Below are 72,089 nucleotides of genomic sequence, written 5' to 3'. Positions count from 1 at the left end.
ATAAAATATATAAATAAATCTTAAAAAAAAAAAAAACCTGATGTGGAGCATTCCTGTGTGCTGAAGATCACTCATTAGCATTCTGTTTAAATTTTCTAGTTTTAACTGAAGTAATTGTCACTGTAATCTAGGTTATCTGGGAATCAGTCACTTAGCCAACAGGCTATTTCAGTCAGTGCTTGTTTCACACTCTCCACCAAAACATCTAGAACCTTCTGGGTTTGTTAACAACCTTCACTTTTTTACAAAATAATATTATTTATGGTTTTCTGAAGAGCTAAAAAATTGTCTTTTAAGTATAGATCTGAATAGAAATTCATATGTCTAAGAAAAATCTACATCTCATCCATCAGAGATACATATATATGATCCTAGTTGGTTTTATATTTCTTAATGTTATATTAGAATGTTCAATATTCTTCTACATGCTGATAAATTAAGAATTATTTATCTTAGGTTACACTCACATCATTTAAAAATACACTATACATTTCCATCATTCACTAAAGCAAGGCATCCATAGCCTCATAAGAGGGAACACACAAGTTCTATAACAGCACACATTCTAATAATGAACTCATGCATGGATATATTATAAAAATTAAAAACTGACTTCAATCTTATTAGATTTTTTTGAATGGCATGCCAAGAAAAAGTTGATACTAGAAAATACTAAAAATATAGCATTCTTTGTCACCTTAGTTCTTCTGGAACAGTACTGAATATTAAATCCAGGAAATTTTCTGCTTGAATGATTTGACCTCATTGTCAAGTGATTGTCAATTTGGAGAAAAATCTTCTAAATGCTGAGGTGTGAAGATAAGTGAAACTTCATTGAAATGCTGTAACACAGGCTGTGGTTTTGTCATGATCTTATCTTTGATCTGTGGGATGCCTTCAACTGTCTGCAGACAGATGCCAGTGTGGTATATAGCCTAATATTGCTGACCTAAACAGTCAGATGCAGATAACTTTGTGCCCTGTCTCTGTTCCATGTCCTTGTCAGTACAGCAGGAGGTTATGACAGTTTCTTCTTTGCTGAAGCATTGTCTCATGTACGCAGACCATTGTACTCTGGCAGATGACCAGACTTGGTCCATGGACCCTAAGGATTCTATGCTTACAAATCTCAACAGTGCTTCCATAAAGAGACACAGTGCAAATTATTTAGACAAAAACAGTTTTTTTGTGAGTTCTTAATGCAAGGATTTCAAGTTTTTGTGTATTTTGAAGCATTTGAAATGAGAAGCTTGAAAAATCCTTTTAAGGGATATGAAAATGTACTTTTCATTTTCTTGTGTGAAAAAAAATGATGATTTACACAAAATTGTGATGCAAAGATGCAAAGTATGAACTGGAATTTTCAGAAAAAGAAGCCACACCTACACTAAACTTTCCACAACGTTGATCAGCTAAATGATTGTGGAAAGTTGGACTACTCCAGGTTCAAAGCCAAATTATCCTGGACTGTTTTAGTCCCCCTAAATAGTTATTAATGGCCCACTTCTGTGAATGACCTAAAATCCTTGAGCTTTCAAAACAAACTCTTCCAGAGTGTACAAATTTTCTGCTACCTCCCTGAAACCCAGAGCTAAAAATATAATCAGATACCAGCTAATGCTGATAGCAGAAAATTTCCCTTTGCTGTACCCTGTCTATCTAATGGTTGGTTCCAGAGACATGTCTGGAATGTGTCTTGGTTTATGATTGCTTTTTTCCTGTTGTTATAAAAAACTTCATGAAGCTTTTACAACATCATAACATGGTATTTGGAATGACATGAATCTATGTTGCCAGGCCATAGTCCCTTATGTTCTATCTATTATTCCCTCTGACGTGGAAGCTGTATTTCTAGTGTCAGTAATAGTATGGGTTCAGTCTTTAAATGTCCATTCACCCAGCAAAAGAAAATAAGTCACTAATAATCAGGAAAATTACAGATTTTCCCTTTTTTGTATGTTATACAGAAATTATAACTTTAGTATATTTTCCACAACTGAAATACAGACTATGACAACTGAGGCAATATGAAGAAACAAATACAAGGAAATCCTCAAAGAAAGCATAGAATTAATAACTAATCAAAGTTTGTGTGGAACACAAATTAAGAATCATAAAAAATAAGAAAACCCAAAATAATTACATAGTAAAAGAGAACTGCAAACCTGTATGACATGACTGTTGACAGCTTGAATGAGACACGAAGCCATCCTGCCTGTGAGACAAAATAGTTTTACTTAATTTGAGACAATGCAAATTAGCAATGAAATTTGTATTATCACCTAATTTTAAGCAGAATATTGAAAACAGCTTAGTTACCAAATACATAATTAAGGTAAACAATCCAACTAGAAGTATCAGAGAAAGAAGTTATATGCTATGAAGAGGAGAATTGAAGTAAAAGAAAAAAAATCACATATTTTAATATGTACTATTCTGTATAGTTTTAGTAATGGTTACTCACAGGTGTTTTGATGGGAAGTGTGATCTCTGTGTGCATGATAATTTAACTGTGAAATTACCATCTACTTCAAATTAGATATCCTATATTTTTTTAAGTTTTTATTATTGTAGCAGTTGAATGTTCAACTGCATTTGATCATTTTTAGTGCTGTTTGTTCCTCTTGGCTCTCTGAGAACAGTCCCCGTGTCTAGTCTCGTTTGTCACCTTTGGCTTCACTATCACCCAGGCTTGCTCAGGGAAAACAGTCAACTCCCATAAGATACTAACTTACTAAATTTAGCAGTGATAGAATCTTTTCTTGTGTATCCCAGATTCCCTGTGTAAGTTGAATTCACTCTGATTGGACCTTATTATAGTGCAGTTGTACTGAAGGCATCAGAGCAGAGTGAAATGGATGGATGGAGGGCTGACTGCCAAACTCATATCAAATGCAAAGGAGAAGCTAGGTAAATGGAAAAGAAATAAGAGGATTGGACTTCGGAGACAGAAAAGAAGCATGTTCCTCTGTGTATTTCATTACCTTATACACTTCATGGATTTTTTTCCTTTTAGTAATTAATTAACTTTCCCAGCCTAATCACAGTTTCCCCTCCCTCCCTCTTTCCTCCTTCAGTTCCTATCTTCTTATGAGAAACAATACAGACAATAGTAGCAAGAGAATAGTAGTAAGAATAAGTAGAATAGTAGCAATAGTAATAAGAGGCGTTGGTAGACTTCAGACTTCCCTGGACCATTGAGTTAACTTCACTTCTAAACATTTTTAAAACCATTGTTCCAGACACTTGATATATAAATTAATGCTAAAAGTCTGAGTCCTGGTGCTCAGGACAATGGACCTCCTACCTGGATGCCACACTCATCAGGGTGCACACCCAGGGCTGAGAACCTGAGCTCTTCGCCCATCCTACACTGGATCACTTTGTGACCTCTAACAACAGAACCTCAGATTTCTGATTTTAAATCAATCGGGGGAGCTATTTGCTCCTTGAGATAAGGAAGAAAGACAATTTTTTAAAGTATAATGAATTTTTATTATAATGATTAGAACTAGAAAAAAATCATCCTGAGTGAGGTAACCCAGACCAAGAAAGACAAACATGGTCAGAAGTGGATATTAGCTATAAAATAAAAGGTAATTATGCTACAATCCATAGAACTAGAGAGACTAGATAAAAAGAGGTTTCAAGGAGAGATGCCCAGATTTCCCTGGGAAGGGGAAATAGAGATTTCATGAGTGAACTGCTAGGGGTGGTGAACATGAGTGATGGTAGTGGTGGGGGGAACAAAGGAGAAGAGTATTGAAAGAACTCCTGGAAAGAGGATGGCATTTCAGGGTCAGGTAAAAATCTAGGGAATCTCCCAGGACTCTACAAGGATGACCCCAGCATAGATTCCTAACAATAACAGATATGTAGCCTGAACTGGTCATCTGATTTTACCCGGGAAGACTTCAAGTGGACTAAGTGAGACATCAACCCAGCCATATAACCTTCAACCTACAGTCTGTCCTGCATATGGGATATGCTGAGGTAAGGGTGGCCTAAGAGTGACAGAGTGGACAACCAATTACTGACCTAGTCTAAAACCCATGCCAGGGGAGGAGGCCCACCTCTGACACTGCCTGGAGCACCAGGAACCAGAGGCTGGATGACCTAAAGATCTAGGACAGAAGCAAATATAACAGCAGAAAAAAAAAAATCAGTGTAATAATGTCTAATGATAGATTGGTGCCTAGCACAATTGTCATCAGAGAGGCTTCATCTAACACCTGGTAGAAACAGATGTAGACCCACAGCCAAATATTAGGCAGAGCTCGAGGAATCCTGCAGGAGAGGGGGAGGAAGGATCGTAGGAGCCAGTAGGGTCAAGGATACCGTAAGAAAACCCACAGAATCAATTAACCTGGGCTCATAGGGGCTCGCAGAGACAGAACCAACAACCAACCCATGGAGCCAGCATAGGACTGACCTAAGCATACTGCATATATGTTATAGCTGTGTAGCTTGGTCCTCTTGTGACACTAGTAACAATTGGAACAGAGGCTATTTCTGACCCTTTTACTGTCTTTTGGGGCCTTACTCCTCATACTGGGTCACCTTGCCCAGTCTTAATACACAAGGAAGTGCTTAGTCTTATTGCAACTTGATATACCATATTTTGTTGATACTCATGGGAGACCTGTCCTTTCCTAAACAGAAATGGAGGAGGAGTGGATTGGGAGGTGGGAACAGAGGAATAGGGGAGGGACTCGGAGGAGAGACGAGAGGGGAAACTGCAGCTGTGATGTAACATAAATAAATAAATTTAAAAATAAAAAAAATAAATACATGAAAAATCAAATATGCATATTACTCTCTTTTCCCTGGCCATAGACTCTCTGACTTGAAAATAATAGTGTCTGCTTACTATTACTTAAGCACACTTTACTTTTCTGTATTTTTCAATTGTATCTGAGATAAAGAGCGATTGTGCCTAGAGCTATTCTTTCCCTTTCCTTCCTCCCTCCCTCCCTTCCTTCCTTCCTTCCTTCCTGCCTGCCTGCCTTCCTTCTTTCCCTGTATTCTTCCTTCCTTCTCTCTTTTTTCCTTCCTTCCTTCCTTCCTTCCTTCCTGCCTGCCTGCCTGCCTGCCTTCCTTCTTTCCCTGTATTCTTCCTTCCTTCTCTCTTTTTTCCTTCCTTTTTTTCTTTTCTTTTTTTGTCTATTGTTCTGAGAGAAGTTCTCATAGTATAGCAAGGTTGACAATTCATAAACTATGTGCACATGCTGGCCTGGAATGTTCAGTGAAGTCCTTCCTTATCTCCATGTGCTTGAAGTGGAAGAGATTGTCACTACAGCTGCCCAACAATAAGCTTACATCCTCACACAATAACCTCATAGTCACGATCTATTACACCTTGGTGCATGAGTATAGCATTCTGGGGGACATTTCCAGCAGTCTTCTTTGCCAACTTGTTTTTCTTCTATGATAATATTGCACCCTTTATGTAAAATCCTTCTCCCCCAGTCCTCATTATATTCTAGGAGGTATTCCACTGGCTGCAGATGCTCTTCAGGTGTGTCTCAATTATCTGTATGCATCCCCAATGAATATACCAAAATACAAGCTTTATAACCAAAAGCACCAACATAACTCACAAGTAAATGTAACTAAGTTACATGGGAAAAGGTGCTTTCTTTAAAGCACATGGTGTATAATAAGGTTTTAGAATATTTTACATAATTGCTATATGTGTTTTGACACAGTAGGTTTAATATAAAAGCAGATATAAGTAATTCTATTAATAAAGATGTGCAGACTAGGAGGTAGGGAGGTGGCTCAGTAAATAAAACTCTTACCATGCAAGGACTGGAGTCTGAATGCTAGGATCAACTTAAAATCAAAGGACAAAAAGCCCTTTTGATATTCCAGTGTGAAGGTCACGTGACACAGGAGACCAACAGAGCATGATGGCTACATTGAGGAGCCCACATCTTTGAGCTCTGGCTTCAGGGAGACCATGCCTCAATGAATGAGGTGGAGAATGACTGAGGAAGACTGCTGACATCAAACCTAGGCTTCCATAAGCATTTGTACCCCTACACTTGCACCGACACACGTATGCCAAACACTTGCAAACAAGCATCAAACACATAAGCATACCCCACACGATACACAAACAGAAAATATATACATATAAATAAAAATAATTCTATTTAATAAACCACCACATAGATGAGCAAACATTATAGTCACTTACGTGCTAATTCTCAGAATTGTGTTTTAAAATACTGCACTAACACTGACTGTGTGTCAGCAATGTGTTATGCATTAGATGTATACTGGGAGGCAAAGCACTGTGATTCTCAACTTCATAAACCTTGCTTTGTAGACTCTCTTCTGCTTAACTACATTCATTTAAACTATTGTATTAGAACAAATATGCTTTGTTTTTAGGATTTTAATAACCAATATTTTGTTTTTCCTTGCTATCTCCTTAGGCTGTTCAGGAGGCAGTGACATTCAATATTGCCCACTACAGAATGAGTCATTGTGCAGGCAGCAGATCCCATTTCCATATTTCCCAAAGCTCCAAAGCATGTAACTGTGGAAATCATATTTTTGACAGCAAGCCTCTTAGTGTGTGGCTGTGTTCTTTTAGTGCCCATCTGCATCTTCTTAATGAGTGGTTATACTCTACCTTTCCTTTTGTTTCAGGGTTCATCACATAACAAATAACAAACTTTCCCTAGAGATTCAGTGGAATATAAAATACTCATATATTTAAACTGACTGCAAGATACTCACACTTCATTGAAACCTTGATGTGCAAGGGTAATTGTGGTGCAGAATTTGTGGAAGTGGACAACCAGTGGTCCAACTTGAGGCCCATGGCATGAGAGAAAGACCATTCATTGCCTGACGTTCCTGGATGGACAGGAACCAGAACCAAACACAACTGCCTGCCTCTCCACCCAGTAAAAGAAAAGTCAAATGAAGTGATTCCTAATATTCTGCTATACTCATAGATCGGTGCCTAGCCCAATCATCATCAGAGAGGCTTCATCCAGCAACTGATGGGAGCTGAAGCAGAGACCCAGAATCAGTCGGCTGAGCTTGGGAACCCCTCAGAAGAGGAGGAGTAAGGATTATAGGAGCCAGAGGGGTCAAGGACAGCAAGAGGCCATGGCAGGCAGAATCAACTAAGCAGGGCTTATGGGAGTTCACAGAGACTGAAGTGGCAATCATGGAGCCTGTATGGGTCTGAGCTAGGTCCTCTGCATATATGTTATGGTTGTGTAGCTTGAGGGGAGACATCAAAGCTCCATTTTCACTTAGCTGTTCTGCATTTGAAGTGAAAATAGCTATTATTAAATTTTGATGTATTTTCACTTAAAACATACAATTTATTGCAAGAACCCCCTTTTTTATCCATTTTCAAGGACTGTACTTTGTTATGGGGAGCAAACTAACACAACTTTTGCATAAATGCACAAGAGAGTTTATTGGTTTTGTGGCATTTATCTATTAAGAATATTATGTGCATCTGACAAAGATTGTTAAGGATGAGGCTAATGGCTCTGACTATAGGGAAGGTGGTTCACTGCTGCTGACTAAGACAAGTCACAAGGTTGTTTTTAAAAACCAAACAACACATTTGAGTAATAAACTCATGTCACGCAATAAATCACCCTGAAATGTAACGGTTTAAGGAACCGTCATGCATTTCTCTCTGCGTGTAACTCTGCTGCTCTCAATGTTCCACGTCCAGCTGCAGCTGTAGTTTCTAAGAGTATAATAAAGGAACACCTAGAGTGCTCTCACTCTCATGTAGGTGCTGTCTGACAGAGCTCCCTTGTTGTCAGCAGGTCAATCCTGCATGGATTTCTTACATTCCAGACACTTTCTAAGGGAGTAAATCCCAAACTGAAAGCACTGTGCAAGCTTTATTTCAGTGTTGTTTGCTGAGGTTCCATAGGGCACAGTCACGTAATTGGGCACCACACCATGGTGTGTGGTGAGGTGGAATGTGTAATGGGAGCCCATCACTGCAGTTTTTCAACCCAACAGTGCATGTATAGATGCGCTCTTACCACCGTTTATGAACATGGAAACACAAGAGGACTAAAGAAAAATAAAATCCAGACAGAATATAGAAAACTCAGAATTCTTTACCCTCTAATAAACTAAAAAAAAAGTCCTTTTTTCCACACTGCATGCCCGTAGCCACCTTCTTTCATATTTCAAAAATAAGTAGATTAATTTCTTGTATTAATGAGTGCATCTGAAGGCTTATAATTACATTACTTTAGAAGAGTAGGTAATTATAGGTGCTTGGAGTGTTGAAGAAGTAGAGTCTCATTGTCCAAAGCACACGCTTTTCTTCTCAACAGTGGGATACATGTGGGATCATATGAGTTTCAGTCAGGTGGATGGAGTTGTGGAATACATGTGGGGAGCATATGAGCTTCAGTCAGGTGGACAGAGTTGACAGTAATAGTCTCCTAACTCTAACTTCCGTTTTTGTTGGAGGATGATATGAGTTAATATATATGTGCATTGTGAATGTGCTGTGCAGGTTTTGTGGCCCCCAGTCATTCTTCCTTTTCTAAACAGATGCTCATAATCAATGCCCTTGAAAGAGGACTTTTCTGTTAACATCCACCAAGCATCGTTGGAGACTCTGACCCCAGGAATGCCGCAGGCAAAACGGCAATGGACTGCAAACTGCTTCCACCACGGGCATTCCCTGTCCAGATTTACACCCTGGTGTTGCACTGGCCGTTTATTTCTTCTTTTATGGAGTGAGTTGGGCTCTGTAGAGAACGATTGGAGGTGAGTTGGGTTGAGAAGGCACCAGTCAAGTGCTTTATATCTTGCTTGGTGAAAGGGAAGCCTGGGGTGATAGTTTTTAAAAAGATTTTTAAAACATCTGACATCTTTGCCTCCTTACCAACTGTAGCACAGCTGCATGGGAAGCTAGGACAGCTTTAGAGTGTGAGTTTAATGAGGCGAGTTCCTTCTCCGACATGGGCTTTCAATGACTCTTCACCCTGTGCACGCCCAGGGTGTGATTATCTCGTCCCTCTTTTTTGTCTGCCCCCTTGTTTTTCCTTTATGTCTGTTTTCTTGCTTTGAGTTAACCAAGCACAAAGATTATCTACTTTTGGTGATGCTCAATGGGATCTGGACACAGAAGTCATGACACTAGAATGGACCCTGTCTTAGCTCTGTCGGGTCCATCTGTATGTCTTTTTGAAGCACCATGTGAAGTGTTCTGCTGGGAATGTCAAGGAAAGACAGGCTGACTGGATCCGATTTGTATCTCAGGTATTCCTCCTGTCACATCAGCTTTCCTCAGGCCCATGATGTGTGAATCAATTAATGCCTCTTAGTAAATCTAAGAAGACACATCTCAACTTACTTGAGATTTCAGTGTACCTAAGGACACACCTCAGCGTCACCTGGCTTGCATGCCTATTTTCTAGATTCCTAACACTGAATAATCCATTTATTTTAAACAGGACAAATATTACCCTCATCATTGCTGCTTCACACTTGAGGGAAACAGTTGAGTTATCGATCTGCATGATGACATCCTTCACTGTTCATATCTTACCCTCTTCTGTGTTCCCAATGTTTTTTTCTTCTAAAATAAGCAGTCAAACATCATCTGTGATACTCAGTTTCTGTTCTTGTTTTCTTTCACCTCATATTATATCAATTTGGTTAATTCAAATGTCACTTCACATCTCATTCTCATTCTCTGTGCCTAACTCTGTCTCCTCTCCCCCTCTCTGTCTCTCTGCCTCTTTCTGTCTCTGTCTCTCTTGCATATAAGAGAAATGGATAAAATATTTTAAAACCTTTATCTTAACTTTAACCACTGTCTCCCTATTTTTTAGGATAATATTCTAATCTAATAATTTTTAAGGATCAATAGTCATAGAGATAGCTCTGTTTTCTTCTGTGCGTTTTATTATTTAGTTCAACTTTTTATGGAACAGACTTTAGAAGTGTTGGATCCTTGGAACAAAACAGTATTTTTATAAAAGTTGGAGAAATTTTCAATAGGGCTATAATTTATCTGATATTGTGCAGCTTTGCAGGATGTCTCTGTCTTACTGAAAGTTATCAGGTGGAGCACAAAGTGTCATGTGTCTGGTCTCCAGCACTTGTCACAGTAACTCACTCAACTGCTTAGTGTTTTCTGTGGGCCTTGTCCAAGAAAATGAAACAAAGCCTCACTTTTACATTAGCTTTCTATTAATTACACACACACACACACACACACACACACACACGCACGCGCACACACACAGGCACACACAGGCACACACAAAATAATAGGAGGAGAAAAAATAAAGAAGAAAATCATGATGCATACACCTCACTCTTCAGGGGACTTTAGAAGATACTTTTTTGGTATGGAGACATTATTTCACTTTTTATTTTACAGGACATAATTCTTATTTAACATGGGAAATAGTAAAATCCTGTTCTGATATATGATGAGTAATATGTATTTTCTCATAAAAATAAAATTGAATAATATCATTGTAGTAAGCATAGTAAAAATTGCCTTTCAGACAAGTAAAAATAGCTTAGTCAGAAACCCTACTATACCCAGGGCTGCACCTGATAACCAGAACCCAGCAACATCATTCATTCAAGACAACCAGACACAGGCCCAGAACCCCATGATGCCCTGGAAAATGTATAAGCAACATATAATGCTCTGCTCTGCACATCTGGAGAGATCCCACCTTGATCTGGCCTGCAGCTGGAGAGTCTCCCCAAGGATCCTGACCCTCAAAGACACTGTTAGAGGCTGACCTGACCTTCAACTAAGATATGTCACACAGGTAAGCAGCCTTGGGGAGGGAGGCTCAGGACACTAGTTAGGAATTTAGTGTGTGAACTTTGAGTGATGACCCTCAGCAAATAAAATACAACTTTGTTAATACTAACTACAAATATCTACCCTCTTGTTTACAAGAATCACATACTCTTAAGTCTGAAAATCCTCTTCAATTAAACTAAGAGAATTTCCATTTGTTTATTCTTTATAAAATGAGTTTTCTTCATCCAAAAACAAATTTATTAGATATTTTTGTGCCATTTGATAAAGCAGAGACATCAGAAATGCTCATTTGTGGCCACTGATGGTTATTGTCACTGTATTTTGCAGATATATTTTTAAAAAACTATCAATTATGATGCAAAATTTAGAAAGTATGATGGAGAAATATTAAATTTAGATAATATTTTATTTATTATTGTACTGTGTGCGTGATGTGTGTGGGGGTGGCACAGGTGTGGAAACTAGTAGACAACTTGGTGGGGTCTCTTCTTCCACCTTGAGTTTCGAGGATCAAGCTCATGTGTCAAGAGGCTCTTCCTGCTGAGCTATATCACCCGGTTGACATCAGATTTTAAATGAGATGGCTAGCCACAGCAGGAGTGGGCCATTGTTAGAGCACATCCACCAGAGTGTGCGTTTTTTAAATTTTTTGACAATTTTAAACCTGAGACCAATGGATTTTATCATATCTTTCTTGCAACTCCTCCCACATTCCCCCAAAGTTCCCTTCTCAAAACACTAAATTTTCAAATTCACTTCCTCTGTACATCAGTGCATGAAATACTAGGTTCTGTATACTTTCCTTGGTTTAGAGCAGGAGTCAATAATTCGTAGGATGCAACAAATGAAATAGGCAACATGTGCTAAAGACCAATGGAAAAAGAAATGATTTCTGCTACTTTATCATCACTAACAGATCTCCAAATGTGTCTCTTTAGGATTAAGGTATGTTTTATTTGTTAAAACAAAGTTGATAGGAGCTTATGTTTCTAGGCAGTATCTAGATAGTACTATGTAGAGAGACTAGGGATGAGACCTTCTAAGCAGGGGAGAAAAGTTCCTGGATCCCTGTGCTGAGTCAGAATTAATAGAACTTCTCCAGGATAATAACAGGGTAGACTATTTTGAGACTTGCATTTAATGCTTACTTTGTCTTTATTAAGCATAGTTCTTTTATTAAAATGGCAACATGCTGATGATAGCAGCCCTTTTCAAAGTTTGGCAACTTCATATAGTGCTCAAGTAGAAGCTGGTAAACTCCAATCAATATCATTAAGAATTTTCTGAATCCTCTGCTGACAAACTCTTGTTAATATTTCTTGCAGTGATTTTGCCTTTATTGCTATCCTTTGTGTTATTTCTGTGGTCCCTTCTCTAATATGAATCCCACATGGAAGCTAATCTCTCACTTTCCTGTGGACTCAATATCCAACAAAATAAAACAACGGCTGAAAATTATGGTTAACTAAGAGACATCATTGCTACAAATCCAATGAAAAGTCCAGTGGCTTACAGGACGTGTTTTTCTAAAGTGGTTGTCCTTTCTTCTGGACTTTTCACATTTAGCTCCTGCCCCTGTTCATTTATTAGCCACCCTGCCCCATCTTACCTCTGTATGTTCCTGTATTTGTCTTTCTAGGCAGCCAACAACACCTTTTCAGTGAAACTCTCACTTTTCCTACCTTTCTCACAAAAATTCAGTCCTTCTTTCTTTGTCCACCTGCATGCCAAATAAGCCCCCATTTTTTAAAAACTGTCTGAAAACTATGACCTCATTTCTGTCTACCCATTTTTCACACTAAGCTGATCCTATCAATACTTAATAAAATAAAATTAATAAAAGTATGTACTTACAGGGAATTTTGTGTCAAAACTAAACGATAATCTTTGCTATACATGTTCTTAAAATAAGAACATTAGAAGTACAGGGTGATTGCTTAGCTTGTTCTGATACCATGACTCACAGGTGACAGCATTTGTATATAATTGGCTCATTTCATGAACTCCTGGTTGTTTTCTTTATTGCTGCTTGCAATGTCTTATACAAATTATTTAATCATGTGATCTTACAGAGAAAGCTAGGAATTAGAACAATACTGTGGTAATTTGCTTGTAATTAGACCCCATAATCTCACAGGGAATGCCATTATTAGAAGGTATGGCTTTCTTGGAGTAGGTATGCCTTGTTGGAGGAAGTGGGTCACTATGGGGGTAGCCTTTGAGATTTCCTATGCTCAGTGCACTGCCCAGTGTCTCAGTCAACTTCCTGTTGCCTGCAAGATGTAGGACTCTCAGCTACTCTAGCACCACATCTGTCTGCATGCTGCCATGCTCTCTGTCATGATGATAATAGGCTGAACCTCTGAAACTGAAAGGGTGCCACCCCAGCTAAATGTTTTCTTATAAGAGTTGCCATTGTCATGTTGCCTCTTCAAGACAAGAGAAACCCTAACTGAGACAGATACACTAAACCATCCCCATATACTACTATGTGGAATTCAGGGAAGATTCTAGCAGCCATGTTGGTAGCAAGTCCCAGAGAAATATGGGAGTCCTTGAAAAAACAAAGGTCAAGTTATGGGGAGGTAAAGGGGCAGGGCTTCCCTATCAAAAAAGGCTGTGGATGCTAGAAATACTTTAATAAAACAAGAGGGAAAGCCTTTGGTAATCACAATTTCTGTGCTAAAGTCAGATATATAGTAGCCATTTCTATATGCACAATAATTATAGTGGTTCTCTTAAATTCCCCGAATATTATCTGCCACTGTAATTTCTACAGTATTTGCTTAAAATTCTAGAAATGCCTCTTATATTACATGCTGCAATTGATCTTGAAAAGGCTGCCACCTTAGGCTCAGTTTTAAAGGGCAACTACTTCCTCTGAAATTTAAAATCATTTACATACATACTGTGATATTTACCCTTTGTTGTCAACTTGACTGGGTTCAGGATCACCTGTGAGAAGTGCCTCTGCTTTTTCTGTAAGGGTCTTTCCAAAGAGGATTAACTGTGGACAGAAGGCCCACCCTGAGTCTGAGCATCCTATGTGCTGGGCACTCAGACTGAATGAAAATGGACAAAGGAGAAAGTCAAAATTTTCCAGCCCTCCCTCTTCTCTGCATCCAGATCCCAGCCAAGTCTTCCTGTGACCATGAGCCCACCACAGTGTCCTACCATGATGGACTGTACTCTTTAAATTAAGTCAAATAAATCCTTCCTACGGTCAATTGTTTTTTGTCAGGTATTTGTTCATAGTAATAAGGAAATTAATGGACAGAAACAACTTATTAGCTAAGTTTTCTTGGCTTTTAGGTCCATAAACCTTTCTTGTGACATTAGAAGTAACTCTGTTTACTGAGGAACTTAAACATCCTGTCAACATTCATATTCTCAAATACACCTCCCATGGTTAAGTCTCTCCTTCCTGAGACAGTCTCATCCAATGACTATTCACAGAAGACTTCCTTAGAAAATCTCACAGATTACTTTCTGAACAGAATACTCATAGTAAAGGCACTAAGATCAATAATTAATAAATGCGACCCAAAACCCCTGCAAGGTAAAAGATACCATCATTTAGACAAAGCAGCAGTCTACAGAATGTGAAAAGATTTGCCAACTGCACATCTAATAGAGACTTAATAACCAAAATATATAAAGAACTCAGAAACTGGATATCAAAAAATAATACAACTCAATTAAAAACGAGGAGGAGATGGAGGGGAAGAACACTGTAGGAGACTATTGGAAATGGGGGGCATTTCAGGGTCAGGTAAAAAAACCTAGCATGAAGGAATCTCCCAGAAATCTACAAGGATGACCCCAGCTAAGACTCCTAGAAATAGCATATTCGTAGCCTAAACTGGTCATCTCCTGTGACCAAGGAAGACTTCAAGTAGAAGGAGTGAGACACCAGTCCAGTCACATAAACTTTGACCTACAGTCTGTCCTGCTGATGGGATGTGCTGGTGTAAGGGTGGCCTAGAGATTGAGAGAGTGGCCAGCTAATGACTGATCTAGTCCAAAACCCATGCCAGGAGAGTAAGCCCACCACTGACACTGCCTGGAGCACCAGGACCCACAGACTGGATGACCTACAGATCTAGGATAGAACTAAACATGACTGTAGAAAAGAAATGTCAATGAAATGTTGCCCAATGATATTCTGCTGTACATATAGATTGGTGCCTGGTCCAGTTGTCATAAAAGGGGCTTCACTCAACAACTGATGGAAACAGATGCAGACTCACAGCCGAACATTAGGCAGAGCTTGAAGAATCCTGTAGAAGAGGGGGAGAAAGTATTGTAGGAGTCAGGAAGGTCAAGGACAGCAGAAGAAAACCCAAAGAGTCAGTTTGGGTTCATAGGGGCTCACAGAGACAGAACTAACAACCAGGGTGCCTGCATGGGACTGAACTAGGCACACTACAAATATGTTATAGTTCTGTAACTTGGTACTCTTTGTAGGACTCCTAACAGTGGGAACAGGGGCTGTCTCTGACGCTTTTACTGTTTTTTTTGGGGGGGGACCTTCTCCTCCTACTAGGTTGCCCTGTCCAATCTTAATACATGGGGAGGTGCTTAGTCTTACTGCAACTTGATATGCCATGTTTTGTTGGGGAGACCTCACCTTTTCTGAAAAGAAACAGAAAAGTGGATTTGGGTAAGTGGCAACAGAAGGGAGTGGGGGAAAGTGCTAGGAGGAGAGTGAAGAGGGGAAACTGTGGCTGTAATGTAAAATAAATAAATAAGCTGACCTACTTTGGTGATCAGATGGCTGAATACCCTATCATCATAGAACCCTCATCCAGTGACTGATGGAAGCAGATGCAGAGATCCATGGCCAGGTCCCAGCCAGAGCTCCAGGAGTCCAATAGACTAGAGAGAGGAGGGATGCTATGAGCAAGAGATACCAAGACCATGATTGGAAAAAATACAGAGACAACTAGCCAAACTAGTGGAAAAGCATGAACTGTGGACCAATAGCTGAGAAGCCCCCACGGTACTGGACTAGGCCCTCTGGATAAGTGAGACAGTTGTTTGGCTTGAACTGTTCAGGGGGCCCCGAGGCAGTGGGAATGGGACCTGTCCCTAGTGCATGAGCCAGCTTTTTGGAGCCTAGTGCCTTGGTGCAAGAAGGAGGGGCTTGGACCTGCCTCAACTGAGTATACTAGGCTCTTCTGACTCCCCAAGGGAGACCTTGCCTTGGAGGAGGTGGGAATAGGGGGTCGGTTGGGGGAAGGAGGACTCAGGGGTGGGAAGAGGGAGAACAGGGGAACCTGTGGTTGGTATGTAAAATGAATAGAAAAGCTCTTAAAAAAAAAGAGAAAAAAATTCAAAATGTAGAGAATTCCCAATAGAGCAATCTCCAATGGCTGAGAAACACTTAAAGAAATTTTCAACATTGTTAGCCATAAGGGAAATGGTAATCAAAACTATTTGATATTTCATCTTATGCCTGTCAGAATGGCTAAGATAAACAGAAGAAGTGACAGTTTGTGCTGGCAAGGATGTGGAGTAAGAACATTCCTCATTTGCTGGGAAGAGTACAAACCTTTACAGCTACTATGGATATCAGTGTGGTGGTTCCTCAGGAAGATGAGAATCACTCTACTCTCAAGATGCAGCTATACTACTCTTGGGTATACATGCAAGGACACTCTATCCTACCACAGAGACACCTTCTCAACCAAGTTAATTGCTGCTCTATTTATAACAGCCAGAAATGGGAAACAACATATTTCTCTCAACAGAAACAAGGATAAAGAAAATGTGGTACATTTAGAGGATAGAATATTACTTAGCTGTTTAAAAAATGAAATTATTAAATTTACAGGTAAGTGGATGGAACTAGAAAAAGAAATCATTGTGAGTGAGGTAATTCAGACCCAGAAAGACAAGTATGGTATCATCCACTTATATGTGGATATTTTCTGCTAAGTCACTGATAACCAGGCTACAATCTATAAACCCATTAAGGTTAAGTATCAAGACTATGTGTGTGTTGCAGGGGGGCAGACAGATCTTGTTAGGAAATGAAAATAGAATGTAAAGATATAGATTTATATATTTTATATATTATATATGAATATATAAAAGATATAGATGGATGGGCTGCTAGAACGGGAGGATACAGTGTGGAGGGGGAGGAGAGAGAGGAACTAAGGAGGAAATATAGGGAGAGACAACTAAACTTGGGAAACATTTGAGGCGTAGTATGGAAACCTAATACAATGTAAGTTTCTTAAAATATATACTTAATGAAGGCTATCTAAATGGAATCAGGTCCCTTCATGTGCTCCAGTAGATCATACATGGGATGGATGATGGGGAGGGCCAAGTCATAACCTTGGGTCTGGGCCTGGGCAGCTGTAGGGTTGGTCTTCCAGGTGTGAAATGGGAATAGCTCTCCCACGCTTACAATTTTGGGAGCCCATGCTCACAATTTCAGGGCTGGCTTACCCATACCTGTGCTAATAGGGTTGGCTCCATTGTCCTGCCCTGGTGAGGTGTAGGGCCTGGTTTCCCAAGTGTTGCAGCTGGTGGGGGTCAGGGATAGCGCTCCCACTCTTATGACCACAGGGCCAGTCCTCCCACCTGCCTCAGGCATTCATGGGCAGGCAGGAGGGCATCATTCTCCCACCCTTGCCACCACAAGACAGATGCGAAGTGGGGAGACCTCTCCCATGGTCACAACTTTTGGGCGGGCTCAGCCGCACCTTCCCTGACAGGGTTGTCCCTGGAGAGGGGCAGGGCCTGCTCTCTTGAGTGTTTCAGCTAGTGGGGGTCAGAAAGAGCTCTCCCGCTCTTGTGACCACAAGGCCAGCTCTTCCACCTGCCCAGGCGTTGCTGGGTTGGTGGGTAGGTCACAGGACAGCTCTCCCCAGCCCATGCGACCACCATACATATGGGTAATGAAGCATCTCTCCTATGCTGGCAACTTCAGGACTGACTTGCCCCACAATTATGCTAACAGGGTTGGCTGTACTGTGCTGCCCTGGCAGCACGGCACAGGGCCTGCTCTCAAGAGTGTTAAAGCTGATGGGGTTCGAGGATGGGTCTCCCACACTTATGACCACAGGGTCAGTTCTCCCATCTGGCAAAGTTTCTTAAGCCAGCCAAGTGATAGGCTGAACATATTTAAACAAAAATTTAAAAGAGACCATAATGAAAATGCAAATGTATAGACACCATCTTTTTTCAGCAAAATAAATCCAGATGTTGTCAATGTTTAAAAAAGGAAAAAAAAATGAAATCTTCACTCACTTACCTCATCATTTCATCAGCAGCTCCTTGGCCCTTCCATCCTAACCGAGCATGACAGACACAGGACTCTCCCATCCACTCTCCCACGTCCTATGAGACACTGCTCAGATTCCAGCAGTTTTTCCTGTGGCTCTCAGTTAGAGATTCAATTTAATTCCACAACAGATGATTTTGTTGGTATTTTGTAGAATTAAATACTGGACATCTAAAACCTAATGTGACATTGCATTCTATGGAATACACCACAAAGACATAATGTTGAGTTACCACAGAAAGTGTACATAGAAGACATTTTTTCCTTCATCTCTATGGTGCCAATTTATAAACTATAATGTTGATATCTATATTTGCAGCATTTTTGTTTTTAGATTTCCAAAATGCTGCATTGGGAGAGAAGTGTAGAAGGCACTTGAATGGGAGAAAATGAATAGGAAGCATTAAGGATCAATTAAAGTGTATTTTAAATCTCTAAACAACAAATTCACACACAGAAAAGGACCACTACACATACTAAAAGGATTAGGACCTTATTCCTTCAGAATTTATATTTGCAAGGGTGCATGCCATGAATTTTGCACAAGTAAATGTCTGTTGGGAACTTAGAAGATACAATAATCATTTTGTGAATTACTAGTAAGAATGTAAACCCACCAGAGAAGTAATTGAGAATTTAATGAAACCCAGAAAAGTACTTCTGAGTTTGAGATTTTCCTTTTAAGCTGAGATCCTAGAATCAATGGGACCATGAACACATACCTAATAATTGTGATATATTATATCCAATGAATGCAAATCAGAGAGATATTAGTCCTTAGCATCAGTGAACTCCCTTCTGATCAAAACACAAGTTTACCTTTTAAAGGTCTTTTATGTCATCCCTCTTCAGAGATATTTGAGCCATGTAAACCCCATCCCTTCTATCTCGGAGCACTTAGAATCAACATGCTCACTGTAGTCCACTGTCAAACTTGTTTTTACTTATCTTATTGCCCCCTATGTTTAAGGACTTTCTAGAAGACAGCTGGGAGTAAGGACTTTAAAGCCAAAAGGTCTAGTTCCTAATACACTTTGGCGGATTGAGTTTTTTCTGCTTCTATCAAGCAGTTATTTTGATAACTGGTTTGATCCCTCAAGTTACCTGGTGGGTTGTTATGGTCTTTAAGACTTAGCTAATGTCTGATGCCCTAGCAAGGCCTTCAGCGTTTGATCATTATGTTGAAACAGTTGTCTTTACCTGGAGCACATTTCACCTACTTGAGAATCCTATGCTATGGAATGTATTTAGAGTTGCCAATAATATTGGCTTGAAGGCAACACCAATTCAAGACCAAACTTCACTGTCAGGTGCAATTATCAGGGAAGCTTTACAGAGGACAGTATGCTCCTGCAGAGACTTCCACAGCTTCCTTTAGTCAAGCAGGCTGTTTAAAAAACTTAAAGATATATAATCAGTTCAGTCCTTCCAATCTGTGCAGTGTTCCTTCTCTCTGCAAAGACATCAGAAATTAATGGCATCAGTGGTAACTATGGCAACATTACAGAAGTGACTTACCCAAAACTGTCATACTCTGCATGGGACTCTGTTGACAAATACTAACTGGAAACACAGGAAATAACTAGCACTCTATTTCACTGTTTACCAATCCTCCATCTGTGTTACATTTTTTTTCTGATGTTTATGTTTTGTTCAAAATCTCCTGTGTGTTCTCTTTCTGTGGCATGTTTTGTTTGTAGCTATGAAGGTAAATGAAGCTATTTTAAGTACACATGAAGAACATCTCACAGAACACAGTTCCAATAACTTGGATTTACAGCAGCTGGATTTGTTGAACCTGCCTCACATTGTTTCCCCAGCTAGTCTTGAGCCCCTGTGTTTAAGTTATCTCACTGCCTCAGCTTCTCCAGAGTTTCTAAGAATAAAGCTTCACACTGCTATGCCTGGCAGAGTTAATTAAGTTTGATATAAAAGGCTGGAAAGTGCATGATATGATTCTGGTAGGGTTTTATTTATTATGAGAACTCCATTCCTGGCTGTAATGCAATTATCTACTTCTAATTTTGCCTTTAAGTAGTGGAAGAGGACAAAAATTCTTGATATTAGTCCTATCAGAACAATACTCCACCCTTCTGACCTCAGTTTATTCGGATTAGTTCCCAAAGACCTTCTTACAATGCAATTTGACTGCAATGAGAGATTCACAGATTTAGGGAAGACACACTTCAATCCATGCAACTCATTTCTCTCTCTTTTTGAGAAAAACCTGAAAACTCACAAAAATGTGTTTTAATGTTTATCTGGGAATACATTTAGCTCTGTGTGTATATGTTGTCTATATCCGTAAGTCATGTCAATTGTGGATTGAAAATATCTGAAATAAGAGAGTCTAAACATTTACAGATTCTTTTTCTTGTCTTTATCCCCTAAACAATTAAGTATTTGCAAAAGGTTTCATTGTATCAGGTATCAGTAGCAACAGAAATGAATAAAAATGTACAGTACAATGTATATAAAACATATGCAAATTCTATACCATAAACAACTTGAAATTATAGTATTTATAGGGGCTCTTGGAACTAAAACCCCAAACAGAAAGTCAATCATATATTATATTGTTTATATTATATTATCTAAGATAAGAAAAATCAGTTTTGTAAACCTTATTTTAGTTCATATGAAATATGACAGTTCTTGCTAAAATTTGACAAAGATTTTTAGTAGGGCATGGTAGGTTGAGGAATGTGGATCTCAAAATGTCCCTGATGTCTCTGTTTAACTCACAATTTTGTTGCTTTCATAAATACACGAAGTAAACAATGTAATGGAGAATGACTTTATTCAGTGCCGAAAGTTTCGGTGCATGGCTGCCTGGATCATTGTCCTTAGGCCTGTGGTGAAAGAGAACATCTCTCCTTATAGCAGCAGTGCTGTGTGATGTATGGCAAATGTGTTACTGATTAATCAATAAAACACTGATTGGCCGTTGGCTAGGCAGGAAGTGTAGGCGGGGCAAGGAGGAGAATAAAGCTGGGAAGTGGAAGGCTGAGTCAGAGAGACACTGCCAGCCACCACGATGAGAAACAGCTTGTGAAGATGCCGGTAAGCCACGAGCCATGTGGCAAGGTATAGATTAAAGGAAATGGATTAATTTAAGCTATAAGAACAGTTAGCAAGAAGCCTGCCATGGCCATACAGTTTGAAAGCAACATAAGTCTCTGTGTTTACTTGGTCGGGTCTGAGCGGCTGTGGGACTGGCAGGTGAGAGAGATTTGCCCTGACTCTGGGCCAGGCAGGAAAACTCAAGCTACAAATGGCGTCCAACGTGGTGGCAAGAGTTTCCACCTAAAACCTGAGAAAAGATTCTAAAATGGAGCTAAAAACAGCTTCCTAATTGTCTCTCTCAAATGAGCGGCAGCTGCTGGTTTAAGCTACTGGTGGGTTTCTGGTGTGTGTGCTCGACCTGCAGTTTGGCAGGAATGAGGCCTCTGCAAGTGGCACATTAAGCTGCATGGTGGATTTAGCCTTTGCAGGTACAAAACAAAAAAAGAGGTTTTTGGGCTACACGCTGCTTGGATAAAAGCATAGACCCACGATAGCTCCCAGAGCTGGCGGTAAACGTAGCCATGTTGGGAAGCTGAGGTGGGCGGAGCCAGCAGCCACAGCTGCTGCAGTTTAAGGCAAGAGATTCACAATAAGACAGATTCAGATGTAATAGTTTACAATGTTTGTAAAAGATACGTAGGCTTGAAAGAGACAAAAAAGGTGATATATAGAGTTATAGAAACAAATACATAGTTTTAAAAAAATAAAGTCATTAAAGAGACAGTAAAGGTAGTATAAAAAATAAGCCACGTAAAAATGGATATTACACAGAGAATCTGGATTGTGTTGTCTTTGGGATTTTTAACTGCAGAAAAACATTTGATTGTAAAAGCTGTTGATTTATGCCAAAATGTATATTTTAAAGATACCTTGACTTTAAAATTTGGATATAAAGATATGTTGCTTTGGAAAAGAGTCTCTTTTGTTCCCACAGAAAGCCAGAGGCTATGGATTTGTTCAAGATTAAGATACATCAGGTTTGACCAGCCAAGACCCCCTGAAAGATCTCCGATGACACCATGGCCCAGATGATCCAACATCCAGAATGGTTTGAAGGCATCTGGCTCAGACGATACAGCCTCATGGACTATTCCATAATTCTAAAATTTTCTTTGTTTCCCCATAAGATACAGCGCCCCCTCCAGCAGGAAGTAGTAAGAGAAGCTACGCCCAAATTCCCAAATTATATGTAATTTTACTTTGTTAAGGTTAAAACTTTCCTTTTTGAAAAAAAAAAAAGGGGGAAGTGCTGTGTGATGTATGGCAAATGTGTTACTGATTAATCAATAAAACACTGATTGGCCGTTGGCTAGGCAGGAAGTGTAGGCGGGGCAAGGAGGAGAATAAAGCTGGGAAGTGGAAGGCTGAGTCAGAGAGACACTGCCAGCCACCCCGATGAGAAACAGCTTGTGAAGATGCCGGTAAGCCACGAGCCATGTGGCAAGGTATAGATTAAAGGAAATGGATTAATTTAAGCTATAAGAACAGTTAGCAAGAAGCCTGCCATGGCCATACAGTTTGAAAGCAACATAAGTCTCTGTGTTTACTTGGTCGGGTCTGAGCGGCTGTGGGACTGGCAGGTGAGAGAGATTTGCCCTGACTCTGGGCCAGGCAGGAAAACTCAAGCTACACAGCAGGAAAAAGATACAAGCTAATGGGCTCCTACTCCTTCTCTTTTGGTCCATCTGAGGCCAAGCTGTTGAATGGCACTGACCACATTCAGAGTACATCTGAATTTACCATCTATGGAAAGTCCTTCCAGGAATACCCAGTGTACTTTACCAATTTCCCAAGTATTTCTCAGCACAATCAAGTTGACAGACAAATGGCCACCGTATTTCCCCCTTCTTAGTTTCATGGTCCTATACAAGGATACATATTACTAGCATCGTATGCATCCATGGCTTACTTACCACTTTAGGGTTCATGCATAAGCCTCTGTGTCAGGCATCCAATGGACAGAGCTGTATTGACATAGTTTTCCTGAGATGTTATGTGTTTTCAAATTGCTACTGCCCACATTGTAGCCAGTTAGAAAAAGTCAATGCTATGGGAAAAGACAATACTACATGGTACAGCCATATCTGAATGGAATGGCAGAAGTCATAAAGCCAGCACAGCTGCTTGTCAAAGATCCAGCAGAGCTGAGCCACATGATGGCTGCCATGCCACCTTTGGTTTTCATCTCCACCTGTTACATACTTGGGGCACTTTTAATATTTGCACAATTTGGGGATGTTGGATTGATGGAAAATTCTTTATGAATCATTTATGCCTTCTCCCAGGAATGCTGCTTCTAAGCTTACCCAGGACAGTCCTGAACATACTATTCCCCCCAAGTTTGAGGGAGATATCCTTATCTACTTGAGGTCTTTCTTATGCCTTGGAGGTTGTGACACATAAAGAAGAAGCCAGAGGTCTCTTTATGAGGCTATGAGACATTCTTGAAACATCTATCTCTGTACTTACACTGGAACAAGATTTTCAAAACAAAGTCAATTTTAAAAGGTCAAGATTCAGTGGGCTAGAGGAATTGTCCACAGTTCAGATTACAAGCCTCTTCCCACTGTACACTCAGACAATTACATGGCATACAACTCTCCTCTACACAGAGACATATTGATAAGTAAAGTATGGAGTGGAAAGATGATAAAAGTATGAGGTGTTAGGACCTCCTTCTCTTAGAAGTTAGCTCATGTAGAGCCACTATAATGTCATATGACCAAGGAACAATGGAATGCCAGGATTAGACACATAGACAATTTCTATAAAGATATAAATGTAAACATTAATTGTATTATGCCAGAACTTGAATAATAACCTCAGCAGTTTGGCCTGAGGATTTTTCCTGGGCACTCTGACCACTAAGAGTTAATAATACATTGCTTGAGACATGGCAAAATATCCAGGATAGTTGAAGATTTTGTTTTGGTCTAATGTCCTTGAAGCAACCAAAACAACTAGCCTAAGCACAGGCTGTCATATGCCTCTAGATTCTCAAAAATTGGGTTATGGGTTTATGAGTAAGAATGATAACTCTGTTTATTAATAATGTCAAAACTTGAGGGAAAATGACTGGAAATGATAACTCTGTTCTGTCATAGTTTATTAATGATGACTAAAAGATGAACAAAAGGAAGTGAAACCCATGTCCAAAAACAAAAATGATATGATCTATGTTTTGGAACATCATGAATGTATCTCTGTTAACTAAATTCTGTATAAATAAAGAAACACTCTGACTGCTAGTCAGTCAGGCTACAAGATTCTCCTGACCACCATGGTTCACTTCCTTCTCCTGCTGCCTCCTTACACCCTCTGCAGGCCCCATCCACCACCGAGGAATGGCTCCTGGCAACTACAGAATTTTGCAAGGCTGAAAGATCATCCTGTGAGCATAGGTGGAAATCCAAAACAGAACCTCTGTAGTGTTGGAATTACTGGCTTTCATTTATACAAATCTTCTCATTTTACAAGCTTATAGTGGCTCACAAAATTCACCCCATCAATTCTCATGGCTGCTCACAGGGACACCAATGGGCTATTAAAATGGTAAGTGGGTCTGGTTCTAGCAAATGGCTATCTCTGTTAACTTAGGGGCAAATAAAAATGATCTCAACAGAGAAACGGATTTGTATTACTTCCCAAGGTGGGAAGATTTGACAAGAGGATTTGACTCTGACATGCTTACTGACTGGTAAGAATGTAATTAAACCAGGCTGGAGAAAGGCCAGGAAGGTACAGCAGCTAGTTAATCTAACCATTCCTCCAGGGAGCTCAATTTGTCTGGAGCAGAAATCTTAGCAAACTTTCTCCAGTAATTCTATCTTTTCCCTCTCTGTGTGCTTTTTGCCAGCAGACATAAATATGTCTAAATCTGTAAACAGCAAACAGAAGTATGTAGGAGCTGTGTCTCCATGCTTCTTTCAGTATAGCTGTTACATAAACCTCTCTGCAAGAATGCAAGTGATTCACATTAAGGCTGAGTCTACAGTGTGTGATTAGGGTACAGGGTCCACAGACACACTAAACCTTTGGAGACTATTTTGTAAGGATTTGTGTGGGTATATTTTCCCTTTGAGTAGACTGCTCAAAAATGCTATAAGGTCCAATTTGATTTAAGTCTCACTTGATGAGATAGTACCCATATCTGATTCTGCTTGGGTGACCAAGAATCAGAGACTCAGAAACCTAATGATAAAACCAAATACTACTAGTCTAAAATAAATGTAATAATAAAATGACTTCTAATGGTATTCTGCTATATTTATAGGTAAGTGCCTTATTCAACCCTTATCAGAGAAGGTATCTTCTTCAGCAGATGGAAACAAATGCAGAGACCCACAGGCAGACATTACACACACACACACACACACACACAGAGAGAGAGAGAGAGAGAGAGAGAGAGAGAGAGAGAGAGAGAGAGAGAGAGAGAGCTTGGAACACACATGTCTAAATTGGATGTCTCCATCAAATCCCTCCCATAAGACCACAGGGAATCCTGAAGAAGAGCAGGCAATGTGTCTAAGAGCCAGAGGGGATGAAAGACACCAGGTGAACAAGGCCATCTAAATCAGCAGAGCAAAGCTCATCTGAACTCACAGAGACAGAAGCTGCAGGTCCAGGGCTGACACTGCACCAGGTCCTCCATGTATATATTATGACTTTCAGTTTAGTATTTCTTTGGGACTCCTGAATATATGAACCAGTTGGTCTTCGATTCTTGTGCCTTTTCTTGGGGCTCTTTCCCTTCTGTTGGTTTGCCTTGTCCAAACTTAATGTGATGGCTTTTGTTTTATCTTGTTATATTTTATTTTGTTATGTTTAGTGGTTATCACTTAGAATCCTATTCATTTCTAATGAGAGACAGAAAGTAAGTAGATCCAGAGGGGAGGGGAGGTAGGGAGGAAGTGGAAGCAGTAGAGAAAAGGGGGAACTATAATCAGGATGTATTGTATGAGAAAATAATCTATTTTTAATTTAAAAAATGGGGCGGAAGGAACATTTACAAGGTGAGCTTTTGATGGAGGAAGCTGGGGGTGGGCTTTGAGTTTCATACTCCGACCCCATTTCCTGTTCTCATCCTTTACTTCATGAATATGGATATAAGGTGATCACTCTGCTTCCTGACCACCACCCAGCCTCACATTTCTGCTGCATTCCTGCCCTGCGATAATCAACTTTATCCCTTCTGGAAAGTAAGCTAAAATAAACCCTATTCTCCTTTTCTTTGCTTTTTTTTAAGGCTTCAAATTTGAAAGATGCTGGAAAGTTGCAGAGGTGAGAAACCCTTGTTGTTAAGCAATAAAGCATGGGGGTAATACAACCATACACAAATATCTGATGCAATCTAGGTTCATCTCTACTTTTTTATAAGCATGACATCTTCACTGCACCCTAATATATTTTAAAGCATGAATCAAAGTGTGACACATGTCAGTTCAAGTTCAATACCTCTGTGTTTTGTGTCCGGAGTGTGTGATGTCTTCGACAGTAGGGTCTTAATGTCAAGTTCTGGGAGGTAACAAACAGCTGCAGTAACAGTCGGTGTTTCGTGAGTCTCTTTGACACCATTAGCTCACAATTCAAAGGGAGATTTCCAGTGTTTGGCCCTGGGATTTAGGGCAGAACTACTCTCTGTGTAGGCCCCTGAATACATTCCAGAGGGAAATGCAGCCCTGGGCAGCTCAACCCATTGTCCTGTGCTTCATTTTGTCCTTGAATGTGACTTGAACCTGACCCTAGTGTAACCACATGGCTTGGGAGGATCATTAGTTTGTTAATGTGATAAAGATTCCATTCAGCACATAGTATGTGCTTGGTAAATGATATTCACTATTATGACAAATTATAATTACATAAAATAGCATTGCAGACATGCTTATTGTCACATTGTTTGGAAGTCACAAACTGTGGCGTGGGCAGAAATCATGAGGCTACATCTCATCCTGCATTGTGTGACTTTTTTGCTGAGATTGAGAAAACCCCGAAGCATCAATAACTCTGATTATGGGCTGATTGCTGCTAGGTGGTGTAAATGACTGTCAGGAAGCATGAACGAGCCAGCTCCTCTCAAATGAGGCAGGTGTGAGCCTCCTATAGACCTAGACATGATTTCTAAAGGTGAGAATGAGGAATTATAACAGAAGCTCATTATAGATAGGGTTAGGAGGCATTTGTTTATCAGGACTGCTGCTTAGAGAAGACACAGCTTGTTAATGCTAAGAAAAAATGACTTCCACACAGCAACATCTCTTTTATTACATGGCTGAAATGTGCTCTGAGGCTTACAAAGGCTTATTATAAAACAAGATATTTGTTATAAACCTGACTTAGTTTAGACTATCAGAATAATGATTAAGAAAACATCATAGAACAAGTATGATTTATGTTTTACTGGAAAAGTAAAAGTTAATAATTGTGACATAGACAGTTTTAAAGTGGCAAATTTCACATTAAAAACAATCAAAACTAATCCCTAAGGAAAAAATTAAAGTTGTGAGGGTTGTCAAAGCTTTCCCTTTAGTAAATCATTGAAGATAAAGCTGGACGGTGGTGGCACATGCCTTTAATGCCAGCACTTGGGAGGCAGAGGCAGGCAGATCTCTATAAGTTCGAGGCCAGCCTGGGATACAGAATGAATTCCAGGACAGCCTCCAAAGCTACACAGAGAAACCCTGTCTCAAAAAACCAAAAAATAAAATAAAATAAAAATCATTGAAGATATATTCACATCCTGAAGAAGTTCCTGAGGACATGTACATGATCCTCCTTTATCTCCTTACCTTCCTGTTCATGAGATATGGGGAACAAGCTTAGCCTAAAAAAGCTTTCCTGTGAGGATGCTCTCTGGGAGATATCTTCCTTAATTTGTGTAACATTGGAAGCTCCACCTCAGTCCCTCTCCTCTCTCTCTAAACCCTGCCCTTAAGAAAGCCAGCCAAGCAGTGGCTCCTCCCTGGAGCTACTCAAGACCATGCCTACAGGGTACTTAAGTTTCAGTCCATAGACCTGCCACGTGATTTCTCCTCTCCCATTCCCCTGAGATCACCCAGGAGTGCTTTGCTCAGACAGATCCTGCTCCTTTACCTTTTAATTCTGCTCAATTTGGCTTACTGTGTCAGCAGAGAAACCCACTACCAGGGTTTCAAAAATACTTATTCATCTGGACTAACATGTAAAGAATGTTCAATTCTCCTATGCTTAAATAATTCTGAAGGCTTATGTATAAAATTGTGTGTTTTATGAAAGACAACTATTCCAGATGTTCTTCCATATATTGAATATGGATTTTTTAAAGGCATGAAAGTAGGAAAAGTGAGTTTTGGAAAGAGGAAGAAGTGGAAGAGAAAGAGGAAGAGGAAGAGGATCAACAGAAGTGCCGGGGGATCAAGAGGTCAATAGAGGTAAATGTGAACAAATTGAAAACATTGCTTTGTACAGTCAATATAATATACTAATTAAAAGAATAAAGGAAAATGCACCAATAAATTTTATTATAAGCAGAGAGAAAAATAGTGAAATCCCTCCAGGAAATAAGCTGTACTGGGACCTGGTGTTCTGCATACACTCCTTGCATCTGATCATTTTAGAGTCCAATTACTCTAAATTCCCCTGAACCCAGTTCTTCATCTCCAAAATAGGCTGAAGATTTTTACTTTTGCCCTCTTATAAGGATTAAAAGAATGACATCTGTATGCATCCCTTAGTGTGCACAGTAGGCTCTCATTAATAGTGTCATTTCTGCACCTAGTAAGAGCATTTTCCTCCATTGTTTGAACAACTAATTTTAGATGAATGTATCAACCAGACTGAGTGTGTGGAGAGGTCATAAAAGGTCCCTGGACCACTGTGTCTCAGGAGACACATGTGATACAAATGGAGGGTCCAAGTCACACTGTAGCTAGAGTTTTCCTGCCTGGCCCACAGTCAGGACAAATCTCTCTCACCTGCCAGTCCCACAGCCGCTCAGACCCAACCAAGTAAACACAGAGACTTATATTGGTTACAAACTGTATGGCCGTGGCAGGCTTCTTGCTAACTGTTTTTACAGCTTAAATTACTCCATTTCTATTAATCTATACCTTGCCACATGGCTCGTGGCTTACCGGCATCTTCACATGCTGTTTGTCATCATGGCAGCTGGCAGTGTCTCTCTGACTCAGCCTTCCACTTCCCAGCTTTATTCTCCTCCTTGTCCCGTCTACACTTCCTGCCTAGCCCATGGCCAATCAGTGTTTTATTTATTGACTAATTAGCAACACATTTGCCAAACAGACCATCCCACAGCATCACACTGATGAGTAGAGGAAACACTGAACCAACCAAGGCACAGCTCAGGTTTTTATTAAGTCTCCCCTGAGCTGGAGATGCACGGTCATGTGGGAGTTCATACTTCCTTCTTTGCTGAGAACTATTGGCACTGCCATTGGGATAAACGAAAGCTGTTAAACAATACACAAATGACTCATGGAAGTGAGCATCCTGAAAATGTCAGAAATAATCCCATTAACTCAATAAAAACAGAGCTGAAAAGTGGTCTTAAGATATTGCAGCTCATACATTCTGCACATGGGTTTTAATTAGAGTTCCATCCCCTCCCACAGACACACTTGCCATTAGATTCTGACTGGACACAGTGTGTATGGGGATAAAACTATCTTCAGAAAGGTAAAAAGGGAATTAATGCCAGACCATGGGGGATATGAGGGTGACAACTGATAATCAAGGTGACTGGAGCTAACTCCTTGGACATCTACAGCATGCAGTGAGATATGCTCCTCAGAATATGCAGAATCTAGAAAACACTGGCCCATCATCCCCAGGGATGCTGGAGCAAGGACTCATGACAGTCTAGAGGCAGGAACAGAGGAAGTCCTGGCAGATGGAGGTGGGCTAGTTAGTAAAAATAAAATAAAAAGCAGAAGTTTAAAGTAGCACTGGAGCCTTAAAATCTTCACCAGTGATTACATGAGCAGGCGATCTCACTCTGGGTCCTTAAGCTTCATCTGTGTGTGTTTGTCACAAAAAGGATAATGAGTGATGTCAACTGAATAAGATAAAGAGGACCAAGTGCTTAGTGGGAAAATGCATACCAGGTGAATTTAAGTCAGTTTAAACTTATTCTATTTTAAAATGTGCTATTGTCAAGTCAGGGGTAACACTAAAAGTTTATTTTTCTGTCTAGTTTTCTTCACTTTACTCCTTTAAAAAAGAATGTGGGAGTTAGTTTTAATAATATGGAGGACTTAAATTTTCCTAGAAGACTACTCAAAAGATCTGTGTGGAGATGTTATCAAAAAAGATGAAACAACACAGTATTTTACACCTTTTAGTAGAGTTGATTTTTTTTTTCTCTAGGAAACAAAAAATGGGAGTTGTTCTCTTTTCATGACTATCTAAATGCACAGATGAGCCCAGGACAAGAGTGCTGAGAGGTCCATGAGCCAGGTTCTCAGCCTGCATCTGCCAGGCATGGCTTGTCACTGAGGCTTTGGCTAACTGGAAGACAGGATACACCCACTTTTGATTTTAACTATATTCTGAAGTATTAGACATTCAAATGTGGGAAAAGTCAGCACAGAATAAGCCACAAAATAATCCTTTTACTTACAAAATTGTTGTCCATTTTTCTTCCTGTGTTCACTTTTGCACTGAGGTTAAACCAAAGTTTTCATGCTTCAAAGTGAGTCCGTTTTTGACAGTGTCACACAGTTTGGCTTATGGACGAAACACATGAAAGACTTTTTATGGGCTTAAAAAATGATGGGTGTTTTTCGTGAAGATAAATTGCTAAATTCTGATCACTATTTTTTTTTAATTTTCAATGATTCTAATCATAAAAGCAGTTTACTTTCACTCAGCTAATAATCCCTAATAGAGGCGTATTTAAGATCCTTTCTGATGAATAGGGCAGTACAAAGGGGTACATGATACATTGGAGAGACAGACAATGAACGAATTAAAGTAAATTTATGTATATTGTGTGAAATAATAATTTCACAGGAGAAAGATAAAGCCAAGGAGGGGAGGTAGGTTTGCAGGAATGAGAAAAACAGGTTAAAATGACACTTTCAAAAATCAGGAAAATCCACATGTGCTGAGGAAATGATTATTGTGTCTGTCCCTTGAAAACCATGGAAGACAGAAGAGAAAGCAGATGTCAAGGCAGCCTTTGCGTGATGAGGGACAGAAGAGAGTGTGCCCAAAAGAGCAAGCAGGGACTAAAGGAGCTTGACTAGGAGGCTGGATGATCACAGGTGACTGAGGACAAGTATTGAAGGCTTCAGTAATCTGAAGAATACAGCTTAAAAATTAACCACCAAAATATATTTGAAAAATCAGATTGCTGTGTTCTTAATTTTTTATTTAGAAATATTTTATTTATTTTACATATCAATCACAGATCCCTCTCTCTTTTCCCCTCCCCCCAAGTTTCCCCCACATCACATCCCCCACCCCCATTCCCTCCTCTGAAAAGGTAAGGCCTCCAATAGGAAGTCAGCAAAGCCTGGTACATTCAGTTGAGGTAGGTCCAGGCCCCTCCCCCTGCATTAAGGCTATACAAGGTGTCCCACTATAGGTAATGGTCTCCAAAAAGCCAGCTCATGCACCAGGGATAGATCCTGATCCTACTGCCAGGGGTCCCTCAAACAGACCAAGCTACACAACTGTCTCCTGTATGTAGAGGGTCTAGTCCAGTCTGGTATAAAACACTCTTTGATGAGGCTTTGGGATGTTTTAACACTTAAAGCCTTCTGTTGCCAAGCCTGATGACCTACGTTCCATTGATCCCGGGATCCTGCACTATGCAGGAGAGAATGGACTCTCCTAATTTTTCTCCGACCATCACATGCATGTCATGGTATGTGCACCCAAACATGTACACTTATCCACACACAAAATCATATACACATAACATACAAACTAATAAATACAGGGGGAAATAACTGGAATACTTTCAGGAGAGATGAAGCTACCTTTTCCCAATGATGAAGTGATCTCTCCATAAAAGATTCCTTCATTTGGAATATAATTTTCAGTTTTTGTATACTATTTTATCAGTTAGCTAGTTTTTTTGTTTGTTTGTTTGTTTGTTTGTTTGTTTTCCTGAGACTGGGTTTCTCTGTGTAGTTTTGGTGCCTGTCCTGGATCTCACGCTGTAGACCAGGATGGCCTTGAACTCACAGAGATCCGCCTGGATTAGCCTCCTGAGTGCTGGGATTGAAGGCGTGCACCGCCGCCGCAGCCGCCGCCGCCGCCGCCGCCGCCGCTGCCACCACCACCACCACCCGGCTTGTATACTATTTCAAAGAAGCAGAATCAAGAACTCAGAAGTCAATCAGTTTTGCAAAGCAGACACGACTTGCCCTAATCCATTCTCACAGACTCACCTCCTGTAGCATATAATGCCTATTATAAAGCATGCTAAACACAGAGAGTATTTCTGTACGTGCCTGTGTGGATAATCCCCCGAAACTGAAAGTCATTTTCAGTTTCTTGTTTCAGAATCATGTCTCAGAGGAAAGCTCACCAAAAAAAAAAAAAAAAATCAAAAACAAAAACAAAAACAAACAAAAACTCAGCACATGTTGTGTACCTAGAATGAACCATCCTCAGTGTCCCTTCATCTCTGAGTTCTTAGTTTACAATAAATGATGTCTCTGAAAATTCATGTCTGGCAAAATTTCAATATCCTTTAGCTCACTGTCTTTCTGGAAGGCATTTGGCTGATGCTCTTATACACAGAACCTGTTGTGGATGCTGAAGCTCTGTTTTCAGTTCCATCAATGAGTCATTTAACCTCTTTACCCTTTAAAGATAGGAATAAATTGTTCCCTGGACTTTTTCACCTGCTGAAACATCTATTGGTGAGATAATGTCTACAAAACAGAGTGAATGTCTCACCAAAAAGCAATTTGCTGCGTTTTTTTACCCTAAAGCTGAAAATGAAACAGATGGAAACAGAGATGGGGGATGAAGGCAAGTGTCTGTGACTTCCCAGAGATGAGGGACAGATGCAGAGGTCTATGACTTCACACAGATGAGGATGGAACAGAGGTCTATGATTTGACAGAAATGGGGGATGGTAGCAGATGTCTGTGACTTCAGAGAGGTGGGGATGGAAGAAGTCTATGACTTCAGAGTAATATGGGAATGGAAGCAGAAGTTTATGACTTCACAAAGATGGGGATCAAAGCTGAGATCGATATCTTCATAGAGATGGGGATAGAAGAGAAGTCTATGACTTCACAGAGATGACAATGGGAAGCAGAAGTCTATAACTTCACAGAGGTGGAGATGGAAGAAGTCTCTGACTTCACAGAGATGGGGGATTGTATGCAGGTGTTTGTGACTTCACTGAGATGGAGATGAAGGCAAAGTCTGATTTCACAGAGGTAGGAGATAGAAGCAAATGTCTGTGACTTCACAGAGTTAGAGTATGAAGGGACACTTCTTGCATACAGAAGGGATCCTGCTGTTTTGTGATGTCACAACAGTTGAAGGAAAGAGTTTTGTCTCTCCTTCATGTATTTCTGATGATAATAAATATTATTAATTGACTTCATAGTTACAGAGAAATCTAAAGAATGAGCACAAGTTTTTGAAAGCAGATATAAGTGGACAAAAGTTCTTGAAGAATTAACTTTTCTATTTATTTGTGAGTAGTGCCAGTGTTTACAAAGGTCGGCAAGGATACAAATTCCTGTTCCATTCTAGAGTTCTCTAACAAATTTTATCACTCTACAAAGCCAGTGAGTGCTTGGACAGCACATTGTATCTTTCTAATGCTTTATTTTGCCAGTATTGCTTTTCTTTGATTGCAGTTGCCCTCTCCTTCTAGCTAAAGCTAAGTGGTCCCATTTCTCTATTTCATCTTACACACACACACACACACACACACACACACACACACACACACACCAGCCTTGTTGTCTGGATCCTGGTGTTTCCATCAAACCTTTGTTCCACAAATCCTGTCACATAGTCTCTGCTCCACCATACTGAGCTATTTAGCTTTCCAACAGCATATTTCAGGGCTTTGCATGGTGCACATCACCTCTGTGAAGGATGTCTCTTCCTCCTGATCAGAAGTAGTGGTAAGATGCTATGGAGCTGGGCTCTGTCATCTGTCATAATTCAGCCACCCCTCCTAACCACATAACTCTGAGTAAATATCTAAATTTATCTGTTTTAGTAAATTTTTTCTCTAAAATAATATGTTCATAACACCCTTATCACACCATCAATCTGATTAAATGAGGTAATATGTACATTAGCACACACCAAGAAATCACAGCCTTTAATGTCAGTCCTGTCTTTTGTCTAAGTGTTTGCATGTTCCTTTCTTTCCTTCAATCGTTCTTGTTCTCTCTGCTGAAGGTGGTTTCTAACTCATTATTTTGATCTATTCTTTTTTTCTTACACACATAGTATAACATTCTTATGTGTTTAAAATTACTAATTTTAATATCTCTCTTATATAAGGGACAGTGACACTAATTGAAAGTAGATAGATATTATATTTATGCAATACTCTAAAAAATAATGGATTCTTAGTACACATGTGTTAAAGTGTGCAGGGACAGACCCCTGTTTATGTAATTAAACTACCTATAGAGACTCAAAAAAATGACTCTCCTCGCTTCTGAGAAATATAGAGTCCCAAAGATTCTGAGGGACAGATGGCTTCATCTCCCTATGTGTGATAGTTTTCCAACACATTTTTTTCATGGACATACAAAAACCATAAGAGTTTACTCAGTAGAAAGTTCCAAATTATTTTCACTAGTCACAGCTTGTCACACGGCAAAGCATAGATGCTTTTAATCTATCATAGTGCTTGTTTCACACACTCTGGTAACTAAAACATTTGGATTTTAAAGAGTTCTTGCTAAAATATCTTTACTTAAATATATTGATCAGAAGGAATAAAAATGGGATATTGGACACTTATTTTGAAATATGTATACTGGAAAAAATATTCAGTTATTACAATTAAGACATATCATGTAAATTTACATATTACAGTACTCTCATATTTATGAATAGATAAATAATGTAAATTTTTGCAATTTAATTGAAAAGACTGTGAAAGGCATTTTTTAGTTCTTCGAATTAGTGTTGTTATAACTATTCCTAAAAGCAACCGTTGCGTTGAACAAATTATATACTAAAAGAAAAGGTGCATCTTGGGTGATAATCTGAATGCTGAACTCTAGCTTTTGAGGCATTTGGAAAATATTGAAATTGATTTTTTAGTAACTTGACATTTGCCTTAGAAAAGCAAGTTGAAAATAGAGGTGGAGACCAGCTAGAAAATATTTGTCTTCATAATGAGATTTCCCAGTGAAATGTCATCATGCAAATAAAATCTGATGGTAGAGATGCTTCTTATGAGTACTTTCTAGATTTCTCTCCTCCTCTTCTCTATACCTGCTTCCATCCCTTTCTTCATCCCACACTTGAGCATATGGATACAGCTCCAGCTCTTCTGAAGAAAGAATGAATGGTAGATTTTTCTCTTCCTCCCCTTAGCTTACTGCATTGACTCAACAGCAAACCTTTAAGGGTCTGCTTCATCCTGTGTAGCCATCTTAGCTTTGTGTAATAATCTCATAGCAAAGGAAAATGCATACTTATCTCCACCCTAGAGTATGTGTCAATCAAAAGAAGAAGATGTGGACTAGAAAGTTTAGAGCTTTTAGTTACTAAATGCAGCTTTCAGGGACTTGGCAGTACCTTCTTCTTGCTTCTTCTAGAAGGGCAAAGCATCTTCAATGTGCTGGTTTAGCAACTTAAGGTTTCTTGTGTTGTTCACACTTCCTCACCCCGGGTCCTCAATAAAAAAAGTTTAACCACATTCACACAGCAGTGATTTCTAATTGCCTTGTTAATGAACTTCCATAAAATTATGGCTTAAAGCAACCCAAATTCATGACCTAGCAGCTTTGACAGTCTGGCTGGAGTCCCACTAGCTTAAAAATCTCCATGTCTTAGAGCCCTTTTCTTTACTGCATGATCTGGCAAAGAACTCATTTCCTTGTATTTCCAGATGCCAAGTGTCCTTAGGTCTTGGCTCCTGGAGATCTTCCTTTATCTCAAAGGCAGATTGTTGTGTCTCTCAGACATTCTTCTTACTCACTCTTCTCTCAGTGTAGACAGGAAAATATCTCACTGCTATGAACTGATATGTTTAAGCTGATAATATTATACAAAAGAAGATTCTTTCAATTTTTAGGTAATCACACCTTTAATGTCCCTTTGCTCATTAAAATACCATATCTATAGGATCTGGAGACGAGAATACAGGCATTGGTGGGACCCATCAGTCTACTCATCTCCCTGACCTTAAGAATTTTCTATTTATGTTATTGGTAGTTTTGTGAGTAGGATACACATTTGATGTCCTGGACACAGTGGCTCAGGAAGGTTCCTTTTCTTTTCCTGGATTTTTTCCTCAGTGTGCTATCTCCTGTACCTCCTCTGATTAACTTATTCTGAAGTCTCATTTGTCCCTTTAAATAATCCAAAGTTATCCTCTTTTCATTATAGACACTTTGATTTCTTAAATTTCGCTTTATTTGTAACACATGAATAACTTCAGTTTAACAAAAGACAGCAAAATCCTTACTACATAAAGAGTATGTCTAATATTTAACTGAATATGCTAAAATAACACAGACAGTGGAGGAAATCTGAAGTAGGCAGCAAAGTATTTCATGCTGAAAACTATCCATGAGAAGGTAAAATGACATTGTGCCAGAAACTATGATTGTCTGAATTCGAACAGCTTGCTCCACATAAATATAAATATGATATTGCTTATCTTATTGTTTAAATTAAGAGGCAATCATATATTATATTTTTCATTATAAAGGATATAATGTTTCCTTAATACGGAACTCAAATTAAAGATTAAATGGTAATATCTGCTGCTATACGTACAGTGATTAAAACTTCGTTTTTCCATATAAAAATGCACGTCCCTGTTATTCAACAAAACAGAGAACAACATACTATTTGAAGTTTCCCTAGCATGAAATTTTATGACCTTTCCTTAATTTCCTTATGGACTTATTTATTTCCTCACTTACTTTTTTCTCTAACTTCTCTCCCATGACACTCACTCCAGGGAATACTACAACCGCTAATCATTGACTCACATTCTCCATAATGGGACTTTCTAAGCTTGGTGCTTTTGTATTTCATATTTCCCTGGATGTTTGATATGGATTAATTAACTTTCTAGATCATATTTACCTTTTAGCTCGAACTTAAGGCTCAATTATTCCCTTATTTCTTCCATCAGGGTATTTAAATCTACTCTAGACTTGCAGAGTGCAATGGCCCTGCAGTGTTATTTCCCATAGAACTGTTGACTAGTCAGTGCATGCAACTAATGTTAATTCCCCTTTAATCTCAACTTCCTGAAGTGTACAATTAATATTCAATATCAAGCTATTCACACTTTCGCATGGTACTACATTGTGTCGAGAGTATCATTCATTCATGGTACAAAGCTGACAAATCTCAGAATTTCTACATGGAGTTCTTATTTTGATAGTCTATTGCCTTTAATCCTGTGCTATGTCATTGCACAAAAATTCATACTTTGCACAGTTTAATGGAAGATGTAAATAGTCAAGAATAAAATAGTATCTCCATGTTTCTCAGGGAGGTTTTCAACATAGCCATTGTTCAGTAAAAGACAAAAGTGATGAATAAAGTCAAAGACTTCATGTTTCTTATCAAAGTTTCCAGTGCTCCAGGTCATAGATTCACATCTTGCACCAGTGTCTGTCTGGTGCACTGAAATGGGATAATTATAGTAAAGGCAAAGTTCTGTTCTGAGTATCCATGCTCTCTCATGTTCCCCAATACACAAAGGATTCCATTTATTGTTTCTGAGGTCTTGGGAAGCATACAACCTCTCTTTTATTGCAGTGAATAGGATTTTTGTACAAAGAAAAAGGGCAATTTGCACACTGGGGAAGTGTTCTGGTAGATATTATAAAAGACATATTTTTTTCCTATAATGTTGGTTCATCTTTGTTGTTCTTTTGACTTGTTCCCTAGCTACACACAAGAAACCAAGATTATAACACCACAGTTACTGAATTTAATCATGAGAATACTTGGTACATAGTTGGATTGTCTGAATAATAGATTGGTGCTGCAGAATAGTCCTTTTGTACACAGTGAAGATATGTCACTTAGATTAGTTTAATAAAAAGCTGATTGGCCAGTAGCCAGTCAGGAATTATAGGCAGGACAACCAAACTAAGAGAATAATGGGAAGAAGAAGGACAGTGTCAGGGGAGTCTCCAGCAGATGCAGAGAAAACAAGATGAGCATGCCATACTGAAAAAAGGTACCAAGCCACATGACAAAGTATAGATAAGAAATATGGGTTAATTTAAGTGTAAGAGTTAGCTAGTAACAAGCCTGAGCTATCAGCTGAGCATTTATAATTTACATTAAGTTTCCAAGTCATTTATTTGGGAAGTGGCTACTGATTATTTGGGAGCAGGCCATCAGCACAGGAAAACTCTGCTTGTAAATGATGCCCAATGTGGGGCATAGATCCACATAAGACCTACAAAACCTTTTTTATTTGCTGAGAAATTTTTTATTCATTTTACATACCAACCACAGATTTCCCTCTCTTTCCTCCTCCCATCCTCCAGGTTTCCCCCCCAAACCATTCCCCATTCCCTCCGCCAACAAGGTAAGGCCTCTCATAGGGAGTCAGTGGAGCCTAGTTCATTCAGTTGAGGCAGGTCCAAGTCCCTACTCCTGCACCAAGGCTGTGCAAGGTGTCCCACCATAGGTAATGAGCTCCAAAAGGACTGCTCATGCACCAGGGATGGATCCTGATCCTACTGCCAGAGGGCCTTTGAACAGATCAAGCTGCACAACTGTCTCACTTAAAAAAGTTTTTTAAAAAATGTCTAAACACACAAAAATGGATCCAGATGCAGCTTCTTAGTCTCACAGCCTCACATCAACCACAGTGCAAAGACGTGTCTCCTGACATCTGCCTGTAAGATGGAGCCAGCCACCAACCACCATGAGCTAAGTGGCATGTCACTCACACAGGCCACAGTACAGAGAGGCTTCAACTAGCCACTGACTGAAGGCTTGAGAGCTCCTCCAACAGGCTACATGGCAGTTTAGGGGTTTTGCTCATGCAGATAGAAAAGGTTACAGACATGTAGTAAAGACAGATTCAGACCAAAAAAAATAGACTTGGGAGAAAAGAGAAAAGGGGGAGAGAAAGTCCTTAAAAAAGGAATAGAGTGATAAAAATGTAATAAGCCAAATAAAATTGGAAAATACACAGAGGGTCTGAATCCTGTATGTTACTGTGTTGTCTTTGAATTTTCGGCTGCTAAGAGACACTGGATTATAAAAACTGCTAGGTTCAACCAACCTACGTATTTAAAAAATATCTTGACTTCAAACTTTAAGTCAAAAGATAGGTTACTTTGTGGAAGAGGTTATGCTCTTATTTCCACAGGAAATGAGAAGCTACAGATTCGTTCCAGGTTAAGGAAAATCAGGTTTGACCAAGGAAGACCCCCCCAAATCTAACTGCAAACATAAATTAATAAATCTAGAAGAACTACAAGACATGTGATGTATATTTTACCTGCTCAAACATAAAACACAAAAAAATCATCTTTGGCTGACTTACGTACAATATATAGTCTTGTAGTGGGTAGCTGTTCCAGCTTTGACCTGGAAGTACTATCCCCAGTGAGGCTTCCAATAACTGTCATGCCTACCCATGGTCTGCACCTGAGGCAGGGCCAAGATGGGAGCCCTTAAGACCTGAGATCCAGATATGCTGATGCTCTTGGTTCCTGGTAATCCTTAATGTTGAGTGGTAGACCAAGCAGAGTTCTCCAGAGAACACTGCTGGACTGCACTTCACCTCTCCCAGACCCTGTAACTTATCCCTTTACTTGGTGTAAGTAAAACCCCCAAATAAACTTCCCTTTTAACTATGTGGAGTTGCTTTAATATTTCTACCAATACAGTCTATATTTGTATTAATGCATATATGTATGTTGCTTTTAAAAGTTTATGTATTTTCAGAGCAAAAGCACCGAACACCAATAAAAAAACAAGACTCAAGTGTTCCGGTATTTCAAAATGTCTCTGTTACAGATGCCTCAAAATTTTGCATACAAACAGCTTCAAGGCTGCAGCCTCACAGACTACTCCAGCTGAGATTTCACTGTTATCCCAATTTTATCAAGGTTCCCCAAAATACAGCAACAGCTCCAAACAATAGAAAGTAGTCTAGTGAACTATGCCCACATTTCCAAAAAAAAAAAAAAAAAAAAATGGTATGGATGTTTGGGATCACTTAAGGGGGATTAGTTACAAGCTGTTAATAATGGTCAGAAAAAAAAGCTGAACAAAGGAGATTAAATTCAGGGATCTTATTCTGAAAAGAAAAAGTGAGGATATAGAAATGATAGGATAAAAGGGTAGATTATTGGATCCACTTTTCAACCAAAAAAAAAGTGACTACTAGTCTTAAATATTTTACATTGGTATGGATTTTGTATATTCATACAAATTTAAAGTTAATTTTGTTATACTATATGTATGTTTCTACTCTTGTTTGAGTTATATGAGTCAAACTTATAGTCATGTTAAATATGTTTTCAAGGTCATAAATAGATATATTTAGATAGATAGTCTTCAAACACTTCAAAGACCTACAGAATACGACATTTAAGAAATTTAATAACATAAGGCTTTTCATTACAGTGAGACATGTCTGTTTCTAAGAGCACCAATCTACTTCAGAAAAGATGATGGGGATCGAAAAAACTCCATGTGGAGTTTGCTTTATTTATAGCAAAAGCTAGCCAATTGAGCAAAAAACTGTCCTTGCTTCAACTGCTGACAGTTACTGTCCAAACTGGACCAGCAGGATGCAAGAAAGGCAACTTTCAAACTTTGCCAATACAAGGTAGAACAGTCCTTCAAAATTCCCTGCTTCGCAAGAAAGTCTGTCAGATATGTTAGGCCTGCTGGCCAGGTTTGATACCCCAATGTTACAGAGAAATTCAGAGTGACTGTCCAGGAAGGCTGATGTCCCTGTCATAATGCAGCATTTCAACCTTCTGGGGTCTTTGATCGAGTTAAAAACTAGATAGTTACAGTTTTCCTTGGTTATGATAAAAGATAAATTAGATACAAAACTTCGGAGTAACAAAGATGAGATAAATGATAGAATATTTTCTCTAATTTTGTCAAATAGAAATGAACTAGATATTATAACTAATTCTTATTTAATAACTGTTTTGTTGTATATAATATCACTATGTTAAAGTTAAAGCCTTCCTTTTTAATTGGAAAAAAAGGGGAAATGTTGTGAATAATCCTTTTATACATTGTGAAGATTTGTCACTTGGATTGGTTTAATAAAAAAGTTGATTGGCCAGTAGCCAGGCAGGAATTATAGGCAGGACAATCAAATTGGGAGAATAATGGTAAGAAGAGGGATGGAGTCAAAGGACTCCATTGCACAGGTCAGATGTGATGTTTTTGATGTGTGCAGTGTAAGAAATGGAGGCTACTGACAGAAGCCCTAGAACGGCACTGAGAATCATCTTATGACTTCTTTATTCTTAAAGCACAAAGCATTCCTCTTTTTGCATCATATTTTTAATCAATAATGTCACCTATACACTTATTTATTTATCAAGAGATTGTGATTGTTCCTATTATTTTTAATAAATCCGTAAGTGATTAATTATGCATGATTTTAAAGAAAGGACTACCCTAACACACACTCTGCAAGGTTGTCTGCCCATGAATCTGAAAATGTCCAAGAAAGGCTCTAAACTATTAGACCCTTTCGTATTACACAAGATACCCAGGAATGAATCCAAGACTTTGCACATGGTAAATAAACGTTTTATATTGCTCCCTACCCTAACCTTCATCTTCCTTCTTAAAGTCAAAGCATCCATAGTATTACTAACGTACCTCTTCATAAATTACTATTTTATTCTTTTCTGGTCATTGACAGAGTCCATAGAGTTTTGGTATTTCATAGCTATATAACATTTCAGTATTTAAAAACCATCATACACATCAGTAAACAAGAACGTGAGACCTACAATGTCTTTCCAGGTTTTTTTTCTAGTGTTCAACACAGTATAATATTATATAACTGATTTCCTTTTTTGTGAAAGAGTAAAGGTATATGCATAATAATTTCTTTAGACTGTATAGTCGTGCTTGGGTTTCTTAGCCCTAAGGCCATAAAAGTTCTTATAGCTGTTAGTATGTGTTATAAAATTGTTCTCCAAAGGTACTATAACTATTTCCTGTTCCTAACAGTAATTACAGTTTGTACCTCTCTAGTTCCCAAAGTCCTGTCAACTGCTAATCTTTAGAACTTTTAAATAGCCCTTGATAATTTCTTTACTACATAGTGATACCTCATAAACAATGTTATGTAAATATTTTATATTGTGCATGTTGAGTTGCTAAGGGTATCTATAAAATGAAAAAACCTGTGATATTAGTATGAAAACCTGTGTGCAAATGTTTTCAAATGCTTCCTGGAGCTATAGGAGATACATCAAAACAATGGTAAAACATATATGCAGTGCTTTTGTGACATAAATAAATTCACTTTTTTCTAATATTAATAATGTTGGCCAAATGAAAGATGAGTTGTGAAAGAGGTTACAAAGCTATTATTCTTCTGGTTTCAAATCCATCATAGTTTTTTGATGTGATTTTTTATGAGGGAATAGAGTTTTTTGAATATTGCAATAGCAAGAACCATAAATATAAAGAATGAATAAAACTGTCATTGATCATGAAAGTATAAAACCCTAAGTGAAGCTGCATGACTTGAGAATGTCCATTCCAACCCTAAGGAATTTGACTGAGATGTGTAGATTTTGGAAGTGGGTAAGTGTTTGACTGGCTTCCTTAAAATGCATAATGGTTTTCATATGTGTGAATTCATTAGAATTAAGTGATTTTATGAGAATAAATATGTAACTTCTCTTTTTTTGGTTGTTTTTTGTTTTTCAAGACAGGGTTTCTCTGTGTAGCTTTGCTCCTTTCCTGGAACTCACTCTGTAGCCCAGGCTGGCCTCAAACTCACAGAAATCAGCCTGGCTCTGCCTCCCGAGTTCTGGGATTAAAGGCGTGCACCACCACCACCCGGCTTGTAACTTCTCTTACATATGTATGTTATCTATATTATTTCAGTTTTATATTAACAGACAATATTAAATGTGTAAGAAAGACATTTTAATTCTTCAAAGTTAATGCATGCAATGTGATACACTGATAAAAGATGTATAACAATTCCATGAAATTGGGGGAAAGTTTTCCATTTTCAGCAATAATTTTCATAGAAGCTATTTTTGTGGGTTTTTTTAAAAGATACTAATCATAGATTTTTTAATTTTATTTCTGGGTGTTTTTTATTACTATAGATGTGTGATCAATTCGTTAATTTTCTGAATGTATTTCAATGATTGCTTTGTTTTCTACTGTGTTTTTATGGCTGATATAATACCAAGGACAATTAAATGGCTGAACACAATAAAAATTTATTTTCCTATACATCTGGAAGCCAGAGGTTTGAAATCAAAGTGTTATCAGGGCACTTTCCTGGAATCCGGAGTTCTGGAGTCAGTGTATTTAGGGGGATATATCACTCTGGTCATTTTCAGGGAGATTCTTTCTAGCTTCTGGAAGCTCCTGGTGTCACCAGTGCTGTGGGATGTTCTGTATGGCAAATGTGTTGCTCTGATTGGTTAGTTAATAAAACACTGATTGGGCAGTAGTCAGGCAGGAGGAAGTATAGGCAGGACAAGGAGGAGAATAAAGCTGGGAAGTGGAAGGCTGAGTCAGAGACACTGCCAGCCGTCGCCATGACAAACAGCATGTGAAGATGCCGGTAAGCCACGAGCCAGGTGGCAAGGTATAGATTTATAGAAATGGATTAATTTAAGATATAAGAACAGTTAGCAAGAAGCCTGACATGGCCATATAGTTTGTAAGAAATATAAGTCTCTGTGTTTACTTGGTTGGGTCTGAGCGGCTGCGGGACTGACAGGTGAGAGAGATTTGTCCTGACTGTGGGCCAGGCAGGAAAACTCTAGCTACACACAGGGCTTATAGAAGCCATCCTGTCTGCACCCTTTTATCAAGTGCAGAACACTTCTGTGTGAACTGTTTTGTGAAGTGTGTGAAGTGTGGACACAACTGATGCTGTTCCATGTACATCTCTGTGTTTAAGTTGCTTTCCTTTTCCCTTCTCTTCTCTAGTAATACCAGTAACTGAACACGGGCTCATCCTAAATCCAGGAAAGCTACATTTTTAGATCCTTTGCTCATCTTAACAGTCACAGACATTGTTCTTAAATTATGTACAATACTGATGTCTAGATGAATATGCATGCACAGGGAAGAGCTTGTTTTCACTCATAGTGAAATGCATTGGCTGATTTTTAGCAGTTAAATTAACCTTATTTTCTCTGAATAAAATGTACCTAGTCATCATGAACTATTGTGGGTCTCATTGGCTACTGGTCCATGAGAGTGGAGGGAGCAGAAGTAGGGAACAAGATTCAAATGGCTGTGGATATGACAGAGATGACTTCAGTGAGACAATTCAACCTTATTCCAGAATATGGGAAATACATAGGATTGGGAAACCTGAAGAGAGACCCTAATTTGTATTAAGGGGCATGCTCCTATCATAAAGCTGGGTTAGTGGCAGTATGGCCCTATGAAAATAGGTAGAGCATGTTAATTGTCAGCAGGGGAAGAGCATTTGCAAGAAACTATGTCAAGGGTCACCCTTGAGACAAGTCAGGCACCTAGGCCTACAGACATTATCCTGATAAAGCTAGGTAGAGAGCATAGAGAGCAGAAAGCCTCACTGCAGAGGGAGTCCTTCATGTTGCCACGCTTGGAGAAAGCTGCCAAGCCATAGTAGACTACAACCTCTGACCAGCAGGACCTCCCAACACACCATTGAATTTAAATATAATTGGATTCCCTTATAAACAGTGTTTGCATCTATGTTTATAAAGAATATTAGTTGGCAGCCTTGTGTTAGAGTAATGTCTTTCTCTGATTTGGGCATCAAAATAAAACTGATACCATGATAAATTGAGATCAATCGGGATAGGTTCTGTCACCTGTGATTTTTAAACTAGTTTAGAGACTGCCCCAGTCCTTTCAACATTTTCTCTCAATATTTCTGTTTCTTTAAAAGCTTGAGCTCACCTGTGTTCACCATCACTAGAAGTGCCTTTACAACCTGGTCTTACCACTGAAATCCAAAGCTGTCTTTCTGTTCTTTATTTTCTGCATTTTGGAGGTCTGTTGTTGCTCCTGGTTTTCACTACAGTGGCTAAGAGCTAAGCTCTGCCTGGCACTTGGTACAGTCAGGTTATTGGGGGGGTGGTTTCCAGGCTGTGAATTCACACCTTCATGGGCCAGTAATCACTTGGCAGCTCAGGATGACCATGCTTAGTTATCTGAAGCTCCTTCTCTGTGAAGTCTCCTACCATGTGCTCTGTTGTGGAAACTCCACCATATACCAGCTACCAGGGTCTCTCATTGGTCTCCTCATCAGAGGAAAGTTGCTGCTCACAGCTTGATTGGTCGGAGGAGAATCTGCTAAATCATTTAAAAACAAAATCCAGTGATGACTTGGCTTTCATTTATCAGACCTCAGGAATCTGAGGACTTGTTACAGTGCCTGGGAAATAAATGATTTTTAGAACATGAATGTGGACTTCTGAAACAGGTGTTAGCTTTTGGCCAAAAAGTTGCCTCCCTGTAAGTGTAGCAGAAATGCAAGTTGTGCTCTGCTGTCTGGAATCTGGCCATCTTGAACACAGCCCACTAGCTTCCCTTCTGTTTCCAAAGCACCTACTGTTTTTATTATATTTATTTTATCTATCACACTCTGTTATTTTTGGATGCTAGTTTTACTCCCTGCATAATTTGCTGCTTGAGATATTTTATTTGCTTTGACACTTAGCTCAGGGATTCACAATGTAGATGAGAATAAAATAAATAATGAACAAACAAATCATTCTCTGTTGCCAAGAAGAAGATCTGCCCATTCAAGGAAAAGCATAAAGAAAACAAACAAACAAGCAAACCAAGAAAACATCTATAGAAACACTGGAGAATCCCTCAGTATTCCCCAGGCTGCGGCTCTGAGTGATAGACACTGGTGTCCTTAGGCACAAATGCAGGTAAATTCCATCTCAATTGAATGATAATCCCCACAAACCACATGATAAAATAATAGCACACTAGAGTCAGCATTGGGAAGCTGATGCCCCGTAAACCTGCACTTTAGAACATATATCTAAATGATTTTGGTGGATGTGTGGTCATTTTGTCTCCTAGAAATCTTCTAAGATGAGATATAGTGAAAGGAGCAGTGTTACCTTCAACAGTGTGTGGTTCAAAATCTCAGTTCTCACAGTGTATCTATTCATACATCGTAGCAGGACAGGTAGATCCAGATAGCAGCTTAATTGACACAGAAAATAAAGCTAAATAAATGACTGCATTAGCAGTATTAATTCTATTTTTCTCCTAAAATTACTGACTGATGCCTGAAATACAGATGATACGTTTATGGGAATTTCAACTTATATGTGTTTTCAGTGTAAATACAACTTAGAAAAATAAATCCACTGGAATAAAAGGGGTTAGTGATTTGTTTGGTGAGTGTTCTTCTTAAAATATCTAAGAAAAAAATGGAAATTGATGTATCCCAAATGTTAAAACCATTAATAGAAAACAAATTAGTATAATACTCAATGTGATTAAATGGTTGAAACTTAATTGAACATAGTGATTCACACACATCTTTAATCCCAGTACTCAGGAGACAGAGACAGGCTTATAATTTCCATCCTGCTATATATAATGAGTCCCAGGCCAGCCAGAGTGACATAATGAGACTCTGTACACACACACACACACACACACACACACACACACACACACACACACACACACATACGGGGGGGGGAGTCAAAGTAAAGTTATATTAAAACAATGATTTAATCAATATCAAAATCTAATTAAGATTAAAAGTAGATTAAACTTATGCTAAAACACTGATTCATTTAAAAAACATTATTTCATAAGAAAAAAGGTCAGAATTCATTATGTAGCTTTCTTTGACACTGTGTAAGTATTACCTACTAAAGATATACCATTTATCAAAGACCTTATTGCCTAGAATGCAATGCATGGTAAACATTTATAGAACTGGATGAATCAGTGTATAAAAATGAATGGATGTAGCTGGTATATTATTGGTTGTAACAGTTCCCATGAGGAGGAGTATATAGTTTGTTCATTTGAGAGAAATTTTTCCCTCAGCAGTATGACCAAGATAAGAGTGCTCTTGCTCTGTAGTTTTCTCTCATCCATTGCCTTAGATTCACACAAGGAAAAGGGGAAGCTCGGAAAACCCATGAATATCACAAGAAACTCTTAACAATGCTTGAATCATCTCTCTCATATAACATAGATTGTGAACAACTGCTTTTGGAAAGGAGGCTAGCTGTAAAAAGAACTCCACAGTGCAGCTTTCCTTGGCCCTCACTGATGCTGAGGCTGGGTTTTTTTGTCATGCAGCTTCCATAGTTAATCACAATTCTGGACAAAGCCTAACAAGCTCATTGGTTTATCATATTGTAATTCAAGCCAGTTCTTGGTTCTGTTGTTTTCCCTTTGTTGTTAGAGTGCACAGAAATAAAGGACAAGCAGAGAAGAAATAAGATTATGCTTCTTTGGTCTAGAGGATGCTATTAAAAGTAAGGTCTATAAGAAATTCCAAACCTTCGTCAAAAAACTCCCAGGACTGATCCACACTTTCAGCTAAGTGACTGAATGTAAAATCAACATATAAAAATCGATAGCTCTCCAATATAGCAATAACAAAAATGGGATAAATGAAATTAGAGAAGCATTCCCATTCATAATAGTCTTAAACAAGCAAAAACACTAGAACAAACTTAATAAAGTAAATGAAAGACTTCTACAATGAAAACTTTAATTCTCTGAAGAAAGAAATGGAGGAATAACTGAAGATTAAAAGAATTCCCCATGCTAATAGATTGGTAGAGTTAATACTGTGAACAGCCGTCCTATCAAAAGAAACTTATAGGTTTAGTGCAATTCAGGTCAACATCCTTAGACATTAGGAAATGTGAAATGAAAGTGTTTTGGGATTTCACTTTACCCTCATCAGAATGGCTAAGATTAAGAAAACAGCCCGAACTGACCTACTCTGGTGATAGGATGGCCAAACACCCTAATTGTCGTGCTAGAAACCTCATCCAATGACTGAGGGAACCGGATGCAGAGATCCACGGCCATGCCCCAAGTGGAACTCCAGGAGTCAAATTAGCGAGAAAGAGAAGGGATTGTATGAGCGAGAATTGTTGAGACCAAGATTGGAAAAAGTACAGGGACAAATAGCCAAACCAATGGAAACACATCAACTATGAACCAATAGCTGAGGAGCCCCCAACTGGATCAGGCCTTCTGGATAAGTGAGACAGTTGATTAGCTTGATCTGTTTGAGAGGCATCCAGGCAGTGGGACCAGGACCTGTCCTCAGTGCATGAGCTGGCTGTTTGGAAACTGGGGCTTATATAGGGACATTTGGCTCAGCCTGGGAGGAGGGGACTGGACCTGCCTAGACTGAATCTACCAGGTTAAACTCAATCCCCAGGGGAGTCTTTGCCCTGGAGGAAATAGGAATGGGGGGTAGGCTGGGGGAAAGTCAGGGGGGGAGGAGAACAAGGGAATCTGTGGCTGATATGTAAAATTAAATTAAACTATAAAATAAAATAAAAGAAAAAAGAAAACAAATGATAACTCCTGACAAGGATGTGGGAAATTATAACCTTCTAGTACTGTTTGTGGGACTCTATATCCTACTGCAGAGATACCTACTTATCCATGTTTAGTGCTGCTCTATTAACAAAATGTAGGAAATGGAGGTAGCCTAGATGCCCAACAACTGGTGAATGAGTACTAAAAACATAGTACATAAACACAATAGAATTTTATTTAGCTATAAGAGAAAATTAAAATGAAAAATTTGAAGGTAAATGAATGGAACTAGAAACAATCATTGAGTGAGGTGACTCAGACACAGAAAGTCAACATCTTCCCCTCATGTGAATCCAACTTTTGCATTTAAACTTCAAGTTTTGCCCACATACTGTTAAGAGTGCTTTGGACTTATCTAATTAAGATGTTCCCAAAGGCAGGATTTTGTATTTAATGAGAGACCTCAAATCATTGTTCACTAATCAAACAATGTGCTGGAAAATACGCTGGTTCCTAAGATCAAGCCAATTATGACCTAGTGCTTCATTGAGTCAAATTTTTAAGTGATACATAGGACAGTTTCTCTCCCTGGTATAGCTCTGGGTAATGCTCATAGAGAAAATTAATGTAAAATTATAGTAATCTTACAAGTGTTTCTATTTTAATACTTTGTATAATTGCTCATGCTGGATGACCTCGAGTGCAGTGGAGTGGATTCTGTTAGCTGCATGTAGCACCAGGTTTTAATAGCACCAAGGTCTCTTGACTATAGAAACTATTTCTATTGTATAAAATAGACTGAAGAATCTGGAGTGATAGAGAAGAACTTGTCTTGTAAGTATGAGGCCTTGAGTTCAGTCAACCAGAGCCTACATTAAAAAAGTAATACCCAGGCAGGGAGGTAAAAGATTTTAAACTTAGCACTGGGTAGACAGAGACAGATAGATCACAGTGTCTCATTTGGGAGATCATTCTAGCCAGTTAGTGAACTCCAGCTATTTAGAGACCCTCACTCAAATACTATTTGCTTTTGCAGTTCCTGAAGAACAACAGCTGAGGTTGGTCTCCTGCCTCTGGTCAAGCATGTACACAGTACACTCATGGGCACAGAAAAACGCACATATTCCCATAAAGTAAATGAGAATTAATGTGTCAGTGACTGAACCCTGTCCCCAAAGGTACAAGTTCTTCCTCTATTTATTCCCTAGATCTTTAATATGTTATTTTTAATCAACCCAATGGTTGCAAGATGACAGCTGACCTCCTACAGCTCAGGAGAATTTGCATCAGCATGCCTTCTGTAACATGTGAGGGCCATTTTGTATGCCAAATGGTAAACAGTTAAACAAAAATGTACATGTTTCTGTGAAGGTGTTTTCTTGATGTTATTAACATCTACAATCAATTAACTTTACTGTCTGAATTGTCTGAGTGGCTGCGCCATTACTGGAGGGTCTTAAGAACAGACAGGGAATGCCCTGAATAGGAGTAAATTATAACTGTGGAGACTGGCTTCATCTTCAGACACAGGGGCTCCAATTGCCAGTCCTGTGTATCTTTCCCATAGACATTTCACTTTCCTAGATAGCTCAAATTGTATAATCCAAACATTTGCAACACATCTTTACTTGTGTGATTTCTATGGTTCTGCCATCTTTCTTTCATTGAACTTAATCTGATCCACTGTGCTTAAAAGCTTTACCAAAATGCACCCACACAAAGTGTCCTCTCTCACCAGCCTGGGTAAAATTAACCATGTGTTTCTTCCCATGACAACTGTTACTAAAAGTAAAGGAGTTTCCATTTATTGACAGGATCACACAGAGTGGGGAAGAACAGAAAAAAAAAACAGGGTTTTGAATTATTAATGAAAAGAAAAGAGAGCCACAAACAAACATTCTTTCTTCACACTCAGGGGTGTAAAATTATGCAATGGAAAGTTTATTAATTCATGAACAGTACTGGGTAGTGATTCACAATCCCTCTCAGCATGCTGATAAGATTTTGGATGAGGTTCACAGATTCTTGGACCTTCAGCTGCATCAGCACTAAAAATAAAGAATCTGAACAAAGTGAACTCAGCTTGATCTAGCCTATTCTGGGATATAATCTTAGTGGTGTCCTCTGTAAACTTATTGAACTTAAACCCTTTCTTCTACCCAACCCATAGTCTTCCCTCTCTATTACAGGCCCTTTCCTGACCCAGAGATTAAACAACACTTCAGCATTTTTAAACACTCACTATCATACTTACATTGTTACCATTTTTGTTTTCAAATGATGTATCTTATCCTACTAGACCATTTTTTTGAATAGATAACAATATCATAGTCAATGGGATGTGTGCACTTCTCAAGTCTATAACATAGGGAGCTTCAAGTGAGCTTCTTTTTTTTTTTTTTCGGTTTTCAGAGACAGGGTTTCTTTGTGTAGCTTTGTGCCTTCCCTGGAATTCACTCTGTAGTCCAGGCTGTCCTCGAACTTACAGAGATCAGCCGGCCTCTGCCTCTCGAGTGCTGGGATTAAAGGCATGTGCCACCACCGCCCAGCTCAGGTGAGCTTCTTAATCTTAGTTAAATTGCTACAGTTATATTCTCATTTTATTGCTTTCTGAGTTATTTATTGAAAAAATGGTAATTAATAAATCTTTTCATTCTGGGATAGAACTTTAGTGAAATTCTAAAAGGTTCAGAAACTAATTGGCATGCTCAGCTCAGTGGGAGTGTTTGATATGCATCAATGAATGACAATCTCTGAAAACTGACCTAGTGTTAAAATTGGACAACTGCCTGCGTGGTCTAGTGTTTTCCCATTCTGGAATCTAATATATTCATGAAACAACATTACTCAGAATTGAGTGATGGTGACATGTATATAAACTTGAGGGTAAATATTATATTGAAGGTTACACTAAAAATTGGCATGTCAAATCCACACCAGGTTTCTAACATCATCCATATCCAGGTTTCCCAACATTTCTTCTGGTCCTTTAGGAGCTAGTTACCACATACAGCATTGTATCAGTAATGGGGAGGCAGCCTGCCTGTTCATATCCATCAAGGAAGACCTCCCACTGTCAGAATTGTGCACTGTAGTGGGTAGCCATCCCAGCTTTGGTCTGGAAGTTCCAACCCCCGTTGAGGCTTCGGTAACTATCACACCTACAAGGTGGGGCCAAGGGAGGGCCCTGAAGACCCAAGATGGGGACACGCCATTCTCTCTTGCTGCTGGGAACACGGATGCTAGAGGTGGACCGACAGAGTTCTCCAGAGAAAACCACTGGACTACGCTGTGTCTTTACCAGAACCCTCAACCTACCTATCCTTTCATTTGTAAGTTACGCCATTAAATAAATCTCCTTTTATATCTGTCATACTTTATGTATGTTCTATTTCTGTTTACAATATTCAATACATTGATATATATTTAAGATTATTGTCATATTGCATATTGCACTATATATTCCTACCTCTGTTATAAATATCTTATGTATTGTCACAATTTTGAAGTCATCATTCTTTACTATACATTTGCTTATAGACTATTTACCTTGTTTACATGAAACCTTGGTCCTTAGGTTATTTTGGTAGATAAGATATAGATTTATAGTCACCTATATTTGTCATCTCTATAGTTACATTAGTTAGGTTACCCAGATTTACAGATACATAGGTCAGATGGACAGGTGATCTTTAAACACTTCATAGACCTAGAGAATATGACATTTAAATAACTTAGAATTCTGTTGATGTGAGACACAATTGCTCCTGGCAGCACCAATTTGATCCTGAGAGAATGTTGAGCTTCTAAGACATTTCCATTTGGAAGTTTGTCTTCTTGGCACAAAATGGCCTACTGGGCAAAGAACTGCCCTTGCCTCAACTGCTGACAGTACAAATGCAATGCTGTCCTTTCTGGACAAGCGGGACACAAGGAAAGTGACCACTGTACTCTGCCAAGACAGGGTAAGATGGTCTTTCAGAATTCCTGCTTCTGAAAATGGTCTGCCAGGTACTCTAGGCCTGTAGCCAATTTGAATGCACCAACAATGCTGAGAAACATTAGGTGACAGTCCAGGCTGCCAACTGTCTCGGTCTACTCTTGCAAGATTCTCAAAAGTTGCTTGCATCCATCTACCATTTCTCAGGTACCATTATATTCCTTCTCAGGTCTTTTATGGGATTGAAGACTATCAGTTATAGTTACAACTTAATATATATATATATATATATATATATATATATATATAATATCTTAGATAGAACATATTAAGTATTAGATTCAGGTTCTTTAGGATAGGATACCCTTTGCAATGATCTTTGTAACATACCATTTACCTATGCTCTAGACTTCTCTGGATTTTAGTATGTGTTTCTTGCTTGATATTGTTCGCATTGATTGTAGTTCCATCATATCTAGGTTATTATCCCTCATTACTCCTGGACAATATTTGATAACCATTCCTTTGTATATAGTCTTGTATTAAGTTAGAACCTTCTTATTTAGACAAAAAGGGGAAGATGTAGTGGGTAGCCATTCCAGCTTTGGTCTGGAAGTTCCAACCCCCATTGAGGCTTCGGTAACTATCACACCTACAAGGTGGGGCCAAGGGAGGGCCCTGAAGACCCAAGATTGGTACGTGCCATGCTGTGTTGCTCTGGGAACACGGATGCTAGAGGTGGACCGACAGAGCTCTCCAGAGAACACCGCCAGACTACACTGTGTCTTTTCCAGAACCCTCAACCTACCTATCCCTTCATTTGTAAGTTATGCCATTAAATAAATCTCCTTTTAACTGTGTGGGGTGGCCTTAATAATTTCGCCAATAGTGCACTGCATTAATCTTAGTTCCATTTACATCTTGTTTCTTAAACTGAATTCCTATTGTGCCTCAGATCTCATCACATATCATATGTGATGAAATGTAAAGCTTTTATATCCATTTATTATACATGAAGTCTAATCACCATTTCAGGACAAACGTAGATTCTATGGATCTCCTCTTTCCACACCTGTTATACTAACAATTCTATTCTACAGAAAATGATACACAGACTACGTGAAGCCAACTGTCAGGGTTCTGTTATTGTGGTTAAGAATCTTCTCTTCTAAAATAATTTTTTATTCATATGCATGAGTATGCCATGTATATGCAGGTGCCCATGGATGATAGAAGAGGGCATCGGATTCCCTGGAACTGGTGCTCATGAGCTGCCTTACATGGGTACTGGGCCCTGAACTTGGGTCCTCTAGAAAAACAATTAGTGGTGATCATGAAATGAGTGATGTTTATTTTCACTGATGGAAAGGAATGTTAAACAGCTCTGCAACTAATAAAAAAATCATGGATTAGACATCACGTTTAGATAACTGTACATATTTTGTTCTACAGGAGACCTATATTGTGGAACACAAGCTATATGAAATCAGGGCTCAAATTCTCCTTAATAAGAGATATACATGAATTACCTTGTCTGCTGCTGAAAATGTCCTTCAAAAAGATTAAAGAATGATAATTAAAATAGAAAACCACATGTACCCAGTGTTCAAGTGAAGGAATTTGCTGTAAATGGTAACATTTTATTTTTAGCATTGTATGTTTAGGTAGGTGCATAGGGAGCACTTTCCATGTGAAGTGGAAATTTATCTAAATAGTTCAGAAAAATGAATAATCTCTTATCCTATATTGTTATCCTCTTATTTATGTGCACATTCTTCAAGGGTCAGGTCAGGTATCATTTCCTCCTCTCTGTTCCCAGGGTGCTCAGCACAAAGCTCCTGAGTTGAAAGCAATGGTTATAACCTGTTTACTTTGTTCTGTTTTGAACTTGGCTTTTGTTTGCATTTATCCCATTGTAAATATGTATGTACATTTGGAGAAAAGCCTTCTCTGGATCCAGCCATGTTCAGTAACAGCATCTATATGACCTGTTACTTTATTCACATTAGTTAATCTCCCACAGTATTGAAGTAAAATACAGTGGCACTCCCTTGTCCTGTAGGCTGTCGGTAGGTCTTTGGTTGAAAGCACTGGAAACAATGTGAGACTCAAAGTCCACCTCTGAAGGACAAGTGATGGTGGGCTGGGAGACTACACCTCCCTGTAAGTTGCACAGCTTGTGTACTCCCATGACTTCCTTCCCACTCTGACCCACATTTCTGGAGTTCACTGGGGTTCACTGGACTCAGATGGTAGACGAGTAAAGCCTGGGATGCAGATAATCATGGCCACCACACCAGCCTACAAGATCCAGAATCCTCCACTGTGGATTACAGGTTCACTTCCTACCACATGCAGCTGACCTCCAGGCTTATAGGGGGTGGAATCCATGTCTGTCAATCAGACATGGATTGGCCCTGAGTCACATGGCCCCGACAGGAGGTCAGTGATGAGAGAAGGAACCAAGTGGCTCCTCTGGAGATGGTGTAACCTGTTTACTTCTGTGTTTACAACTCTTGATCACACTAAAAATACAGCTAGGACATTTCTTGTACTTTAATGTGGGTTTCTGCATAAAAATGATGAAAATGATGAGATTGCCATTTTATTTAATGCTCTTGCTATTATTGTATATCTTTTTTGTTGTTTAGTTAGTTAGTTAGTTTGTTTGTTTGCTTGAGATAGGGTTTTCTGTGTAGCCCTGGCTGTCCTGGAACTCACTCTGTAGACCAGGATGACCTCCATCTCACAGAGATTCACCTGTCTCTGCCTCCTGAGTACTGGGATTAAATGTGTGCACCACCACCACTTGACTATTTTATAACTATTTTATATACTTGTGCGGATTAAGATTTTTCTTAATATATGGTACATGCAAACACAGAATACACAATCTGATTGAGAGTAGGAATAGGTCAATCACTCCTTATCAAACTTAAAGCAACTTCATGAAGACATCCATATCAAGGTCAATGAGCATCGAAATACCTTTGCTCTACAGCACTGTTTAATGAGTAAAGGCAATAGCTCCTTATTTTCTGCATAGTTTGCAGAGTAATCAGGATGAAAGTGTGCATGGTACCAAAACTTATCTTGAAAGAAAAGCAGTTCCTCAGCTGTCAAACTACGACAGCTCTTTATTATGAGAAAATTTAGGACAAAGACAACAGTAATGAATCCCTAGGACCTTGTCATTGCTTAGTATTAAAATTGTGCTCTTCAAGTTTGACAAAAACTGGTACTGCTTTGCTAGAGAAAGGTCTCTTCTCGGTGACAGAATAATTTAGGAGGTAGATGTGATCTGACACGAGAGAGACAGGTGATAAGACTGCATTTAATAATTATTTTGCTAGTAAGTGTATTGAACTTGTCAGTTTTACTATTAGTTAATTAATTAGATGAACCTGAGAAATCTCTGAATCTTTCTAATATTAGTTTTATTTGTACCTAGAATGAGGAATTTGAACTTGATATCCCTTTTGAAGACACTATGTTCAAAGGTTTATTCCTTGGGCTCTAAAACTAAAGACAAAGACTCACAAGGATGAGCTTTTAATGCCTGGATGAAGCTAAGTGATACATATTGTCTGATTTCAAAACTGAGACCCTTAACTTTGAATGAATGGTGAAATAAATAAATATTCAGTATCCTTGGTCTTTCAAACATGGGTGCAAAATGACTCCATATGAGGTCTATTGCAGTTGTATTGTCTATTTCAGACATACAAACAGCAAAGCTGACTTGAAAATGAAGACCAAGGCATTAGTCTATTATAACGCCAATATAGTTCTCCAGACTCTCCCAAATCCTTTCTGTCATGAAACCACAAGGTTTATTGTAAATTTAGAGACAATGGTTGGCACAAAATTCATATCAAGGCAGTTAGAGTATATAATATATGCCACAATTCCAATTCTACTTTCAGTCTACTCCTCTAACTGTGAACAGTTTGAGAAAGCAATTATAGAGGGAATATTTGAAAAATGTAAAAAATAGATAATAAGACAGTGATTAATATAACTTACCCTGAATCGATTTTATCTTTTATCTACAGCATTATAAAACTATCTAGCTGAATACCTGCAGCCACTTGACTGAATGAAAGTCCATATAAGTATATACTCCTTCTGAGACCTTCCCTATTGAGACAGATCCTGTTTGATCATCCATGCACTGCCATCTTTAATGATTTTCAGAAATAATTAGATTTTTCAGAAAATGCTGAGTTGAAAAATTTATGGAGAATAGTGAAAACCTGATCACTAAGTAACATTTTCTTCAGTAAGTTTCATTACTCATACTTCAGCATCTTCTGAAAGGCTCCAGCATTCATCCTATAGCAAATCTTGGCTGCATAGAAACTAGTAGGCTATGAGTTTTACCTCAGAAAAACCTTTGAACATGAAAATGATTTCCAGAAAATAACTACAAGCCCGTAAATGGAAATTCAGCCAGAATAAGGGCATAGCTTCATTCGTAACTTTCAAATACTTAGTAGATAGATATATAGATGTGTAGATGATAGATAGATAGATAGATAGATAGATACATACATACATACATACATACATACATACATACATGTAAGACCAATTGCTAAACAGTCTTATTAATAAAAAGCCCACAGCAAGATATTACAGTGAAAGCCTTAAGATCAGAGGAATAGGACAAACCACAGCCAACTAACTTTTCAGCTTCCACAGAGACCTACTTCCTGTATACCCACGCCTTTATGCCTTTCTGTTCTGCCATCTCACTTCCTCACTCCACCCAGCTACATCACTTCCTGTCTGTCTGCACAGACCTCCAACCTCCATGGTTAGTGCTGGGATTAAAGGCATGTGTCACCACACCTGGCTCTGTTCCCAGTGTGGCCTTGGACTCACAGAGATCCAAATGGATCTCAGCCTCCCGAATGCTAGGATTAAAAGGCATGTGCTACCTTGCCTGACTTCTGTATTTACTATAGTACCTGGCTTTTTCCTCTTATCTTCAGATAAACTTTATTAGGGTACACAAATAAAATATCACTATATATACATAATACATACATACATACATACTTACATGAATACATAGATACATAGAGAGCTCTCTTTTGGAATTACAAATATTCATGACTGGCCTCTTGGTATTGTTTGGCCAATAAAACGACAGAATTATGGCAAGATAAAAAAGTAATGAGGTAATTAAAAATTGTTAATTATTTTCTTTCCCACTGGTAGTATTATTTTCAGAGAGCACCACAAAATTATTTGAGCTCTAAGGGAATAATCATCTAATGAAGATGCAATGACTGAGCCATCACGAGAAGTCAGTAGAAAGTGCTGTGAACCTAGCACTGCAAATTATTCTATCATATGAGGATTCTGAAATTCACTGGAGCAAGAATTACAGGTTGGAAAGTCTCGGTTCATCTCTAGCTCTAAGTTCTCTTGGACATCTAAGAAGGACACACTCTTGTGGTGTGAGTGTGAAATTCCCCTACAGGCTAGCTTGTTTGCACACTGAATCCCATCTGGTGGTGCTGTTTGGGAAAGTTTTGTAATCACTGGAAGATAGAGCCTTGATGAAGGATATCACTGGGTTGTGCTTTTTATAACCTGTCACTTCTTATTCTGTCTCCTGGTTCCTATGTACAGATGAAATGTGATCAGTGTGTTTTCTGATTGCTAGGCATGCTCGGGGCTCCAGCTGCCAGGCCTTCCCCACCTTGCTGGACAGTGTCCCCTTTGAAATTGTAAGCCAGAATCGACTGTTTCTTCCCTAAGCTGCTTCTTTTCATGGTATTTTATTACAAGACAGAAAAGTAATTAATATAGGGACTAAAACCTAACACAGATTTTTCAGTGTGTGGAGTGTTAACCAGTGTTTCAGACTATTCTTATAGCTTGTGTTAAACACTGGGTCATGGTCTGACATATTGGGAGCTGCTTCAGATGTTGTAACTGTTAGATAGGCTTTTAAAATAATTATGTCTTTGAAAATATCAAGTGAAAAGTTTTTTTTTTGAAAAAGAAGGGTGAATTTGAAGAGGGATAGAAAATTATAGACCAGTGGATTTTCAAAATTAAGAAATTGATTGAAGGGATGAGACAGTAATAGAAATTGCAGAACTAAAGAAGTGGAAAAAATGAAATACTGAAAAACTATCAGTAAATCCAGTGTACAAACATCAGAACAAAACTCTAGAGCGATATCCAGTCCCCTGATGGGCATGGAGCTGCAGCAGCTCTGTGAGAAAAGAGAGAACCTGCTTTAGGAGTCACTAGACAAAACTTCCAAATGTCAGAGGATGACCAAAGCAAAGATGGAAAGTTTCAAACAATACATGCAACATAAACGCTCTTGCCACTCTGAATCTGGGGGTGTTTGTTTCCAGAACAGCAAACCCTGTGCACACTCAGATAACCGTACAGGATGATACTGTGCTTACATGTGCATGTCCCCTGTGTGCCACAGTCACATGTAGTCACATTTTACAACACATATGCTTTGTTATACTGCATTCTGCAGTTGAGAGTGGTGAGCAAAACTCCTTGCTCTCATTCAGTGCAAATTAGTATTTCAAATATGTTGAGTCCAGGTAGTTGAATCTGAGGATGCCAAAGCAGTGGATGCAGAGCCTAAAATGCTCCACACAATAACCTGATATTCTCCTCAGTGCTTGGATTAGTTGTTTTTTCTTCTCTCTTGCTTTCCTCTATGTATTTTTTTTCATTTCTGTCTCCCCAGTAATTTTTTTCTTAGCTGTTTCAACTCTACATTAACATAGTTAGCACATCCAGTAGAGAGGTCTGTAGCTGAAAGGTTTTTTTTGGGGGGGGAGGGTCTTGTCCAGCCCCACAGACCCTGCAGCCATTTATAAAATAATCACTCAGAAGCTTATATTAATTAAAACTGCTCGGCCATTAGCTCAGGCCTACCACTGACTAGCTCTTACATTTAAACTAACCCATTTCTGTTAATCTATATGTCACCACATTTTCTATGGCTTTACCTGTGTGCCATTACATGTTGTTCTATGGATGGCAGACTGGCCTCTCCTGACTCAGCCTTCCAGCCTTCCCACAATTCTCCTTGTTTGCTTATCCCACCTATACTTCCTGCCCGGCTACGGGCCAATCAACATTTTATTTATCAACCAATCAGAGTAACACATTCACAACATATAGAGTGATATCACCCATCAGAGGTCCCCATACAAAGACTAACTTAGACATAGATAAAGATATTCAGATAAAACAGTGAATGATGAAAGAAATGCAGGAAGTTAAATGCTACTGAGATTGCAAGAATCAATTTTCTCCAGGGACTGTTTCCTTACTAAATTATCCAATCCCATGTAAATGAACATAGTAGAATATATATATATATATATATATATATATATATATACATACATATATGTGTGTGCATGAGTGTATGTGTATATAGGAATACACATGTGTGTATGTGTGTGTGAAAGAAGGAGTCATGAACTTGTAAGAGAGAGGAGAGGCACAAGGGAAGAGTTGGGGACAAGTGACAGATGGGATTGATTGAGATACAGTGTTTGCTTATGAAGTGCTCAAAAAGAGAAAGAACAGAAAAATAAAGAGTGTGTATTATATCCTTTTTATCATAAAATAGCTAACCAGAAAGTATGGAAATGATGATGTATACAATGAAAATCAATGTCAATCCAAATTATCATATCAAGAGGAGATATATTTTACAAATGAAAGAAAGATAAGAACTTTTTAAGAAAGATCAAATAAATCAAGGTGAAAGTTCAAGGTGTCCAGATACATCCTGGAAATTCCAGCACTGTATTGGGGCAAGAAGTTCGGAAGTTCTAGGCTGGCTTCAGCCACGGGATTTTGAGGCCATCCTGGGCTTGAGCTACATGAGACACTATTTCAAAAGGTAAATTAATTAACTGATTGAGTAATTAAATATAAGCAAAGGTCATAGATATTTAGAACACATAATATAAGAAGGATGCCAGCAAAGGATTGATGATACGAGATAATTAGACGCACACAAATAAGTTTATTGCTTCAGGAATGACTAAATTTAAGATGTGTGCACAGGTGCCTGACTATAAAATTCTCCTTCAACTTTTTTGCGGGGGGAGGTATTATAGTCTAAAAGCAAGTTGCATTCAGTAAAACTAGCCTTCAGATTAAAATTTGATTATTTTCTAGCCGAGTGTTTTGGAAATAAGAAATACACATGGGGAGGCAGTAAGTGGTACATTCAGAGTCTGGGGTTGGCGCAGTGAAAGATACTTGGATTTGTGTGGGGAGCAGTGAGTGTCAGTCTTTTATTCTGGATGAACAATGAGGAGTACTCTTGAGTTTGGAGAGGGCAGTGGGGATTACTTCTGGATTCTGGGCAGTGCAGTGGCCCCAAGCTCTCAGTGTGCCAGGTGTTCACAGGAACAGTAGAATGTCTTTCCAGTCTGGAAATTCTGCTCTGTGTTCTGGACCCCAGCACATCCCCAAATGCCAGTGTCTGTGTATCCATGAGCTGTTTTTCTGTGTTCCACTTGGCTCCACTGTTGGATGTTGTAAGTGTTCTCAGCAAATGTGAGTAAGGTTAGGCTCAGCTCTTATACTTGATAGAAAAGAAAAATAAAAGCATTTTCAATTTGGGTTGCTTTTTATTTTACAATATATAATTAGCACATAACTCCATTGTAATTTGAGCAGCATCTGTGTAATATATTTCTACAGTTTAATTATTCTAAATAGATAATTGACTCCCAAGAGGCAAATGAATAAGTAAGAGACTGCATTCTGATGTACTTTATTTGAATTTTTTTCAGATATACGTAAAATGAAACAACTCTTCCTAATCAGAGATTATTGCAAATTGAAAAACATGTTTTAGCAGCACAGCAAAAACTAAAGCTAAAACTGGTAGAATTAATACACATTTATGGAAATAAGGCAAAATCATGCTTATTTGTTTTTAAGAATTCACAAGCAGCATTTTTATATTATTAGAAAGGTTAAATGAGGCTCTTTGGATAGAGGGGAAATTAGTCAACTTGGAAACATAAAACTGCAATACATCATGATTTAAAATAAGAAAACAATCCAATTAAGAAACGCTAAATTGAATGGTTTGTATATACACTTAGTAAAAGAAGTTTCATGGATAGCAAAAAAGCATGTTGAAAGATTCTGAAACTATCAATATCAAGTTAATGTAATTCAAGCCACAAGAATATAGATCCACGCAATTACTACACTGGATAAAGCTGAAAATTGTCATCACATCTAAAGAAAACATGGAAAGATGATGATTCTGAAGCATCCTAGGATATGTAAAAATCATAGGAAGACTGAGAAACAATTAGTCAGGTCCATGAAAGTCAATGTTCTATCCTATGGCAGAGACAATGCACTCTGAAGAATAAATAAGCAAGTGAGATATAGTGCACATGTGTACTAATGCATAAAATATTCTTAACATCATTGTGTGAAACTGTCAAAATGAAATAACTGTGAATCACAGAGAAAGTTGATGGACAAATTATACAACCATCATATGTTGCAATTCTAAGGATTGTTGCAATGAAAACAGTGATGTTGAATACATATGCCAGACACACATATGCATATGGACATACATAAAAACACGGATAATTTAAAAGTAATTTCTTTGAAAGAAAGATGTTGAACTTATAATAATAATTGGATAATTTTACTTACACAAAATTCTTAATGTGAATCTCCTTTGTAGAGACAGAATGCAGATGGGCATTGCTTCAGGATGTCACGGAACAGAAGGAAGCAGGAAAATCAAGTTCCATTCAGATTCTTACTCTCAACTGTGCAATGCATTCATGCATAGATACACATTTCAAGCATAATTATTCCTAGTTATATGTCAAAGTTCAATGCAATATGTACCAATGTTTTTCATAACTCTGGTAATCAAGTATACATATAGAGGCACTGCCTTTAAATAAAACTACTAATCAGTGAAATGGGCTATACACAATAATATACAAAGCACACCTAACGAACGATTCATTATTTTAGTAAAAGAAAGAAGACCCATGAGCTATATATACAATGTGACATCACATGCAACACATTCTAGAAAATGCTGAGGCATTGAAAAAAAACCAGACCAATGATTCTTAGGAAAAAGTAGGGGTTAGACTTATTTAAGAAAAAAAAGTTAACTCTTCAGGGTGGTGGGAGAATTAGACATCTTTTGTACAGCAGGGCTTACCTAACGACATGTGACAAAAGCCATTTTGTCAATGTAAATTTTACAACAGTAAACCTGCCTCCTGCCTTGGAGACTTATCCTAAACCAGCATTAACACTAGACTTTGGACTGGAGAAATGGCTCAGTGTTTTAATTCACTTTCCAGCACCCATATGGCCACTCATAACTGCCTGTAACTCCAGTTCCAGGTGATCTGACACCCTCTTCTTATGTTTAAACTCCTACATACATGTAGTACAAATGCATAAATCTGTATACTCAGAAACACACACATACATATAAAATAAACAACTTTTGAACACACAACAACAATGACTTTTCATATCCTTTCAAACCCTGCCGAGTTCAGGTTGCATGTTGTGTAGCTTCATTAAACAAGAATTTTAAAATATCTTATCTTCTTTCTTCAGAGCATTGTACTGCACTGAGCTTGTCTGAGAGGGCCAGCTCTGTGGAGACTCCTGATGAATTTAAAGTGCTCCAGGGCAAGTTTCCCAAATGTACAAAGAGAATAAAAATGAAATCAACTGAGGAAAATTTCCATCAAATGACTTATTTATTATTTTATGAAGCACTCATATTCTATAAAGAAGTAATTCTCAGTTTTTTAACCCTTAATTTTTAATGTATGAGAACTTCTCTGAGCTATGAACTCACTTTATTTTAATACAAAGGGTCCATTTTAAGTAGCCCAGATATAAAATAAAATCCTAAAATCATGTAAGATTTACCAAATGCCTAATTTCAGCAACAATTCAGAGACAGAGTCAGGAGTGTCAGGAGTTCAAATCATCCTTAGCTTCCTACAGAGTCTGAGGCTAGCCTGGAGAAAAAGGCCCAACATCTCTTCGGTAATGCTGGGTCATCAGGTCATTAGTTCAAGAAGTTGCTGTGGCCCTAGGTTCATGTCCATGACAACCTGCTTCATCCCAGCTTTGCACACATGCTCCTTTAGTAATGAATCTTATGGTCAATTTACAAAGAAATAAAGGATGGACTTTTAACATTCTATGATACCCCCATCGGCATTTTTTTGATATGATCATTACAGTCATTACAGTAGAACTCTAAACTAACTATGGAGGCCCCACAAAGCTCAAACATCAAACACCATTCTCTCTTCTCTCCTTCCTTCAAGAACAGCAGCACCAAGCCAGTTGCTCTAACCTGATCCACTGAGCCTTGATAGTCGACTCTCAAGGTGCATCCTAGGAAAACTGTCTAGCCTGTTTCCCTTTACACAAAATATCTTTCTAAAACTGTAGTTAGGCAAACCTGCCTTGAGTAAATGAACATTATGAACAATGGAGGTCTGACTCTGAATCCCCCAAAAGTATCCAGATCTTTCAGAAATTGACATGTTACTATTATGGAGAAATGACTCTACAGCTGTTATTAGGATTTTAAAATCTGCTGTAAACCATATACTTAACAGGACAATCTGACAGTATATTTTTCTTCTTGTGGGATAATTAATCTTTATCATTGTCTAAGTCACTGTTCTATTTCTGTGAAAAGACACCATACCGAAGGCAACTCTTATGATAGAAAGCATTTAATTGGGGGCTTGCTTACAGTTTCAGAGGGTGAATCCATTATTATCATGCCAAGGAGCATGGCAGCAGGCAGCCAGGTGCTGGAGCAGTAGCTGAGAGCTACATGCTGATACTTCGGCAGAGAGAGAGAGAGAGAGAGAGAGAGAGAGAGAGAGAGAGAGAGAGAGAGACAGAGCCTGGCATGGATTTTTGAAATCTCAAAGTCCACCTCCAGGGACGTGCTTCCCCCAACAGAGCCACACCTCCTAATCCTTCTGATCCTTTCAAATAGTGCAACTCCTTGGGGACTAACAGTTCAAATATATGAGCCTATGGGATCATTGCTATTCAAACCATTACAATCATTTTAATGTAGTTCTTTCGAGGTTTTCTAGAACTTGATAAATAGTTCCCCTTTCAAGACTTGTATTGACCATCTTCTCTGCACACTTCTCTTATAAGCAGCAATGACAATACTTGTAGAACACTTGTGTAGATGTTTTTCCCCACTTGGCACATTCCATCATGGAAAATGGTAGGAGACTCATAAGCCTCCAGATGTTAATGATACTTAAAAGTCTCAGAAAGTGCAGAAATTTACAAGATTCTTAAAGACCCTGACTATGGTTATAAAAGGAGTCCATTCTGGATGGACTTTTCAGGGACACTATGGTGATATTTTATTTGCTGAAATGTGATTTTATTTATATGTTAATAAAGTTGCAAAAAAAATAGCAAGCCATAACAGAAGCCGGGCAGTGGTGGTGCACACCTTTAATCCCGATCACATGACAAGCAGATCTCTGTGTGTTCAAGGATACAGCCAGCATGGAGACACACTCCTTTAATCTCAGTACCAACCACAGAGACCTAGAGGTCTGTATAGACAGGCAGTGACGAGGAGGTCATGTGGTTGGGTTTACAACCAATAAGAAGGGAACAGAAAGTCAATAAAAAGACAGACACACAGGAAGTAGGCCTCTTTTGGAGGGGAAGGACAGCAGTGGCAGCGAGGGGTAAGAAAGGGTTTCTCTGCTCTTAGCTGCTGCTCTGACTTCTTGGGCTTTTAACTCTGCATTTGGCTCTGTGTTTCTTATTTAATAAGACTGTTACATCTACAAGACACAGCTGCTTTGGGATCATGCAGCAAACCTCCTATAAGCAACCTCTCACCCACATACCTGGTTCGATGCATACCTGTAATATTGCTTACTAAGTTGGACTTGGGTCAAATTATTTCTCTGGTCTGTGACTGATGCTGTATCTTGTGTGGATAGACATTGGTTCATGTCTCCCAAAATAAAATCACACAATATCATACAGAAGTTTTGGTGTAAGACCTTGAAAATGGCTTCAGTACTAGCTCTCAATTCTCTTTGTCTTTGAAGCTAAGGTATTTGGAAAGGTTTCAGTAATCTAAAGAATTGGCTTGGTCTTGCATATCATATCAAGATGGCCATTCCCATGATATAGACTCTGGGACACAGATGATCACAGCATTGCCTCTTCCTGGGAATCTTTGATGTGTCTCATGACAGCTGGCATATCTCAGTGGGTGAGCCAGAGTGAGCAAAGACTACCTTGATGTCCCTTATGACCTACTTTCAGGGTTTATCTGTCACTTGGATTTTTGATTTGCCAGAAGCAGCCAACAGTGATCCATACTAAAGAGCTCTCCATAGACAATTTCATGACATGTGTGGATTTATTACAAGTTTTAACTCTTCTTAATTGTGGAATTTCTCTTATTTGGGGGATATTACTGATGAAATCTATGCATACATGAAATTTTACCCAGATCTACCTTGACAATGAATGTTTTTGCCTTCTGTTGAGGCAGAACATTAGTGTATACTGGAGCACCTCTGAGGATAAGGTTGAGGCCAAGAATCTGCTTCAACTGTCCATTTATTAATTTATAATTTCATATATTAGTACTATATTTACATAATTCTCACCCAACTCCATCTCCAATTTCTACCATGTGTCACCACCTCTTTTAAATTCATTACCTTTTTTTAATTATTATCATTACATACAAATACACATATACACACATATATTTATATACACACATATATACATATGTATGTATGTATGTATGTATATATACACATAAAGTTTAGTTATACCACCCAGGCTGATAATGCATTCTCCAAGAGCCATAGACTATCTAACAAATGCCCACAGTGTCAAGCCTGGGAAACTCCTTTGGTTTGTTGGTCAAGGGAGTTTATTAAACTCTCAAAGCAATAAAGGTTCTTACCATTGTACTTTGCTGCCAATTAGAAATTGAAGGTAAGACTCTATTTCTGAAGACACCACAGAATTTGGACTCAGGACTTACAGAAATTGAGATAGAACTGATCTTGAATCTTCCTCCCTGAGTATTATCTTTCATAGTATCCAAGCATGATATGCAAACTTCCAAGAGAGAAAAGCAATCAACAGTCCTACACAGCTGGAATGTTTATGTATCAAAACAATGTCTAGTCCAGCAAGATATAGCCAAGGATAAAATAGTGGTACTTGTAGTTTGGGAGTAACAAACAATTGTCTAGTTGGATGTTATACCCATTTAATTGAAGGGGAGTCATTCCTTTTACTGTAAACCCAGCCAACTACATGTTACTACAGAGATCCTAAAACTGAGATGGAGAACATTCTCCTGTCACTTTGCTAAACCAATATAATTCCTAACTGCCATCTAAATACTTTTCCTTATACCTACCCACTCACATAAAATTGTAGCTTTCACCATCATCAAATAAACTTCATTTTGCAACAGAGATTAGCAAAGAGATCCACAACTGTTCAAAATGAAAAAATAATTATTTACCTTGACATTTTATCTATTCTAGCCTATGACTATTTTCTCTCAATGCACCTAATCAATCATATGAACATTAATTTTCACCTCAGCATTTTTCACAAAAAAAATTGAAAAAAACCACCCTACTTCTTTACGTGCCTACACGTACAAAGGATCCCCAATATTCCATATTATCTATTTTCCATAGAACTTAGGACCGCCTACCATTCAATTTATTTCACTCACTTACTTACTGATTACTGTTTGTTTCCAAGGCAGATAAACTTGATAACGATGTTTCCTATGGCCTTGAATAGACTCCAATCCTGCATTGACTTTAGAGTTGTAGACCTTGAACATATAGCAACTTATAAGCAAATAGAGTATCATTAAAAAGAAGAAAAATATTTTTTATGTTTCCATTCTCATTCACTGTAATGGCTGCTATAACTAGCATCAGATTACAATTAACATTATCTTTCAAATGTAACCATAATTTATATTAAAGTAAAGCAAGGTATCCTTTGCCTTACAGAAGCTGAAAGTCCCATTTATTAATTGTTGATCTTAGCGCCTGCAATACTGGTATTCTGTTCAGGAAGCTGTCTCCTATGCCAATGAGTTCAATGCTATTCATCACTTTTTCATCTCAGTTTCAGTGTATCAGGTTTTATGTTGAAGTCTTTGACACACTTGTTCATGGTGATAAGTATGAATATATTTGCATTTTTCTATGTGCTGACATCCAGTTTGACCAGTACCATTTGTTGAAAATTCTTTTTTTTATTCCAGGGAGTATTTCTGGATTCTTTATCAAAAATAAGATGTCCATAGGTATGTGGATTTATGCCTTGGTCTTCAATTCTATTCCTTTTATCAATGTGTCTGTTTTATGCCAACATCATGTGGTTAGTGTTACTATAGCTAAGCAGTACAACTTGAAATCAGCAAGTTATTTTATAGTATAGATTTGTGATAGTTAATGTGGATTTTTTCATTTTTCTATTGAAATTAAGAATTGTCCTTTCAAGGTCTGTAAAAAAATATGTTGGAATTTTAATGGAGATTTCACTAAATCTGTAGATTGCTTTTGTTTAGATGGACCATAATAATCCTACTGATCCATGAGAATGGGAGATCTTTCAGTCTTCTGATATCTACATCGGTTTTTTTTCTTCAAATGCTTAAAGTTTTTGTTATATAAGTCTTTCACTTGCTTTGTTGTAGTTACTGCAAGATATTTTATATCATTTGTGGCTATTGTGAAGAGTATCATTTTCCTGATTTCTTTCTCACCCAGTTTGTCATTTGTATATAGGAGAACTACTGATTTTTGAAGGTAATCTTGTATCCAGACATTTTACTGAGGGTGTTTATCAGCTGTAGGAATTCCTTGTTAGAATTTTTGGGGTCACTTATATATACTATGATATCATCTACAAATAAAGGTACTTTGACATCTTCCTTTTCAATTTGTATCCCGTTGATCTCCTTCAGTTGTCTTATTGCTCTAGCTAAAACTTCCAGTACTATATTTAATAGATATGGAGAGAGTGGACAGCCTTGTCTTCTTCTTGATTTTAGTAGAATTTCTTTGAGTTTCTCTCCATTTAATTTGATGTTGGCCATGGGCTTGCTGTAAATTGCCTTTACTATATTTAGGTATGTCCATTGTATTCCTATTCTATCCAAGATGTTTATCATAAAAGAGTGTTGGATTTTTTCCAAAGGCTTTTTTCAGTTACTAATGAGATGATGGTATGTGTTTTTTCTTTTAGTTTGCTTATATGGTGGAGTACATTAACTAATATTTGTTTGTTGAACCACACCTGCATATCTGGGATATAGACTACTTGATCATGGTAGGTGATCTTTTTGATGTATTGTTGGATTTGGTTTGTGAGTATTTTAGTGAGTATTTTTCCATCTATGTTCATGAAGGAAATTTGTCCATAATTCTCTTTCTTTGTTGAATCTTTGTATGGTTTGTGTGGTGCCATCAATGGGACAAAACAGCAGGCTAGAGAATGGGAAAAGATTTTCACCAACTCCACATCCAACAGAAGCCTAATATTCCAAATATAGAAAGAACTCAAGAAATTAAGAAAGTAGATATCAACAAACCAAATTATCCAATTAAAAATGGAGTATAGATAGAAACAGAGAATTTCCAGCAGAGGAATCTCAAATGGCTGAGAAACATCTAAAGAAGTAATTAACATCCTTAGCTCTGAGGAAAATGTAAATTAAAACTACTTTGAAATTCCATCTTGTACCTATCAGAATAGGTAAGATCAAAAACATAAGTGACCACTTATGTAGCAGGAATCTTAAAAGGTCTTAATAATAAAATCAAACCCAGGGCCAGTTATTGGTGTGAAATGCTGGAAGATCAGAGAGACAGAACAAACCACAGCTAACCTCACCTGGCTAATTTCTCAGCTGGTCTTTGTTTCCTCAGACTGGAAGCTTCTGTGTCCTAATATCTGAATGGCTCTCAGCTGAACTGTGCTGCTAGAAGCCTGAAAGCTTAACCAGCCAAATGCTTCTAGTTTCTGGTCCTCATACCTTATATACCTTTCTGCTTTCTACCACCACTCCCTGGGATTAAAGGCTCGCTTTCTGGGACTAAAGGTGTGTGTCACCATGCCTGGCCGTTTCCAATGTGGCCTTGAACTCACAGAGATCCAGAGGGATTTCTACCTCTGGAGTGCTAGGATTAAAGGTGTGAGTGCCATCATTTTCTAGCCTTTGTATCTAGTGGCTGTTTTGTCTCTGACCCCAGATAAGTTTATTAGGATGCACAATATTTTGGGGAACACAATACCACCACATGCTTATGCTGTTGAGTTTGTGGAGCAAGGGGAACACTCCTCCATTGCTGCCAGGATAGCAAACTTGTACAGCCACTACAGAAATCAATATGGCAGTTCCTCAGAAAGTTGGGAATTGATCTACCTCAAGACCCAGCTATACTATTCCTGGGCATGTATCCAAAGGATATTACATGCTACCACAAGGACACTTGTTCAACTATGTTCATAGCAGTATTATTCATAATAGCTAGATACTGGAAACAACCTAGATATCCCTCAACAAAAAGAATGGATAAAGAATATGTGGTACATTTACACAATAAAGTATTACTTAGCTGTTTAAAAAATGGCATTATGAAATCTGCAGGCAAATGGATGGGAGAAGAAAAAGTCATCCAGGTGAGGTTAACCCAGACACAGATAGACAAACATGGTATGTACTCACTCATAAGTGAATATTAGCTGTAAAGTAAAGGATCATCATGCTATAATCCACAGACTCAGAGAGGCTAGGTAACAAGGTCTCAAAAGGGAACACATGGATCTTCCTAGGAAGGGGAAATATAAAATAGATTTTGCAGGTAGACTAGGGGCAGATGGATTTGAGAACAGGAGGGATTGGCTTGGGGGGCATAAAGGGAGAGACAACTGGAACTGGGAGCTATTCAGGAACAACATGGAAACCTGTTGCAGTGGAAAGTTTATGGAATCAATGAGGGTGACCCAAGTAAAGACTCCTAGTACTGGGGGATAAGGAGCATGAACTGGCCATCTTCTGTAACTAGGAAGGCTTCCAGTGGTGGGAGTAGGACATCAACCCAGCCACACAACCTTTGAACTAAAATTTGTCCTGCCTGCTAGATGTGCTGGGATAAAGGTGGCACAAATCATCTTGTGGGAGTGGCCAGTCAATGACTGGTCCAACTTTAGAACCATGCCATGAGAGGAATACCATACCTGACACTGGATGGATGGCCAGGAACCAGAGAATGGGTAGCTCAGAGACCAATGCTAGAACCAAACAGGACAGGCAATATAATTAATTAATTAATTAAAAAGTCCATGAAATGGTTCCTAATGATATTCTGCAATACTGATAGGTCAGTACCTAGCTCAATAGTCATCAGAGAGGCTTCATCCACCAATTGAAAGAAGCAGATGCAGAAGCCCACAAATAAACATCATGTAGATCTTGGGGAACCCAGTGGAATAGAGGTAGGAAGGATTGCAGGAGGCAGGGGTTCGAGGATACCACCACAAGAACATGGCCCACAGAATCAACTAAGCAGGGCTCACAGAAACTGAACAGATGATCACGGAGCCTTTGTGGGTCTGAGGTAGGTTCTGTACATATATGTTATAGTTGTGTAGCTTGGAGTTCTTGTGGGACCCTTAACAGTGGGAGTGGGGGTGTTTCTGACTCTTTTGCCTGCTCTCAGAACATTTTTTCTCCTAATGGGCTGCTTCTTCCAGCATTGATATGAGTGTTTGTGCTTAGTCTTGTGACTTTATGCCTCATTCAGTTGATATCCCTGGAAGGCCTGCTCTTTTCTGAAAGGAAATGGAGGATTTGTGGATCTGGGCAAGAGGGTAGATAGGGAGTGGGAACTAGAAGGAGTGGAGGGAGGAGAACTGTGTTTGGGATGTAATGTATAAGGGAAGATTAAAATTAAAAAATAATAAAAAAAATA

The sequence above is a fragment of the Peromyscus eremicus genome, chromosome 1 (genome assembly GCF_949786415.1).
Source record: "Peromyscus eremicus chromosome 1, PerEre_H2_v1, whole genome shotgun sequence".
Taxonomy (NCBI): Eukaryota; Metazoa; Chordata; class Mammalia; order Rodentia; family Cricetidae; genus Peromyscus; species Peromyscus eremicus.
The sequence above is the reverse complement of the archived record's forward strand: the minus strand, read 5'-3'. Positions refer to the sequence as shown.